The sequence below is a fragment of the Lissotriton helveticus genome, chromosome 9 (assembly GCF_964261635.1).
Source record: "Lissotriton helveticus chromosome 9, aLisHel1.1, whole genome shotgun sequence".
Lineage (NCBI taxonomy): Eukaryota > Metazoa > Chordata > Amphibia > Caudata > Salamandridae > Lissotriton > Lissotriton helveticus.
The window spans coordinates 641438922-641511010 of record NC_136070.1 but is presented as its reverse complement, the minus strand read 5'-3'; positions in this window follow the sequence as shown (position 1 = coordinate 641511010).

Below are 72089 nucleotides of genomic sequence, written 5' to 3'. Positions count from 1 at the left end.
TTTTGTCTTTTACCAAGGAATCTTCTGGTTCCGTGGTTTGTACTTTAGTAGATTGATTCCTTATTTCAGACACAAACAATTCAGACTGTTCAATTCCCTTGGCAATATTGATAACTGTGCTAAGAGTAGATTCTGTACCCAACCAAAGTCTTTCTTGAATCTTTTTACTTTTAGTTTTCATCATTATCTGGTCTCTAAGTACTTGTTCGTAAGAAATAGTCTCGAAAGCACATGAACAAGCAAGAGAGCGTAATACAGAAACAACGGGGCATATTATCAAGACACAGCATTAAAATTATCACCGCTTTAGCGGCAGGAAACTGCCGGTAAAGCGGCGATAATGGGCTTGATAATATGCCCTTGTGAATTCCCATAGTAGCCCATGTTCTGGTGTGAACATGGACTTCTATTGGAATTCTCGACGGCATATTATAAAGCCAATTATCGCCGCTTTAGCGGCAGTTTTCTGCCGCTAAAGCGGCAATAATCTTAACTCCGTTCTTGATAATATGCCCCATAGTCTTCAATAGTTTCCTTAGCCTTTTGGGCACGTGAGTAAAATTTAAACCTTTCCATCACTGTATTAATTTTTCTTCCAAAGCGAACTTTTGTTTGCTTCGTAGCCTTCTCAAAAACATCCATGTCTCCAGCTTCTTCAATTGGAGGTAAATTGTCAAACTCCTTTATGCCTGCACCACCTAAACAATGCCTTAATAAAGCAAGTTTCCTATTGGCTGAACAACCATCTTTTTCTAAAACATCCACGTAAGCCAAAAATATGTGAAACCATAAATCCCATTCTATATTTGGATCTCCAGCAACTTGTAGAAAATGTGGTGGTGCAGCAATGTTAGACATAGTTAGAAACAAGTTAGAAAGAAATTGGCTTAAAAATGGTAATAATAAAAACAATACCTTGTGTCCTGAGTGGCAGAAAAATTGAAGAAATAATAGTGCTTATAAATAATCGCGTCTAGGAATGTGGATGAAATAACTCACTTAATAAGTTCTAGCACTTTAGGAAACGCTATCGTGAACTCCGGCTGTAATTGACAAAAACGCAGAGAAACAAATTCCAAAATGGCCGCACGTAGTACGTGAGGTCAAAGTTGCAATCCTAGGATGCAATGCGCAAAGAACACAGTGAAAGTTCTGACACAGAGCGTTTGGAGGAAAAGGATGGCGCACGCTCACGAATTTCAAATGATGCAACGGAGCAATGCAATACTGCTCGATGATGCGGTCGACAGCAACGGCAGAAGTGAGTTAATAAAATTAAGACTTCAAATTCCACTGACATGAAATACAGAGAGATAATAGTTCCTCAGATGCCACGATAAAGGTTCAGGCAGTTTCTTTCTTTTAACTGTCAGCGCGGGTTAAAACAAAGCGCTAAGTTAAAAAAAATAACTAAGACACAATGGTGTACTCAGTAATACATTACCAAGTGATGATCCAACGCTTAGTGTCCCAATGATGAGGTATTTTCTTGAAATTGGAAAATAGATTGTAGAATAATATCCAGTGAACGCTGTCTTCATAGGAAAATCTGCATCCCGATCGTCGCCAGTATTTATGTGGTAAATAAGTAGAATGACGCAGGTTCAGGTAACAGGATTTATTGCAAATCGAAGTACAGCTTAACATCCACAGGAGAGCAACCAGGTAACACCACCAGTCGCCTCGTAAACCGCCACTCTAATTCCCCAACATTCCCATGACATATCACAATTCTAACATCACCATTCTATAATCTAGAATACTACAATACTACACACATCTATGGCATGTCCGTGTGATTACGTACAGTGCACGGTGTTCTCTACTTGACAGTTGACTGTAGGAGAGTAGGGTCTGCAATCCTATGATCACCCAGATTTTTGCTTTTTGCTTCACTGGTTTACGACTTTCCCTGGCTGTGGGCCTGCTAATCAGACCCACAGCCTAGCTGTTCTCTCTATTCCAAATTGTACCCAGGTACTGAATTGGCACTGGGCCCTCTCTGAGTCCCTGTACCCAGGGCTGAGGTGCACCCAGAAGTCTCCCAGGGGCTGCAGCATGTATTATGCCACCCCTGGGCTGACTAACCAAACAGACACAACTGGCTGCTTGACAGCTGGGGCAAGGTGGTGTAATCACCCTTTGCTTTAGATATAGTATTCCTATATCTAACCCTAAATGGACACACAGATCTCCTATCAGTCACTCCTATGGCAGGCCTTGACAATCCTGAAGGCAGAGTGCTTGGAATCGTGTGAGATGGTGCTCTGGCATGAGCTGAGCCTGTCTGCGGCTTTCGGGATCTATCCCTTAGCCGTTTCCATGATATCGCATACCATATACTCTTAAGTGCATTATAATCCTCGCGGTTATATGCCAACTCTGGTATCGCTTTATCAAAACATGTCGAGTAAGGTGTCATACGAATTGGAATACTAACCCCTCGCCAATTCTGGTGACGGGGTTAGCATTCCACCCTTCTAGAGGGACACGACATGTATGTAACCTATAACCCCGGTTAAAGTCAGACAGAGCCTTAGCTCCACAAAATGGATGCTGCCACCGAGACACAAGTCTGCCCTCCTGCTGCTGGGAGTCCTCCCAGAGCAGGAGGCAAGGACAAAGGGTGTCCTGCCAGGTGCGGTGCCAGCACCGTCCCAGACAGGGTTTTGTGTATTCTAGGTAGGCAGGGCTTTAGAGGAAGGTGACTGCAAGTGGCACCCCGGTGCTCACTGTGCATAGGCCGGCTTGAACCAGTTCCAGGGGCACACCAGACCCTGAGCTGGGGAAAGCCCGCCAAAGGAGAGGGGTGTAACCACCCCCCTCCTAGTCCCACCCATAGGGCAGGACTTAGTCGCGTGCCAGCCCCCTTTTTCAGGATAAAGGTAGGAGCAGGCCCCCTTCCAAATTAGATCATCTTTGAATCCTGAAACTACTTTCCACGAAAGGAACTCAATATTTCTTCCCAAGATTTCTCCCTTGTGACTAAGGAGTAGTCACCCTGCAGCAGCAGGCACCAACCAAGCATCGCGGGTGGTTGCCAGTCTCTCCTTCGGATCAAGACTACTCCAGCACGACGAGAACCGGCTTCCCTGGCACCTCTGACCTCTACCTACATCATCAGTTACGCTGAGATTCGTGGGTGTGACGAGACCTCGAGGGACCGGCCATCTTCAGAACTGCACGACGCTTGTCCAGCACGACCACCGAGTGACCCTCGACTGAGTGCTTTGGGGTAAGAGAAGCCCCGACCCTGAGCAGCTCCAGCACCGAAGTTCAGCCCCCCTGCATCCACGAGATCTGCGTGGGGCCCTTCTGCTTTTTGCTGCTCACCGCGTTGTCCCGGTCACTTGCCCGTTGGCTAGTGGCCCTTTTACGACGCTCCACGACGACAACCACTGCTGGTCTGGTTGCTCCAGACTGGCCCTTGCTTCCCTTCATCAGAGAAGCACCTTGGACCCTCCTGGTCCACTCAAGACGCCATTTTAGGTCCACCGCGTGGGCCTTGCATTTGCCAAGACTTGTTGCCCCAATCCTGGGTCCAGCAACGTCGACAGCAAGTACCTTCGTGGGACAGCTCGCACCTCCATCCTGGTCGCCGACAACGCCTCCTGGTCCGAGAGACTGCAGAGCCCAGCAGCGCCCACTCACCTGGCTGAGGTGACTTCGTCCGGTGCCATCCTGGTGCCCACCTAAATCACTGGCTAGTGATTCAGAACTTGGTCCCCTCTGCTTACAGGTTTCTTCTTCCCTGATCCAGGCTTGGATCTCCACGAACTTTCTTCACTGGCCGCCTGCCAGCAACTTCTTTCTTCAGGCTCCTGGTTCTTCAACGAGGGTTTCCGACGCAACTTCAGCCCTATGCAGCCGCAGCCCCTGGGCTAGGTAAACTGAGTACTCCGGTGCTCCAGCGTAGTCCAACACCCTAAGTGTTCGGATCCACTTCCGTTTTCGACCCACCTAGTCGGGTTCGCCCGAGAACAGTAACTTTGCAACTGCTAGCCTCCATAGACTTTTTCCCGCCTTACGCGTGAGAGTTCCCACTCTGCACACGACGTCCACAGGCCTCCTGCATCTATTCCCAGTGTTTAGAATTGTAGGCCTAGCGATTCCTGAGTCTAGAAAAGTATTACTTACCTGCTAGCAAGTTCGCATTCCACTTACTGAGTATATGGTTTTTCGTGCCCCTAGGGCATTTGTGTAAATTGTGCGACTTAAAGTATTTTCGTAAGAGTTTTGTTGTGTGCTTAGCTCCCTGACTCATAAAGAGTTCAGGGTAGTCTTGTTATAAATAAATATCTGTTTATTTTCATAACAACTTGTGTGGTGTCCTTTCACTTGGTGTTCAAGGGGTAATGTGATGGTAAAACAGCTGGCTTAACACGCCCTCTAGAGTCTTAGCCTTAGACTGCTCGTATCCATGCTACTAGGATAGCTGGTCTATAAGGTTGACTTACAACCAATCATCAATAAGGGTTGTTTGGACTGATACATAGTGATCACTAGAATAGTGAGCACTGCATATCAGGCCAACTTCTCACATTGGTGAGCAGCGGTTGGGATTTGAGCTTGCTGTTGTTTTACCACACATATCCTAAGAATATCATTTGAAAGATCACATAAGTACTGAGGTACATATAACTTAGCTTAGAATACTCTGAGTTCTACTGAACCAGCTGTTGTAGCTCCTAGGGCCTAGCACACCCTAAACTACAACTCTAGCAAGGGATCAGTAGGCAAACATATAGTGTAGGTAAGTGCACCACTTACACCTCACTAGAAAAGCATGTCTACCCAGGGAGAGTCTACTGAGACCCCCCTTGTGGTTATTGACCCTCCACAGGTCACTTCAAGATATGCAGCTCTCAGTTTCCAGGAGATGAGACAAGTGTGTACCTCCAGGAAACTGAAACAGGGGTCTAACCGCACCATTCCCTTTCTAATAGGTCTCTTAGAGACTTATGATGCGAGAAAGATTTCTCAGCTAGATGGGAATATGCCAGCCTTAGAGGGTACCTCTGGGGATCCAGACCTCCCCAACACTGCAAATGCAGTTGAGGAGGAGGATCAGGAGGAACTCTCTGGGGATGAGGTAGACAAAGGTCTTGAGGTAGTCAGATGGCTAACTAGGGCCAACTTAGACTTACTTGGGCTAGGATCTGGGGGACCCCCAGTACTGACCCGAAGTGGGCCTAACATTGGAGTTAGGAGAGATAGATCTCTTTCTAGGGACTCCAATAGATCTCTGCACTCTAATGCCTCTTCTCAGAGGAGAAGGAACTCTCCCCAGAGGAGATTGACTTCCCCCCAGAGAATAGAGCATGAAGCTAGAATGAGACAGGCTGCTCTGAGGATTGAAAGGGAAGAACTTGCCCTGGCCAAAGAAAAGCTTGCCTTTGCTAGAGAGCAGCAGATGAGTGGGATAGTTCCCACTGGTGGCAGCAATCTCCCAAGAGATAGAGAGAAGGGTTTAGATACTAAACACCTGACAAAAATAGTGCCCCCCTTTAAACAAGGGGATGACATCCAGAAATGGATGGCTGCTCTGGAGAGGGCCTGCACTGTGCAGTGCATTCCCCAGAGTCAGTGGGCAGCTATACTGTGGCTCTCCTTTGATGGTAAAGGTAGAGATAAGCTCCTCACTACAAGAGTGGAGGATGCTAACAATTACCAGGTCCTGAAAAATACACTGGTTGATGGGTTTGGTTTAACCACTGAGCAGTACAGGTTGCTGTTCAGAGACACCCAGAAAACTCAGTCTCAGGACTGGTCTGACTTTGTGGATTGTGCCACTAAGGCTTTGGAGGGCTGGTTGCTGGGTAGCAAGGTTACTGATTACACAGGATTGTATAATCTGATGATGAGAGAACACATTTTAAACAATTGTCAGAACCAGTTGTTGCACCAGCACCTTGTTGATTCAGATCTGACCTCTCCCCAAGAATTGGGAAAGAAGGCAGACAAATGGGTCAGAACAAGGATCAAGCAGAACCAGAACCAGAACCAGGGTGGTCAGAAGAAAGCAGACCAGAAGGGTAATACTAAGAATGAACAAAATGACCAGAAGTCTTCACCAGGTCCCCAACAAACCAAAAAGGGTGGGGGTCAGGCTTCCCAGAAGAAGAAGACTCAAGAAGGCCAGTCAAAAAGGTGGTGCCAGTACTGTAAAAGTAAGTCTCACTGGTTTAGTGAGTGCACCAAAAGAGGAGGGCAAACTCCTACCACTACAGCCCCTAAGGCAACTGCACCCCCTAGTACAGTCAGTAGTGGTAGTGCACCTCCCAAGGCATTAGTTGGGTTAACCTTGGGAACTGAGGGGTCTGACAACTTAGTTGGCATACTCACTCAGGCTGTCCTTGTCTGTACAGGGGATATGGATATATCCCCTGACACAAGTCCCAATACTTTGGGCAAATACAGGCAGACACCGTTGATCAATGGCAAAATGGATCAGGCCTATAGGGACACTTGTGCCAGTGTCACCATGGTGACACCAAACTTTGTGGACCCTGGACAGATCATGCCAGGTACAGATTTCCTGGTGACCAATGCCAGCAACGTCACTACCAGTCATAGTATGGCGATTGTTACTTTCTCCTGGGGAGGGGTAAGTGGCCAAAAGAAAGTTGTGGTTAGTTCAGACCTCCCAGTGGACTGTTTGTTGGGCAATGATTTGGAGTCATCACTATGGTCAGAAGTGGAGCAGAGGACTCACATGGAAATGTTAGGCTTGCCAGCACATGTGCTTGCTGTGACTAGGTCAAAGGCCAGAAGATGCCCCACTGAACAGGTGCTGGATCCTGGAAGAATGGACCAGACACCTTCCAAGAAGAAGAGCAGTAGGGTTAAGGCTTTGCCTTCCCCCTTGCCCCAGGTTGAGGATCAAGTCTCTGAGGAGGCTGATCTGAGAGAGCTGAGGGAAACTGAGCCTAAAGAGCTTGAACTTGATCAAGTTGAGTTTCTGGGCTCAGGGGGACCCTCCAGAGAAGACCTGGGGAAGGCACAGTTAGACTGCCCTTCCCTTGAACCCCTCAGACAGCAGGCTGCTGCTGAGGCTGCAGGGAATGCCACGGGTGCCCACAGGGTATACTGGGAAGATGGACTCCTGTACTCTGAGTCAAGAGACCCCAAGCCTGGTGCAACCAGGAGGCTGGTCATCCCCTTGTCTCTGAGAGGTTTCCTTCTCACCTTGGCCCATGAGATTCCCCTTGCAGGTCATTTAGGTCAGACAAAGACGTGGGACAGGCTTGTCTCACACTTTCACTGGCCCCACATGAATGAGAATACCAAGGAGTTTTGTCGCTCCTGTGTCACTTGCCAAGCCAGTGGTAAGTCAGGTGGCACAACAAAGGCCCCCCTCATACCACTACCTGTGGTGGGGGTTCCCTTTGAAAGAGTGGGGATTGACATTGTTGGTCCAATGGAACCCCAGACAGCATCAGGGCACAAGTTTATACTGGTGGTGGTGGACCATGCCACCAGGTATCCTGAAGCTATTCCACTTAGGACCACTACAGCACCTGTAGTGGCAAGGGCCCTAGTTGGAGTATTCTCCAGAGTGGGCTTCCCTAAGGAGGTCGTTTCTGACAGGGGTGCAAACTTCATGTCAGGATATCTGACTGCCACGTGGAAGGAATGTGGTGTGAACTACAAGTTCACCACACCTTATCATCCACAGTGCAATGGGCTTGTTGAGAGATTCAACAGGACCCTCAAAGGGATGATTCATGGACTACCTGAAAAGCTCAGGCGTAGATGGGATGTCCTGATACCCTGCCTCTTGTTTGCTTACAGAGAGGTCCCACAGAAGGGGGTTGGCTACAGCCCTTTTGAACTTCTGTATGGGCATCCTGTAAGAGGACCCCTGTGTTTGGTGAAGGAAGGATGGGAGAGACCTCTCAAAAAGCCTGCAACCAACATAGTGGACTATGTACTTGGTCTCCGCTCCAGGATGGCTGAATACACGGAGAAGGCATCTAAAAACCTAGAGGCCAGCCAAGAACTCCAAAAAGCTTGGCATGACCAGAAGGCTGTCCTGACTGTGTACCAGCCTGGACAGAAGGTGTGGGTGCTGGAGCCAGTGGCCCCAGCAGCACTCAAAGACAAATGGTCTGGGCCCCACACCATCATTGAGCAAAAGGGAGAGGTCACCTACCTGGTGGACCTTGGAACTCCCAGGAGCCCTCTTAGAGTGCTCCATGTGAACAGGCTCAAGGCATATGTCGACAGGAAGGACATGAGTTTGCTCATGGCCACAGATGACGGACAGGAGGAAGAGAGTGACCCTCTCCCAGACCTGCTCACTCAGAATCCTGATGATGGATCAGTAGATGGCGTTGTCTTTTGTGGCAGCCTCTCTGAACATCAGCAACAGGATTGTAGACAAGTTCTGCAATCCTTTAGACATATGTTCTCTCTGACACCCAGCCAAACTGATTGGTGTACCCATGAGGTTGACACTGGGGACAGTCTGCCTGTCAAGAGTAAAATCTACAGACAGCCTGATCATGTTAGAGACTGCATCAAAACTGAAGTGCAGAAAATGTTGGAGCTGGGAGTCATTGAGCCCTCAGAGGGCCCTTGGGCTAGCCCAGTAGTTCTAGTGCCAAAGCCTCATACCCAGGGTGGTAAGAAAGAGATGAGGTTTTGCGTAGACTACAGAGGCCTCAATGCAGTCACTAAGACTGATGCCCACCCAATACCAAGGGCAGATGAACTTATAGATAGATTGGCTTCTGCCAACTACTTAAGTACATTTGATTTGACAGCTGGGTATTGGCAAATCAGGTTAGCTGAGGAGGCCAAACCCAAGACAGCATTTTCTACCCCTGGTGGGCATTATCAATTTGTGGTAATGCCCTTTGGTTTGAAAAATGCCCCTGCCACCTTCCAAAGGTTGGTGAATCAAGTCCTCACTGGGTTGGATGACTTCTGTGCAGCTTATCTTGACGATATTGCTGTCTTTAGCTCCACCTGGGAGGATCACCTGGTCCACCTGAGGAAAGTGTTAGAGGCCCTGCAAAAGGCAGGCCTCACTATCAAGGCCACTAAGTGCCAGATAGGGCAGACACAGGTTGTATACCTGGGCCACCTTGTAGGTGGAGGCCAGGTTCAGCCATTGGAGAGTAAAATACAGGCCATCAAGGACTGGGCTCCTCCAATCACCCAGACTCAGGTTCGAGCTTTCTTGGGCCTGACTGGTTACTATAGGAAGTTTGTCAGAAATTATGGGTCCATAGTGACCCCCCTTAATTACCTGACAAGTAAGAAGATGCCAAAGAAAGTTCAGTGGACAGAAGGCTGTCAAAAGGCATTCAATGACCTAAAGCAGGCCATGTGCACAGCACCTATCCTAAAGAGTCCAGACTACTCCAAGCCATTCATTGTCCAAACAGATGCTTCTGAGTTGGGTGTGGGAGCTGTTCTATCTCAACTGAATTTTGATGGTAACGACCAGCCCATTGCTTTTATTAGCAGAAGGCTGACCCCCAGAGAGAAAAATTGGTCAGCTATTGAGAGGGAGGCCTTTGCTGTGGTTTGGGCCCTGAAGAAGCTGAGGTCCTACTTGTTTGGAACTCACTTCCCAGTTCAGACCGACCATAAGCCCCTCTTATGGCTAAGTCAGATGAAGGGTGAAAACCCCAAACTACTTAGGTGGTCCATTTCCCTACAGGGGATGGATTTTACAGTGGAGCACAGACCTGGTACTGATCATGGCAATGCTGATGGGCTCTCCAGGTATTTCCACTTAGAGCAAGAAGACTCACCTGGTCAAGGTTAGTTTATTGTCCCAAAGTTGGGGGGGGGGGTCATGTAGGAGAGTAGGGTCTGCAATCCTATGATCACCCAGATTTTTGCTTTTTGCTTCACTGGTTTACGACTTTCCCTGGCTGTGGGCCTGCTAATCAGACCCACAGCCTAGCTGTTCTCTCTATTCCAAATTGTACCCAGGTACTGAATTGGCACTGGGCCCTCTCTGAGTCCCTGTACCCAGGGCTGAGGTGCACCCAGAAGTCTCCCAGGGGCTGCAGCATGTATTATGCCACCCCTGGGCTGACTAACCAAACAGACACAACTGGCTGCTTGACAGCTGGGGCAAGGTGGTGTAATCACCCTTTGCTTTAGATATAGTATTCCTATATCTAACCCTAAATGGACAAACAGATCTCCTATCAGTCACTCCTATGGCAGGCCTTGACAATCCTGAAGGCAGAGTGCTTGGAATCATGTGAGATGGTGCTCTGGCATGAGCTGAGCCTGTCTGCGGCTTTCGGGATCTATCCCTTAGCCGTTTCCATGATATCGCATACCATATACTCTTAAGTGCATTATAATCCTCGCGGTTATATGCCAACTCTGGTATCGCTTTATCAAAACATGTCGAGTAAGGTGTCATACGAATTGGAATACTAACCCCATGCCAATTCTGGCGACGGGGTTAGCATTCCACCCTTCTAGAGGGACACGACATGTATGTAACCTATAACCCCGGTTAAAGTCAGACAGAGCCTTAGCTCCACAAAATGGATGCTGCCACCGAGACACAAGTCTGCCCTCCTGCTGCTGGGAGTCCTCCCAGAGCAGGAGGCAAGGACAAAGGGTTTCCTGCCAGGGGCGGTGCCAGCACCGTCCCAGACAGGGTTTTGTGTATTCTAGGTAGGCAGGGCTTTAGAGGAAGGTGACTGCAAGTGGCACCCCGGTGCTCACTGTGCATAGGCCGGCTTGAACCAGTTCCAGGGGCACACCAGACCCTGAGCTGGGGAAAGCCCGCCAAAGGAGAGGGGTGTAACCACCCCCCTCCTAGTCCCACCCATAGGCCAGGACTTAGTCGCGTGCCAGCCCCCTTTTTCAGGATAAAGGTAGGAGCAGGACCCCTTCCAAATTAGATCATCTTTGAATCCTGAAACTACTTTCCACGAAAGGAACTCAAGACTTCTTCCCAAGATTTCTCCCTTGTGACTAAGGAGTAGTCACCCTGCAGCAGCAGGCACCAACCAAGCATCGCGGGTTGTTGCCAGTCTCTCCTTCGGATCAAGACTGCTCCAGCACGACGAGAACCGGCTTCCCTGGCACCTCTGACCTCTACCTACATCATCAGTTACGCTGAGATTCGTGGGTGTGACGAGACCTCGAGGGACCGGCCATCTTCAGAACTGCACGACGCTTGTCCAGCACGACCACCGAGTGACCCTCGACTGAGTGCTTTGGGGTAAGAGAAGCCCCGACCCTGAGCAGCTCCAGCACCGAAGTTCAGCCCCCCTGCATCCACGAGATCTGCGTGGGGCCCTTCTGCTTTTTGCTGCTCACCGCGTTGTCCCGGTCACTTGCCCGTTGGCTAGTGGCCCTTTTACGACGCTCCACGACAACAACCACTGCTGGTCTGGTTGCTCCAGACTGGCCCTTGCTTCCCTTCATCAGAGAAGCACCTTGGACCCTCCTGGTCCACTCAAGACGCCATTTTAGGTCCACCGCGTGGGCCTTGCATTTGCCAAGACTTGTTGCCCCAATCCTGGGTCCAGCGACGTCGACAGCAAGTACCTTCGTGAGACAGCTCGCACCTCCATCCTGGTCACCGACAACGCCTCCTGGTCCGAGAGACTGCAGAGCCCAGCAGCGCCCACTCACCTGGCTGAGGTGACTTCGTCCGGTGCCATCCTGGTGCCCACGTAAATCACTGGCTAGTGATTCAGAACTTGGTCCCCTCTGCTTACAGGTTTCTTCTTCCCTGATCCAGGCTTGGATCTCCACGAACTTTCTTCACTGGCCGCCTGCCAGCAACTTCTTTCTTCAGGCTCCTGGTTCTTCAACGAGGGTTTCCGACGCAACTTCAGCCCTATGCAGCCGCAGCCCCTGGGCTAGGTAAACTGAGTACTCCGGTGCTCCAGCGTAGTCCAACACCCTAAGTGTTCGGATCCACTCCCGTTTTCGACCCACCTAGTCGGGTTCGCCCGAGAACAGTAACTTTGCAACTGCTAGCCTCCATAGACTTTTTCCCGCCTTACGCGTGAGAGTTCCCACTCTGCACACGACGTCCACAGGCCTCCTGCATCTATTCCCAGTGTTTAGAATTGTAGGCCTAGCGATTCCTGAGTCTAGAAAAGTATTACTTACCTGCTAGCAGGTTCGCATTCCACTTACTGAGTATATGGTTTTTCGTGCCCCTAGGGCATTTGTGTAAATTGTGCGACTTAAAGTATTTTCGTAAGAGTTTTGTTGTGTGCTTAGCTCCCTGACTCATAAAGAGTTCAGGGTAGTCTTGTTATAAATAAATATCTGTTTATTTTCATAACAACTTGTGTGGTGTCCTTTCACTTGGTGTTCAAGGGGTAATGTGATGGTAAAACAGCTGGCTTAACACGCCCTCTAGAGTCTTAGCCTTAGACTGCTCGTATCCATGCTACTAGGATAGCTGGTCTATAAGGTTGACTTACAACCAATCATCAATAAGGGTTGTTTGGACTGATACATAGTGATCACTAGAATAGTGATCACTGCATATCAGGCCAACTTCTCACATTGACAACAAGAGGAAATGTGCCTGATGAATACCTCCCGCCTGGTGTATTCAGGAGCCTTGCTCGTGCTCACCGGTACAGCAGCCGGAGTGCGTATCTCTGAAGTGCCAGTGGACTTCTGCAGCTGCCACCTTGTGCTTCCCCACAGGCGTCAGACAGCCACGGGTCAATGAGCCTTCAGAACCCTGTAGCTGCCATGTTGTGCTTCCGGGCGAGCTGCGGAGAAGCACAAGTCCTTGCACCTATCAGCCTAGTGCCTGCACTGGTAATCTGTGGCATCCTACTGTGCCCGGCACATGTGCCCCCTCACTGGTGGTAGTGAGTGGTGGGTCCAGCAGCATTGCAGTGGTACACGTTCATGTTGCAACAAGCAAGGAAGGCCTTTGTCTGGGATTGGGCATATGCTGGTTAGCACCTGTAGTGCAAGACCTCCAACACCCTCTGGTTGGCCGTTCGTCCCCTCTGGTGGGAGAGGGGTGAGCAACTTCTGCCCCCTGCTGCAGAGACTGTACCACGCCTTGAGAGGATGACACAGACAGTCCGCATCGAGGTCTTCTATCTCCCCTCTATCAACAGTGCACATAGTGGTCTACTCATTCTGTTCCAGGAAGGCCAAACACACAACTGAATAGAATGGTGCAGGACAGTGGAGTTAAGTACAATGCCTTAGTTTTCCTAAAACCACTACTGCCTTTCGACCAAAAAAATAAAAACATTGACGCCAGGTGGGTTGGGAGGATTGAAATGTTTGATTACTTCATTTATGCTTTCGAAGAGGAGGATGGTGGCAAGATTAGCAAGTATCTCAAAAACTTGGCCGGTAATGGCGTCCAAGATATTCTAAAGAAGCTCCCAAGCGAAGATGTAGCTTCCTACCAGAAAGTCGAAGAGGCCCTAGCAAAAAAGTTTGATCCCACGCCTAATGTCTTCAACAAATCCCATTAAGAGGCCGGGGAAAAGATGGGTAATTTCATGGAGAGACTTGACACCCTCATTAAACACTGCAAATTTGAAGACTTCAATGACGAAGAATCCATGGGGCATATTAGCAAGAACCTCGTTAAAATTATCGCCTTTTTAGCGGCAGAAATCTGTTGCTAAAACAGCGATAATGGGCTTGCTAATATGTGTTATAGAATTCCAATAGAAGCCCAGTTTAGATGTCCTGCACATCTAACCTGGGCTTCTATTGGAATTCTAAAATGCATATTAGCAAGCCCATTATTGCCGTTTTAGCGGCAGTTTCCTGCCGCTAAAACTGCGATAATTTTAACGAGGTTCTTGCTAATATGCCCCCATGTGCCTCAGAGTAATTAATGGTTGCCTCTCCAACTCCTTTAGGAGACCTATGTTGAATTAAACTCTAAGGGGCAGATTTATAAGCCTCTTGCACCACTTTTGCGTCGTTTTTCCCATGTTAACAATGATGCGAAAGTGGTGCAGGGGCTTGTAAATCTGCCCCTAAGTCTTGACGAGATGCTGATGGCCACGAGGGTGGAGGCTATAGCTGAAGCCAAGCATTTGCAATGGAAGTGGGGTCTTCACACAGTGAATCCGTAATAGCAATGAAGAGCCAGCATGAGCATAGTTCTGACAAACGCAAGCCAACACACACCAAAGTAACAAACCTATGTTACTGGTGCGGATTTTAATTCCCCATAGATGGCAAATACCCCGCCCTTGGACAAATCTGCAAGAGATGCGGAAAGGAGAGCCATTTTAAAGCTGTGTGTCTAGCTCGAGAAAAGAATGGGGCGTCTGAACGAAAAAGGAACATCAGATAAGGACAGCCAAAGACAAGCTTGTCGCACTCGGGAAGACAAACGATCCCATCAGGTACGACAGGTTGAAGCCAACTGCAGTCACAAGTCATCACATTCCTCATAGACTGATTCCTCAGTATCTCTGTCAAGCAAGAGTGAAGACGATGGATATTTAATGATGATGACAACCAAATGTCCCAGACACATGATAGCGACACTGCGGCACATCATGGTATAACCACGATTGAGGTAGCCCATGATGAAGATGCCTGACATGTGAGGCAAAAGAAAGTTCAAGGCCACTGTCCTGTTGTTCGACTAAAAGTAGAAGATCACTACATACCTTTTATTATTGACAGTCGAGCCTCCATTAATATCCTGCCAGTGGACAAATTCAAAGATCTCACTCCAGCACCACTTCTCACTCCCTCAAACATAAAAGTCAACACGTGGGCTGCATTCAAGCCACTACAGAGTCAGGGTTCCTTCATAGCAACGGTGCAACACATGGAGACATCAGTTCAAGGGACAGTTTATTTCCTGCACTGGTCTTTGTCCAGCGCATGTCTCCTCAGCTTTGCCACGGCAGCTGACATGGGGCGAATATCTCTTAATTACCACCTGTGCACTGAATCTGACATTACTAGGAGATTCCAATCCCTATTTCATGGGTTAGGGAAGCTAAAAGACATGTGAGCACAACTACACATTCAAAAGGAAATTTGTCAGGTTGTCCAACAACATTGCAGAGTTGTTTTTTTCATTTGCAAGATGCTATAAAAAAGGAACTAACAACTCTTCTGAAACATGACATCATTGAACGCTCCACAGGACCCATCCAATGGCTCTCGCCCACAGTTGTGGTGCCAAAAGGGGGCAACAGTGGGTAGGTGTGCATTTGCATTTACATGCGCCAGCCAAACATGGCAAAAGAACTGGAAAGGCACCCAGGAACTTACAGAGCAGACACTATAATACAACTCAACGGTGCCAAGGTCTTCTCCAGACTAGATCTAAATAAAGGGTATCACCAACTGGAGTTAGAAGAAATTTGCAGATACATCACCACTCACTCAACTCATGTCAGTTTATTCAGATGCAAACGACTAAGCATTGTTGTTTCCTTCTTGCTGAAATCTTCCTAGATATTATTTGCAGAATAATCCAGTTTGTACCGAATGGCCTTAATTACAGTGATGACATCCTGGTCTTTGGGAGCACCATCCAAGAACACGTCAAGGCACTCACATGACCAAACTCAAATTCTTCAATCACATTTTCTCAGTGAGTAGCATGACACCTGATCCTAGACAGGGCTAGCTACTGCACCCACTACACATGGGACTTTACCACAGTGAGTGCCCCGTTGCAGGAATTGACCAAAGAGAATGTAGCATTTTCAGTGGTCGTCGTTCTGCGAAAAATGTTTTCAAGAAATAAAAAAAATAATTGAAAATGCAACAACCACAGCCTACTTTAATCCCCAGCTCCACACAGAAGTGATGGTGGATGTGAGCTGGGTAGGGCTAGGAGCCATTCTTGCACAACTCAGTGGCCATCCCAATGCCCAGAGACATATTGTGGGTTATGACAGCAGGAGTCTGTCTGACGTTGAATGTGCATACTTCCGACCTTAGGAGGAGAGTTTGGCCATGGTATGGGCCTGTGAACACTTTCATATTTTCCTCAATGGTAAAGCTATTTGCAATCATCACTGACCATCAGGCGCTGCTGACGATCTTTGAAAACCCCAAAGGTAAAATGCCTCAGAGAATCAAACGATGGGGGCAATGACTTCAGGAGTATGATTATGACATTGTCCATGAGCCTGGGAAGGCACATAATCCGACTCAGGTAGGTGAGGACACTCGAGTTTTGGGGAAGGCAGCGTAGTGTTAATTAATCCCCCCCTCCAATAGATTTTGTTTTTTCATTACAGATTGGTCCTGAAGAGAACTACGCAAGAACGGTAGTTCGAAACGCGTAGACCCTTTTAATAGCCAAAAAACTACAATTGATGTATTAACAAGGGAATAATTGTACATATTCAATTTACTGTGAAAAAACATTGGCTTTTGTTGCTGGAGATTTATTACAGCACTTTTTCGAATCATTTATGTTTTGTTGTCAGTCGGTGTGGTTTGTAGTGGATTGAGTGACGTATGAGTGAAGACTGAATGGTGAGGAAGTTGTACTATATTGTAAATACTCAACAAGTTTGTTAGCACTGTATTTGATATTTGTTGTGCACTCCAGGTTTTTAATATTTGTAGAATATATGTGAAAATTACTTTCAAATAGAAGTGTTCAATTGAAAATACAAAGAAAATTAAAACAAGCGGAATTTAATTCATTAAACATATTGTTTCAGTCGTATGTTGATTCAACGAATGTTCAATTTGAAAAATTAGTGGCATTTGCAACTGTTTTGTTCATTATACAATTGTGGCAAGCAATGCCCGTGGGAGCCCATACCCAGTGGTTTTGTGTTCATATTTATAAAATAAAGCATCTGTGCCTTGGGCCAAGATTCTAGTCAGGCTGCCATTGTTTATGTAATATAAATAGGTGTGTTGATGCATCGATGAAAACAAACAATCACATTTGCACAATGTATGTATAGACCTTGTACGTGATGTCCAAAGTATCAGGATAGTGTTCTTGCCAAGTTGATTTTGTAATCAAGTACAGTTTCATAGAAACTAATCCGCACTGTCATAGTCGCAAATGTGAGTCAAAAGGTATTGTGTGAGAGTAAAGACAACTTAGAAGAAACCTGTGTGTATGTAAAAATGGCAGTCTTTCCCTCTAGGCCTAACGGGTACACATGACAGGATCATACTCAGAGGTTCAAGGCCTGTTCTCCTGGAAAGTCTGAAAAAAGGGCCATAGAACTGGCCCACGAAGGATATCCGGGCACAGTGACCATAGAAAGAGTTTTGAGAGAGGGGATATGGTTTCCAAAGCTGGACAAGAGAGTAGAAAAGGAACTGAAAACATGCCACAACTGTCTGTCAGCAAAGGTGACACAGCATCCTCTAGCAATTTCAGATCTCGCCTTTTGTTTGGACCTTTAGCTGGTGGCCAACATTTGGTGGTCCTCATGGATGAATATTCTTGCTTTCTGCTAGTTGAAAGACTCTCATACACAGGACATGAAAAAGTAATGTAGAGACTTGACAATATCTTCGCAACTTTGGGCTTCCTAGGGTTCTAAAATCTGACAATAGGCCCCCTTTCAACAACAAAGAGTTAAAGGAGTTTCTAACTCACCTGAATGTCAAACATCAAAGGAGCACCCCATTGTGGTCTCAACCTAAGTGTGATTGAAGGATTTATGACCACTCCAAAACACCGGTGCAGAGAACCTCGATGGAAGGAATGCAATTGAATTAGGCATTGCGTCAAGTGGGTACCGATCAACCCCTCACTTCATGATAGGAGAGAGTCCGGCTACCCTAAAGTTTGGGAGAGTGATTTGGACAAAGATTCCACAATGAAAAGTGGAGAGGCAAGTGGATATCGAGAAACTTCACAGCACTGATACATCTCATAAAGATACGATGGAGGTCAATGCTGACAAGCAGTGATGGGCTGAGAAAACGGATCTTGATGAAGGAGCCTGGGTGATTGTATGGCAAAGACAGCAATGGAAAACGGACACCCCATTTGCCGTTGGCCCTCTATGAGGGGTGGAATGGAAAGGACACATGGTAACGGTGCCTCGAGCAGGGAAATCCATAAGACGTGATGTGTCATATTTCAAACAGATACAGAATCCCTTAGTCTCATCAAGTCGGGATGCAGGAGTGGCATCTCAACCACACCTGCCTCCCAGCAGGGGACCAGAGTCTGAGACGTCCAGTGGTGTTCCACCTTGTTATCCCAGCACCACGCAGTCTGAAAGGCTAATGCGTCAACCTCACCATCTAAGGTCACCTAGGAGGATTCTTTATCTGGAGGCAAGAGGCAAATCATAATATGTGAAAGCGAGAATAGCCTTCTTCTGTCTGTGTTTCATCTTTTTCATTTGATTTCTGTATGGCAAAACTGAAAACAATAATTTTTGAAATTTACTTAAGCCTGGTCAAGTTTACACATGGGTTATTTTGGCAGCTGATTTATGATGGTTTGGGGTGAGGATTCATTGTTTGGCTGTGAACTTGTGAACAGATTATAAAGGACATACTCAACAGCATCTAACATATAGTAGGAACTTGTGGAAATACAGCCACCGTTCTACATGGTTGTTCGGGTGAGATGTTGCTCACCAGAGAGGTGGTTGGGCACATTGAGGTTCTCTGCCAGAGTTCCAGTATCAATAACATCTTTTGCTGTGTTATTTCTAGCATATGATTGGAGTTAATACATCTAATTGACTTTTGTTGAATGTTTGATGCTATCTTAGTTTTCGTCTTCATACAGTGGCTTTGAGGAAATATGGTTGTGTGAAGGCAGAAGGGCATGGGACATTAAATGCACTATGGATACACAATTTTTTTTGGCATGAACAGTGGACTGGATGTTGTTAGCACCTTTATAAGTCTTGGTTTCTAGTATATGTACACAGTCAAGGGTGTGCATGAAGTGTCTGAGGTCTGACCCTGCCTAACAGCCAAGAAGAGAATAAGTGCAGAATTCTGGTCCTTTGTGAGTGCAAGCACTTGTTCCTGGCCCGTCAAAAAGTGTATAATGCAGGATGGGTGCAGTATGTGTCCCTGTTCTCGTCATTAAGTGCAGTAGAGGGCCAGAGATTAGGGTATGTCCCTGGTTCAGCGAGGGCTTGCAGTATAGAGTGTGTGCAGTAGGCATCCCTGCTCCTGCAACTGAGCCAATAGAGGTTGTGACATTAGTAAATGTGCCTGTTCTTGCCAGGGCTCCCAGTAGAGGGTGTGTGCAGTAGGCATCCCTGATCCTGCAACTGAGTGCAGTAGAGGTTTTGACATTTATACATTTTCCTGGTTTTGCCAGGGCTCGCTGTAGAGGGTGTGTGTGCAGTATGCATCCCTGATCCTGCAACTGAGCCAACAGAGGTTATGACATTAGTAAATGTACCTGTTCCTGCCAGGGCTCCCAGTAGAGGGTGTGTGCAGTAGGCATCCCTGATCCCGCAACTGAGTGCAGTCGAGGTTTTGACATTTATACATGATCCTGGTTTTGCCAGGGCTCGCTGTAGAGGGTGTGTGTGCAGTATGCATCCCTGATCCTGCAACTGAGCCAACAGAGGTTGTGACATTAGTAAATGTACCTGTTCCTGCCAGGGCTCCCAGTAGATGGTGTGTGTGCAGTCTGCATCCCTGGTCCTGCAACTGAGTGCAGTAGAGGTTGTTACATTAATAAATGTACTGGTTCCTGCAAGGGTGTGCAATAGAGGGTGAGTGCATTGTAAGTCTCTAGTACTGAGACTGAATATAGTCCAGGGTGAAAGATGAGTATAAGATCCTTGCTCTGGGTGCAAGTGCAGTAGCGGGTGAAAGACTGGTTTATTTCCCCGGTCGCCCGGGCCTGCACAATAGAGGGTGAGGGTATAGTTACATGTTCCTGGTCCTTCTAGAGTCTGTAGCAGAGGATTTGTACAGAGTATACATTCCTGTTCCCATGCCCAGTAAGTGTCGATGACGTGTTCCCTCTGTCTTTCATATGGTAGAGGTGTGTTAAGTGTCTGGTTTCATTTGAGTGGGGTCTGGACATGTGCACAGGTTCGCTGTCAGTTTAGTGTGGGTGGGGTTGGATGCAAACATTGTGCGAACTCTTTACTTGGTTATTCATGCAAGTTCTGTTATGTTTGTGATTTTATTCTTTTCTAAAGGAAGAAGATGTGTTATAATCTGCTTACTTCGTTATGTCTTCTCTGCTCCGCTTAGCTTTGAGGCCATGTAATATTGAGGTGACACTGTAAGGCCGGTACGGGCAGTTAGTGAGAGTCGGATAAGCAGAGAGAATGCTGCTTCTGGTGGGGTGTTCACTATGGGGCATATTATCAAGAACAGCGTTAAAATTATCGCCGGTTTAGCGGCAGAAAACTCCTGCTAAAGCTGCGATAATGGGCATGATAATATGCCCTGGAGAATTCCAATAGAAGCCCATGTTCACACCAGAACATGGACTTCTATTGGAATTCTCTAGGGCATATTATCAAGCCCATTATCACCGCTTTAGTGGCAGTTTTCTGCCGCTAAACCGGCGATAATTTTTAACGCCGTTCTTGATAATATGCCCCTAAGTACCTTATAAACTACCTTGCTCAATAAACATACAACCTATATGACCTGGCTACTTTACTCCTGCCTTCTAAGAGAGTATATTCAACTATAAGACAAATACACTTTTTCCCTGCATAAATAGGTTATTATATGTTAAACAACCACAATTGGTACAAAACACCAATACAAAGAGAAATTATGTCTGGATAAATGGGACTAAACACACCTCCTCCAAAGTCACAGTGTAGGTACTCACAGTCTCAGTGTAAAGGTATCATAATGGAGAAGCTGGCGTGTTTATAATTGTAGCTATGGTTTGATGGCAAGGATCAGCACCTTCCTGTGCTAAATATTATTGAGCATGATTAGCCATGGAGTGTCTGCTCACCCTCTTTCCTCTAAGGAGGCTGTTGGACCTGGCCCTTTTTTGGCAGGTTCACCCGAAACGTTTTGCTTTTTCCTAGCCTGTTTCTGGAACCTGGTGTTGGTGATTTTAGGCCTTTGCGCACTTTTTCACTGTGGTACAGTGTAAAGTGCGTGAGCTCTCTGCGTATGTGTGGTGAGTGACCTGCCCTCCCATAGGAATGAATAGGGGATTTGTATGCCCATGGTAGTTCCTGATGTGTGGGGAGTGCAGGGTCGAGTTTGATATGTGAGAACTCGTGAGACTGAATGCTGCGCAATGGTATATGCGGCATAATTGTCTCTAGTCTAGAAGTGCCACTTTTAGAAGTTGGCATATTTGTGTAGTCTGTGGCTGGCGTGTGATTGGCTGGTGAGCCTGGCCCAGGAGTGCCTGGGCCTGCTTGTGGATTGACTGTCTGGTTTGAGGATGACAGGGGCTGGGGAGCCCTCAGGAGGTTGTCTGAGTCAGCCCGTGGATGAAAGGCTGCATCTGCTGCCAGGGAAGTGGGAGAAGATAGCACCTGGGAGTGAATGAGGCTGTGCCTGCCTGCCACAATGCTGGCTCCACCTCCCCGCTGGGCGACTGTCACCCCTGTCCCTGATACTGAAAGAAAGAAGGAAGCCAGGAAGCCCAAGGGCTCCAGCAACACCAAAGAACTGGTTTAGACCGGGTTCAGGGCCCACTTACACAAAGACTTCAAAGACTTTTCTCTGTATAAAAAGGGGCTGTGTCCCCTTCCAAAATTGTTCTTGTTTTGCCAAACTTGAAACTACCGGGGGCGTGCTGCTGCTTGGGCCCAGGGGAATCCCTGGGCCCTGCCCAGCCCCTGGACACCTGATGGACTTTCCTGGATGCCTGGAGGACTTCTGGGGGACCCCTCTGCCTTGCCTGGGCTGATTGGGGGGACTTTGCTTTGCCCCTTGGAATCTCTGGGACCTTTGGCAGCATGGAGAAGCTGCATTTCCCTTCAGAGAACTTTTTCTTGCTTTTGCCAGGGCTTATTATAGCCTAATGCGCCTGGAAGCGCTTTGGTTGCTGTTCTAGCGCTAGGAGCGCTGTGAATTGGCCTTTAGCGCTTGGGAGCGCTTTATGTACGAGTGCCGGTGCCCACCCGGCACCTTTATTTAATTATTTTAATTGATTGGTGCCACCCCATTTATTTACTGGTCTAACGGGTGCTCACCCCGTTTCTACTTTTAATTTTGCAACCGAGGGTGCCCACCCCTCGTTGTGACCCTTTTGAAATCACCGCCGGAGATCGATACCAAGGCGCTGCGCCCACCCCCCTGCCAAGGGCCGCGCTGCTATTGGCGGCCCTCAGCACAGGAAGCCAGGTGAAGGACTGGGCTATTTAAGGCCCAGCGGTGCCAGGGGACAACACCTAGAACCTTCGTGGGATACCTGTTCTGGCGCACTAAAGACAGAGACACGGGACACTTCCTTGTGCGTCAAAGATCAGGGTTTATTACTGCAGGGAGGCAAAAGTCACAAGAAGTACAACAGAGTGTAGGTTCTGAGAGTCTGCTCCCTTTGCAGATGTGAGTCGCTCTCTTTTATACAGGATTTTGTCATTGCACAATATGTAAGCAAAAGGTTACAACTCATTTCCCACAGTAAAATTCAAAGGATCGCTTTCATGTATTCAGAGCACCGGAACATAATTACATTAACATCACCAGTTCCAACTGTAAAAGCACATCTTCCCACCATTAGGTACATTCCACTTGAGTTGTAAATAAACAAGAGAAAGAGACAAGAACCGCTGCGAGGAAGTCAGACAACAGGAGAGAGGGAGTGTGAGGATAATATTGGATGCGTAATCGTAGCCTAAAAGGACTTGATCCCAGCACGTGCGAGGCTGAAACAATAGACCGGCACGGCAGGATCACCTCCGAGCGGAGACAACTGCTTTAGCAGTGTCCTCCCCCTACTCATAAAAGACGCATGAAAAGGCATATGCTTCTTCCGTGAAGCTTGGGAACAAAAGGGGTCACGATGCGGACAGTTGCCTGTTCGCTGACTACGTGAGGGCAAGAAACAAAATGGGTGCCGTATCTAAAATGGAACCCGAGCGTCCATTTGAAGAAACCTGTAATTGCAAGGAACTCTTCTGAGTAGTATGGCGAAAACGCGTACACTTACACAACTCGTCATTTACGGTTCGTTGATACCCCATTCGTCCATATTCGTGCCCAAAACGTCGTAACGATTTTTACGGAACCTCAGACGCTCCTTTTGCCCTCATGTAGGCAAGAACTTGTCGAAGTCGGAGTCGATCTCGATATTCATCAGATCATTCAGATGTTGTTGGAACATAACTCTATCCATCAATGTCTCCTTGGAAACAGGTGGCCTTCTTATACACGTTGTAGCACAAAGGCCACATAAGGCAGGACCACACTGTACACAAAGACAACACGTGAACACAAATGTCACGACAACCCCTATAATCATCAGAATCTTCCAACCCCAAGTCGACATTAGACCCCAAAACCATCCTAGAAGCGTCCAATCTCCTTCGTCCTCGTGTATGGACTCCGAGATTTTATGCAACTTTGAGATGGCTTGATAGACAGTTGGAGCGTTATCAGGTATAAAATTGCAGCAGCTCGAATGGATGACCTTACACACACCACCTCTATCTGCTAGTACAACGTCTAGAACCATACGGTTCTGTAACGTCATAAGCCTATCCGCTTGAAGCTCTGCTGTCAGGTTACCAAGGGCACTTGCAGTTATGTTAGCAGTTGACTCTACTACACAAGTTAACTGTCTCAGATTTCTGCTATTGACCATGGGGCCCCAAAACGGTAGAAAACCCTTGAAGAAGTCTCCTGCTTCTTGACCGGAAGTGTCCTCTTTACTAATGACACCTCTCACAACTCTGGTTTTGTGATAGTCGGCAGCAACAGTGAAAGTCGGGGGCAAGAGATTTGCAATATAGCAGGTACCTGAGAAGTCATGTGGTAACCACGTATATGCTCGGTCATAACATACAAAATAGGTACCCTTGGCAGTCAGAAAGACAGGGGAAGAGAGCATTGGTAGAACGTAAGTATCCACACAAGCACTCTTCCCAAGCTGGGCTCTTGGATTTCGGCCACGACCTTGCAGACAAAAGTGGCCTAGGTGAGGTACAATCCAGATTGGAGATGAGCTTTTAAGCTGCCTATCACCCACTGATATACTATACTCAGCCTTACTAAGGTACTTATAGGTTTGCACCTCCTCTTCTGGGATAAGTGACGTATCGAAGATATCTCTATTTAAATCGGTAATAGCTATCATTAGAGACTTGTGATACGGGCCAGGACCAAAGTTTGCTGAGCGTGGCTCTCGATGGGGGTAGGAATCTAGTGCACTACGGAACATTGTTTGGAATGCCCGAACTGACCCTTGGGGGCTGTACGGAAGGACCAAGTATGGGATACCCCTGTCCATCGTATGTGGCATTAGCCCACACACCCAACAGTTTGTAGTATTTACCACCAACTGATGCTGATGCAAAAGTTGCACAAAGGAATTGTTTCTAAATTCCGCACGTCTGACTTGTTCATGTTGAGGCAGTAGGTGAAAAGAATGTGGAGAAACAGTAGAGACGAAATTTAGATCATGAGAAGGAGAGGTGGGGAAGGCAGAAGGCAGCAATGATAGAAAACCAAAATATACTCCACCCACCAGCAGCATAGAAACAGTTAGGAACAACGTGACAACCTGTAATAAAAAACACTTTGTTCGAAATGTGCTGTACAATTTAGATCTTTGCACCGTCTTTTCCTCTATCTTCGTCAGCTTGGAGAACTCCATCCTCTAACAACCGTCCGCAACGTTCTTGACGCACTTCGTTCGGGGTAGCGATTATCAATTCCCAGGGGTTCCCGGAAATCGACAAAAGAAATTGACCTAATGTCAATAACTGCTAAACAGAATGAAGTGCCCGTGCGGCCCTACAGCCAACCCAGATGGCAGGTTTTAATCAGTTAAATAATCAATTTCATATATGTCTCCTAGCTGTTCTGGAAAAGAAATACATACATAATAAAATGTCCACAATGGTCAAGGCAGAATGTGAGGGGATATTTTGAAATCAGAATGATAACAATTTATTCATCTTTATTGCGTGTACGAAGAAAGTATCGGTTTCTTCCGGGTCGAGTCTGATCTTCAAACAGTGGATTGAATGGCGAAAGAGTGTTTGATTGCCCAGGCAATTGTTCAGTACTTGTATTCCCACAATGTTGAAGGAAAGGAAATTGTTTGAGAGGAATCAACAGGGGTGTCAGATAAAACTGAAGTGTTCCCTATGGTCTGAGCTTCGCTAAATGGGACAAAGCGCTGGGGAACATCAGTTTCAGACAAGGAAAAAAAAACCTTTACGTATCCATGTGTCTGCCGGCAGAGGAAGCGGAACCTTCTTGGTGTGGGTGGCATGCACCCAGTGTTTCCGTCCCTCCAGTCGAACCGCCGTCCTCGTTGCTAGTAGCACCTGGAAGGGTCCCACAAATCTCGGCTCAAGATGGCGTTTTCGTCCGAAATTTCTAGTGAGGACCCAGTCCCCTGGTTGGAGCCGATGACCAGGACCCTCTGTTTGTGACGGCAGAGCCTCAAAGACCTGTTGATGAATCAAACTCAATTTAGCAGTCAGATCATATAGATAATCAATTAACATTGGATATTCAAGTCTGTTCAATTCTCTAGGCCTCGGAACCCCCCAAATGTTCGCAGGACGGCCGAACACAATCTCATATGGGCTAATCCCTACTCGAGAGTGTACAGTAGCCCTGGTCGATAAGAGAGCTAGAGGCAAAGCGTCAGGCCATGATAAACCAGTTGTTGCCTGAATTTTAGCAAGTTTTAGTTTCAGGGTGCCATTGTATCCTTCCACTAAACCTGCTGACTGAGGATGATTAGCACTATGAAATTTCTGGGATATTCCTAAACCACGACACACACTCTTCATCACGCTTCCCACAAACTCACTCCGTTGTCCGACCATACAATCCGAGGCATGCTTTACCTGGGAAAATACTCTTTGAGCAGAATTTTAGCTGTGGATAGGGCAGTATTATCCTTAAGAGGGTAAGCCTCAATCCATCTGGAGAACGCACAAACCACAACCAGCACATACTTTAAATTATTGCATCTCTCCATGTGGATGAAGTCTAATTGGATAACTTCGAAAGGACATGTAGGAGGGGCAAAATGACCAGGTGGAGTGTGGGTGCCCTTACCGGGATTATGCATCAAACATACCATGCAATTCTTAACCACTCTCTCTGCACACTTAGTAATCCCATCATTCTTCCATACAGGAGACAACAACTTGCATATGCCCTTCGAGTTAATATGTGCTGTGCCATGGGCCATTGTAACAACAGCAAGCACATATGCATCCGGTAACATCCATCTCTGTTTCTCTGACAAATCAACCCAACATCCATCCTCATCTAATTTTCCCGTGCTTTCTTTCCACTTAGTCTTTTCCATTTCAGTGGCCTCATTCTGTATTTCCTTCACACTCTCCACTGTGTCCTCACACATACTAGTTTCCGCAGGCCATCTCACTGAACTTGTAACATACATTCGATTTGTCAGATCTTTCGCTGTCTCCTTAGCAGTCTCATCTGCAAACGCATTACCACGACCAACATCATCTGTCACTTTTCGATGCGCACTACATTTAATTATGGCCACCTGTTTAGGCAATGTGAGTGCATCTAAAAGGTCATTCACAAGCTGTCCATGCTGAATCTTTGTGCCATGCGACGTTAAGAATCCTTTTTCTTTCCACAATCGCCCAAAACTATGTGCCACACCAAAAGCATACTGGCTGTCTGTGAACACATTCACCCGCTTTCCTCTGGACAACACACACGCTCTCGTCAAGGCGACCAACTCAGCTGCCTGAGCCGAGTTCTGATTTAATCTCGTAGATTCCACAACCGTTCTCAACGTCACTACAGCATACGCAGTCGTCGCATCACCATTCGGTAACTTAAAACAGGAACCATCAACATACAAAGTACCATCGGGATCTACCAATGGAGTATCTTTTAGGTCAATACGACCTTTCGTTTCCTCTTTGGTTCTCAGATAACAGTCATGTGGTGCTACATCACTCAAATCCGGCAATAATGTTGCTGGGTTCAACACATTACACCGTTTTATCCGTATGTGACTAGCCAGTAACGTCAGCTCATACCCAGACAACCTTGCGCTCGTCAAATGTTGAGTTTTCGTTCGGTTCAAGAGAGTGTCAACTGCATGCGGAACCATCACCGTAAGCATATTATCCATGACCAGACCTGCGGACTGTCGAATGGACGCCGCAGCTGCTGCTGTTGCTCTTAAACAACTCGGCAAAGCTCTAGCTACTGGGTCTAAGGTAGAAGAAAAATATGCGCATGGGCGCTGTTTGTCACCAAATTGTTGCGCCAGAACACTCAACGCACAACCATCCCTCTCGTGAACGTACAGTGTAAACGGCTTACTGTAATCAGGAGTACCTAACACAGGAGCCGAACACAACGCATCTCGTAATTCAGAAAAACCTTTTTGACACTCTTCAGTCCATGGCAAAGGAGTCGGAACATCCTTGCACGTGAGAGCTAACAATGGTTTTGCCAATAGTGAAAAATTTGGGATCCATTGTCTGCAGTATGACGTGATACCTAGAAAGGCACGTACATCTCTCTGAGTTTTTGGCACAGTCATTCGGGTAATCGCTGCAATTCTCTCTGGGGTCAACCTTCTCCCTTCTTTTGACAATAAGTGACCTAAGTAGGTTACTTCTTGGCAACAATATTGCAGCTTGGAAGGTGACACCTTGTGATGTAAGTCACATAAATGCCGCAACAATGATACTGTAGCAGTTCTACAAATATCTTTGGTATCAGCGGCGACCAACAGGTCGTCAACGTACTGAATCAAGGCTGCGCCTGCCGGTAATATAAATGAATCAAGTTGACTTTTAAGGGCTTGACTGTAGATCGACGGACTCTCGCAATAGCCCTGTGGTGCGCGTTTCAGTCTAAAACTTCGACCACCTAATGAGAATCCGAATAGATCTCTGCTTTCCTCAGCAATCGGGATACTAAAGAAAGCATTCTTTAGGTCGATCACCGTGAACCAGGAGGCAGACACTGGAATCAGGGTCAACAAAGTCGTGATATCAGGGACCACGGGGTATTGTGGAATCACGATTTTATTTACTTCTCTCAAATCGATTATGAAACGGTACACAGGAGGTTTAGATGGATCAGTTCGTTTTAAAATGGGTAACACAGGACTATTACACACATTTGCCCGAGTTTCTTCAACGACATCCTTTTCGATCAGATCGTGTACAATCGTTAATAGCGCCCGTTCTCCCTCAATGGAGATACGATACTGTGGTATACGTGGCAATCGCACATTTGGTTTCAGCTTGATCATATAAGGTGGGATGTCCAAGAGACCCACGTCATTGGGACCTGTGGCCCATAGAGACGCAGGAAGGGAGCTCAATTCCGGTGGGAATTTATCGATCGACAAGTACATAGGAGAGATTACTCTCCGACCTAATGTAAGCTCCACTCCTTCAGGAGAGCAATACAAAGTCGTGTATAACCGTTTCAGCAAATCCAGACCCAAAAGATTCTCACCACAACCAGTAGATAGAATCAATGGAGCCTCCAGTTCACGAGGGCCAATTGCAAGGGGCAAAGGGCTAGATACAGGATTGCTAACAGGGGCGCCAGAGAATCCAACGGAAACATTTGTTAAGCCGGACAAAGGTGCGCCAGGGAGTTTTGACTGCATGATGGAACTTTTCGTCGCACCAGTGTCCAGCAGAAAAGGCTCAACTACGCCAGATGTAGCAACTGCGACGTACGGCCCACTCTGATCAACCGGAACTGATACTACTCCCTCTCTCTGTCAGTGGTTGTCCTAGTAACGGTCGTTTACAACAGTCTCATGTTCAACGTAATAGTCGTCCGCGTAATACTGCGCTGATTTATCGGACCTTACATTTCGCTGGTCAAAACAATTATTCGCGTCCGAGGACATAGTAGGGCGCTCAGTCTGATTTTGAAAGGCACCGCGACCTCTACCTCGAGATGCTTGTTGAGGACCACCACGACCCCCTCGTGCCGACACACCATTAAGGCAGTCACGCAAAGCGGGACAATCATATTTTATATGTCCCTCTCTTCTACAATATGCACACTGGTTATACCCAATCATAGATCTAAAGTCAGAGGAGTCAGGACGTGACTGTATTCTGGAGGATTGTGATTGTGGTCTATATTGCTGTTGCAAATCAGTGTGATTTGAACGCGGAGGATACGCTTGCTGCAACAAAACCTTCGTTTTGAGCTCCTTCGTTTTCTTATCTACACGATCACTTTCTTCTTTTTCCCTATTCTCATAATATTGAGCCGTTGCTAATATCTGTGCGGTGGTTGAAACAGCCCATGCACTTTCTGAATTTTTCAATTTGTTGCATAGTTCAGGCAACAAATTCAACACGAATTTGTCAACAAACAACCGTTGGCCTCCCTCAGTGCCCATATCCTGACCACTATGATCGACAAATGCCTCTTCGAATCTAGTAAAGAAATCAGAGATACTCTCGTCCTTCTTCTGCTTACAAGCTGCTAATTTATCCCAGTTTACCCTCATCGCCGGCATAAGCGTTTTCATGAACGTAATTATTCTCTGGGGCAGATCCGAAATTACCTGCTCAGGCTTAGCCCCACCAACTTGTCGGCCATCAGCCGCTATTATTGCAGCCCAATCACCGCCTAACTCATTCGCATGATTTTCCTGACGAATTTTTGCCCAAACCGGCTGTGGTACAACATTACCGAACAGCATGTCGATGTCGGCAAGGTTCATAATAGTAGCATCTACCAATTGAGACAACTCCTTATAGTAACCCGCCGGATTCTTGCGTGGATCAGGCAAGGATTGTTTGACCTGCAATACTTCTGATCGCTTCCATGGGAGGTGTATCCAAACTCTCTGGAAATATGGAGGAACCACAGGATTAGCATTAGGATCACCTGGCATGTATACTGGCGGAACTTCTCTCATAGGATACTGACCAGGAGCCGTTTTCCAAGTTTCTAAGTCGTCATCATTAAATGACACACGAGAAGGCACTGTGGATCTAAAGGATAACAATCGCTCTAAGGCACGTCGTACATCGCCACCTACAATCATACCGTTCGAAAATTGACTCTGAAGTTCAATCATATCGGGCGGTACGTTATCTAAATTGTCATTATACCATTGTTCCCTCAAAAAGTTACACATTTCTTCGAACACGAATCTCTGTGTAGGCTCATTAAACTGAGAAAACGTCTCGAAAACCATGCGTGGAGAGTAGTTGGCAGGATGTCTTATCCACCTATGTGCCAATGTCACTAACGTCTCTTTCTCCCTTCCACTAGGGATCTGACTCCGTCTTTGGGGATTTTCAGAAGTATCGGAGGGAAATAACTGACCAAAAAAGCGGTGAATAAAGGGTAGCAACAGTGTTAGGGATACGATTACGAACAGAAGGAGAAAGGAGAACAGGAGCCACAACGTTTGAAGTGAAGGCAGACACAGCAGAAGCAGGCAAGATAGTCGGGGTGGCAGGGACAAGAGGCTGAGAAGGTACAGGCAAAGGAGCAGTAGGAATAGAGACAGGTGGTGGGACAAACGTAGGACCAACAACTGGCTGACCTGCAGCCGCCGGAACAACAGGAGGGACAACAGGAGGAACAACAGGCGGAACTACAGGAGGAACTACAGGGGCCGTAGCACCCTGTGCATAAGGGGGCGGCGATTTCATCAAATATGCTAACAAGGGATCCTCCTTTGAATCCTCTTCTTTCTTATCCTGACTAGTTGGTAAAACCGGATAACATTTGTCTATCCTCATATGATGTAATCTAGTAGAAACTTCTATTTCTTTTTCTTCTTTATCTCGCTGACATTGTTGTACAACTTGCATTATCGGGACCATACCGTCTCTTCGATTCTTTTTAGACTGTTTGATTTCTTTCTGCTTGGCCTCTTTACGCCACAACCGAAAGGAATCAAACATAGCTGGCCTAGCTTTCTTTTTAAACAATTTAGCTTCAAGATTATCTAAAATCGCAAGTTCAAAACTTCCGTGCGGTGGCCAACTAAGGACACCATCTTTTTTCGTGTAACGGACCCAATATTTATTATATATAATAGGGCCCACACCATGTCGACTATAGAGCTCATATATCGGAGTTCCAACTGGAGGTATCGGACACGAGTCCTCCAACCGGGAATCCTTGTTGCAACATTTAAAGAAACCGAGAAAACCACTATGGCTAGGCATCATGTACACTAACCTAGTATCAAACTTCAAGGGTTACCGAAGCACTAATTCTTCGTGAAAAACAAAACCCTCGGTTTTTGGCAATTGCAATTGTCAAATAACAACTAAGAACCAACAACTAAGAACCACAAATGCACTGGAATTATGCAAACAACAAAGCTTCAACAAGCTGTAACAACAACTAAGGACTGGGAGCGACCCACAAATACTTAACTGAGGGCTTCAATGGCGTCACCAGGAAGGCCCGTCTATCGTCTCGCTGTACGAAAGGTCTACGCCAGGCGTCGAAAACAGGTCGACAGTCAGGGCATCGGTCCGTCGCAGCCGTCAGGAGGCGGGAATCTTCGCGGGAAAAATCTTCGGACCACTTATTTCGACAACAGGATCGATGAAGCGGGGTGCACCTTTTCCTCGGAGATTTCACACAAAGTTCCTCACAATCGTCAGGCTTTGGACCGGTACCGCCGATGTCGCCCCGCGTTGGGCGCCAACTGAAGGACTGGGCTATTTAAGGCCCAGCGGTGCCAGGGGACAACACCTAGAACCTTCGTGGGATACCTGTTCTGGCGCACTAAAGACAGAGACACGGGACACTTCCTTGTGCGTCAAAGATCAGGGTTTATTACTGCAGGGAGGCAAAAGTCACAAGAAGTACAACAGAGTGTAGGTTCTGAGAGTCTGCTCCCTTTGCATATGTGAGTCGCTCTCTTTTATACAGGATTTTGTCATTGCACAATATGTAAGCAAAAGGTTACAACTCATTTCCCACAGTAAAATTCAAAGGATCGCTTTCATGTATTCAGAGCACCGGAACATAATTACATTAACATCACCAGTTCCAACTGTAAAAGCACATCTTCCCACCATTAGGTACATTCCACTTGAGTTGTAAATAAACAAGAGAAAGAGACAAGAACAGCTGCGAGGAAGTCAGACAACAGGAGAGAGGGAGTGTGAGGATAATATTGGATGCGTAATCGTAGCCTAAAAGGACTTGATCCCAGCACGTGCGAGGCTGAAACAATAGACCGGCACGGCAGGATCACCTCCGAGTGGAGACAACTGCTTTAGCAGTGTCCTCCCCCTACTCATAAAAGACGCATGAAAAGGCATATGCTTCTTCCGTGAAGCTTGGGAACAAAAGGGGTCACGATGCGGACAGTTGCCTGTTGGCTGACTACGTGAGGGCAAGAAACAAAATGGGTGCCGTATATAAAATGGAACCCGAGCGTCCATTTGAAGAAACCTGTAATTGCAAGGAACTCTTCTGAGTAGTATGGCGAAAACGCGTACACTTACACAACTCGTCATTTACGGTTCATTGATACCCCATTCGTCCATATTCGTGCCCAAAACGTCGTAACGATTTTTACGGAACCTCACAGGCAGGTCCTGTGGTGACGTGGGCAGGCCTGAGAAAGGCAACTTCCGCTTCCCCCTGGCCGGGTGAACCATGTGGTTCGTTGCCGGTCTCCCATGCGATGGAGGGAGACCGGAGACATGCCAAGTGAAGCTGAGGCCGGCGCGAGCTTTCGCGGGGCTCCCATGTGGAAGGGAGAGCCCCGCGGTGATTACGGCGATGTGGCAGCGGGATAGGCAGGCAGGGCTCCGGTGTCGTGGAGAGCCCCGCGCCGCCCAAAAGAGAGTCCCGCAGCACGGAGAGGAGCAGAGCAGTGGATTCCCCCGAGGAAGCAGCCCGGTGAGTACCCCGGGCTGGGGGGAGCTCAGAGCGCCAGTGCGCTCCACTGATGGGGCATTCTTCTTGCAGATCCCAGAGGGGCTCAGGGGGCAGCTTGGTCATTTCGAGCCGAGAGGCTCAATGCGCCCCACGAGTGGAGGAGCCCACGAGAGGCCCCAGGCGGTACCTTTGTGTGTCGAGCCGCGAAGGCTCCCCAAGGGCAGTTCCTTGTCTCTTGAGTCCCCCGAGCGGGACTCCAACGTAGGGGGCCATTTTTAGTTAGAGGGGGCGTCGGGGCACATTGCCGGTGCCCGCCCCATCCTGCCTGCGAGGTATTGGTGCAGAGCTCGAGGGGCTCCATCAGGCCTATATTGTTTTAAGAGTCTGTGAGGCTCTTGGGGGACACAAGTGGTTTCAGAGCCTGTGTGGCTCCAACATTCTGCGCAAAGTTATTTACAGAGCCTGTGTGGCTCCAGCTTGGCGCAGCTTTTGTTCTAGGGCCAGTGAGGGCCCTGGCGCAGTTTTGTTGACTCCCAGCTGCCCAGCAATTAGTGGGCAGCTGCACCGTTTAGGCGCTTGGGATTGTCCACAGGTGCCCAGCAAGTAGTGGGCACCTGCACCGTTTAGGCCCCTGACTTTTGGACTACAGGGCGCCCTAGCCCCCAACAAGGCCAGTTGGCCTAGGGACTGCCGCAGGTAGTGGCTTATGTGAGTTTTTGCGCAATTGTGTGGTTTTATTTCACCTCTGAATGTTTTTGGACATCATGTGTTTTTGCGCTATTGAGTTGTGTTCTGGCACCTCTGAATGTTTTTATGCATCATGTGTCTTCCTTGTTCTGGCACCTCTGAATGTTTTTGATGCATCATGTGTCTTGTTATTACACCGCTGAATGTGTTTTTATGCATCATGTGTTTTCTTTCCTTGCACCTCTGAATGTGTTTTTATGCATCATGTGTTTTCTTTCCTTGCACCTCTGAATGTATTTTTATGCATCAAGTGTTTTCTTTCCTTGCACCTCTGAATGTGTTTTTACGCATCATGTGTTCTTCCTATGTTGCACCTCTGAATGTCGTGATGCATCATGTGTAATGTGTTCTTGCTGATACCCCTAAATGTATTTTATTCTTAGGTGGTTGTTCTTTCCAGTACAGGTGGTCCTAGTGAGGTCCTGGTCCCCTGCGTGACATTCTCCTAAGGTGGTTAGGGTTGCGTAGGTGGTACTTACCTGTTCCCAGTAGTTACTGGATGGGATTTATAACTGTTATTTTGTGCTATACTTATTCTAATTTCTACTAAGTGCTGATTCTGACAGTGGCCCATGTGGCCCTGTCTTGTAAATAATCCCTTATGAATATTGCCCGTGCCAGTTGGCACAATGTACATGTGTGATTTCTATCTAATGTGATTTTGACAATACAGAAGTTATTTTAATATAACCTTGTGTGGAGTTCCTTTTGTGGTGTGCCTAGGATGTTGTTGCTGTTGTGTGCTGGCGCAAATGCTTTACACATTGCCTCCGAGTTTAGCCTTACTGCTCGTGCCAAGCTACCAAGGGTCATGTGAGCAGGGGTTATCTTGGCGTGTGACTCCCTTGCCCTGACTAGAATGGTGGTTTCTGCCTGGCTTTGGCGTCAGCCTTAGCCTACCAGAAATAGCCAGTTCTAACATTGCTGGTCAGCGGTGCGGATTTGGACTTGTGTTTGCGCAGTGCCACAGCGACAACTGGCTATGTTACAAAACTCTGCATTTTTTTTCAGATAGTCACATGTTTGGGATTATTGTTTATGATTTTGTTTTTCCTCAAGAATGTCATTTTCAGATGGTGTTCCTGCGCTTTATGTTTAGTGGCAGATGAGAGAAAATGACAGGGCGGGACGCCAGTAGAGGGGGAGGTTCCCTTAGATTAGGAATTCCTTGCTGGGTCCAGTGGCCAATCCCTGTTCTGTCCCTGTGTGGGTAGATGGAAGAGAGGGAGTGTGGAGGAGGAATGGCTTGCTCGGGAGGGTGGTTATCCCCTGAGTGTAGTGTGTGTGTCTGGATTCCCCAGTATGGTAGGATCCAGTGGTGGCAGCTTAAATGTGTCCAGTGCGTGAAGTCCCATTCCCAGTTCCCAGAGTATGGTGCCTGGTGCTCAGTAAGAGGGGTACAGGTTGAGAGTCAGGGGCAGTGAGGAACTGTCTCACCAGTCTGGGAGGGGAGTGTGTGGATGAGTGGTGTCTTGAACTGGAGGAGTTGGTGTCAGTTTTTTTTTAAGGAGCTTGCACGTGAGGTGTACCTCTGGTGGTGTGCAGGAGGTCCTGCAGAGGCACTGGACAGGAAGGTGGATGTCTGGCGGTGTGCTAGATGTCTTGCAGAGGTATTAGGGAGTGATTCTAAAAGTAGTGGCTTGTGTATCTGATGATCCTGTGTAGGTGAAGAGGTTCATGTGTAGCCCAGCTAGGTCCCATTAGGATGGTAGGGGTATAGGGGCTCATGGCCTGTCTCAGTGGAGATGGAGTGAGTGTGGGACGGTGTGTCCCACGTTGACCCGAAACCCTATCTCAGGGCCTGGAGGATTCCCTAAGGGAGCGCCAGGTCAGGGGCCTAGGCTGTACTTACAGGTCATTTGAGGAGGATCTTCCTGTGTCTAGAGGACGGGGAGTGTCTGTAACCAGAACTCTGGCAGTCCTGGTGTTGGGCAGTGCCGCTCCTAAGTGGAGGGTGCAGAAGTCCTGGTTCGCTGGGCATTTGACCGTCTGGAGTGCTTGACCATTTGTGGGGCCTCTGGAGGTCATTCCCGAGGAGGGGGGAGGCCAGGTTCAGGTTCAGCCTGACCTGGAGGGAAGGGCATCTGTAATCAGTGTCCTGACCGGTTTTGGCTTCCAGGGGTACCGCTCCAAGGTGGGAGGGTGCAGAACTCTGGAAGGGGGTGCAGAGGGACGGTGTACTTCTGACCCCGGTGCAACCTGAGGGTTTAGATCCTAGGTTGAGAGATTAGGAAGCTTCCAGGTCAAGAGGAATCTCTACTAAAGTGGATCAGCTGAAGAGGCTGAGGGGGCTGCCCTTGCTGTGTGATCTGGGGCTCACCTGCAGTTTGTTGTTTCCGCTAAGGTGGAGGAAAGGGGACTTTGCGGTGTGCTGTGTTCCCCCACCTGCTTGAAAGGGGACTTTGCTGTGTGCTGTGTCCCCCCACCTGCTTGAAGAGGAACTGTGCTGTGTGCTTTGTACCGCAGAAGTGGAATAGTTTCCAGGTGGTAGACAAGTGATGGAGTGAGGTCCTGATCTGGTAGAATTGAGTTCTGGTGAGTGCTTCCCTGTGAGGGTGCGGAAACCCAGAAGTAGAGGTAGGGTGGGGCATTCTTGCCCGTGACCTCTGGTCAGCCTGAGGGTGTGGTCCCTAGGTTGAAGGATCAGTGGTAGTTGTAGCTACACTGAGAGAGAGAGTGGAGAATGACTAAAGTGTGCCAGGGGTTACTGCCCCCCACTCTGTGAAGTGGTTAGGACCTGTGACATTTGGATGGCCTCGGGCCTGGTCTTGGCCGTGGATGACTAGAGAGTACCAGTGGGATATCCTAGTTGTGCCAGAGAGCTCTTGTTGAGAGAAGTATATGTGGGTTCAGAGTGGCAAAAAACAGGAGGGTGTCCCTGCCGTGCGGGCCCGTGTCCGTGTTTTGTCGCCCAAAGCAAGGAAGCCCATCAGTGGAGTGATTGGTCTACCCTGCGTTTTGGCTGGAAGGGGGTTGTGTTGGACCTGGCCCTTTTTTGGCAGGTTCACCCCGAAACTTTTTGCTTTTTCCTAGCCTGTTTCTGGAACCTGGGGTTGGTGATTTTAGGCCTTTGCGCACTTTTTCACTGTGGTACAGTGTAAAGTGCGTGAGCTCTCTGTGTATGTGTGGTGAGTGACCTGCCCTCCCATAGGAATGAATGGGGAATATGTATGCCCATGGTAGTTCCTGATGTGTGGGGAGTGCAGGGTCGAGTTTGATATGTGAGAACTCGTGAGACTGAATGCTGCGCAATGGTATATGCGGCATGATTGTGTCTAGTCTAGAAGTGCCACTTTTAGAAGTTGGCATATTTGTGTAGTCTGTGGCTGGCGTGTGATTGGCTGGTGAGCCTGGCCCAGGTGTGCCTGGGCCTGCTTGTGGATTGACTGTCTGGTTTGAGGATGACAGGGGCTGGGGAGCCCCCAGGAGGTTGTCTGATTCAGCCCGTGGATGAAAGGCTGCATCTGCTGCCAGGGAAGTGGGAGGAGATAGCACCTGGGAGTGAATGAGGCTGTGCCTGCCTGCCACAATGCTGGCTCCACCTCCCCGCTGGGCGACTGTCACCTCTGTCCCTGATACTGAAAGAAAGAAGGAAGCCAGGAAGCCCAAGGGCTCCAGCAACACCCAAGAACTGGTTTAGACCGGGTTCAGGGCCCACTTGCACAAAGACTTCAAAGACTTTTCTCTGTATAAAAAGGGGCTGTGTCCCCTTCCAAAATTGTTCTTGTTTTGCCAAACTTGAAACTACCGGGGGCGTGCTGCTGCTTGGGCCCAGGGGAATCCCTGGGCCCTGCCCAGCCCCTGGACACCTGATGGACTTTCCTGGATGCCTGGAGGACTTCTGGGGGACCCCTCTGCTTTGCCTGGGCTGATTGGGGGGACTTTGCTTTGCCCCTTGGAATCTCTGGGACCTTTGGCAGCATGTAGAAGCTGCATTTCCCTTCAGAGAACTTTTTCTTGCTTTTTGCCAGGGCTTATTATAGCCTAAAGTGCCTGGAAGCGCTTTGGTTGCTGTTCTAGCGCTAGGAGCGCTGTGGATTGGCCTTTAGCGCTTGGGTGCGCTTTATGTACGAGTGCTGGTGCCCACCCGGCACCTTTATTTAATTATTTTAATTGATGGGTGCCACCCCATTTATTTACTGGTCTAACGGGTGCTCACCCCGTTTCTGCTTTTAATTTTGCAACCGAGGGTGCCCACCCCTCGTTGTGACCCTTTTGAAATCACCGCCGCTGGCCCGGAGATCGATACCGAGGCGCTGCGCCCGCCCCCCCCTGCCAAGGGCCGCGCTGCTATTGGCGGCCCTCAGCTCAGGAAGCCAGGCAGGTCCTGTGGTGACGTGGGCGGGCCCGAGAAAGGCAACTTCCGCTTCCCCCTGGCCGGGGGAACCGTGTGGTTTGTTGCCGGTCTCCCATGCGATGGAGGGAGACCGGAGACATGCCAAGTGAAGCTGAGGCCGGCGCGAGCTTTCGCGGGGCTCCCATGTGGAAGGGAGAGCCCCGCGGTGATTACGGCGATGTGGCAGCGGGATAGGCAGGCGGGGCTCCGGTGTCGTGGAGAGCCCCGCACCGCCCAAAAGAGAGTCCCGCAGCACAGAGAGGAGCAGAGCAGCGGATTCCCCCGAGGAAGCAGCCCGTTGAGTACCCCGGGCTGGGGGGAGCTCAGAGCGCCAGTGCGCTCCACTGATGGGGCATTCTTCTTGCAGAGCCCAGAGGGGCTCAGGGGGCAGCTTGGTCATTTCGAGCCAAGGGGCTCAATGCGCCCCACGTGTGGAGGAGCCCACGAGAGGCCCCAGGCGGTACCTTTGTGTGTCGAGCCGCGAAGGCTCCCCAAGGGCAGTTCCTTGTCTCTTGAGTCCCCCGAGCGGGACTCCAACGTAGGGGGCCATTTTTAGTTAGAGGGGGCGTCGGGGCACATTGCCGGTGCCCGCCCCTCCTGCCTGCGAGGTATTGGTGCAGAGCTCGAGAGGCTCCATCAGGCCTATATTGTTTTAAGAGTCTGTGAGGCTCTTGGGGGACACAAGTAGTTTCAGAGCCTGTGTGGCTCCAACATTCTGCGCAAAGTTATTTACAGAGCCTGTGTGGCTCCAGCTTGGCGCAGCTTTTGTTCTAGGGCCAGTGAGGGCCCTGGCACAGTTTTGTTGACTCCCAGCTGCCCAGCAATTAGTGGGCAGCTGCACCGTTTAGGCGCTTGGGATTGTCCACAGGTGCCCAGCAAGTAGTGGGCACCTGCACCGTTTAGGCCCCTGACTTTTGGACTACAGGGCGCCCTAGCCCCAACAAGGCCAGTTGGCCTAGGGACTGCCGCAGGTAGTGGCTTATGTTATTTTGTGCGCAATTGTGTGGTTTTATTTCACCTCTGAATGTTTTTGGACATCATGTGTTTTTGCGCTATTGAGTTGTGTTCTGGCACCTCTGAATGTTTTTATGCATCATGTGTCTTCCTTGTTCTGGCACCTCTGAATGTTTTTGATGCATCATGTGTCTTGTTATTACACCGCTGAATGTGTTTTTATGCATCATGTGTTTTCTTTCCTTGCACCTCTGAATGTGTTTTTATGCATCATGTGTTTTCTTTCCTTGCACCTCTGAATGTATTTTTATGCATCAAGTGTTTTCTTTCCTTGCACCTCTGAATGTGTTTTTACGCATCATGTGTTCTTCCTATGTTGCACCTCTGAATGTCGTGATGCATCATGTGTAATGTGTTCTTGCTGATACCCCTAAATGTATTTTATTCTCAGGTGGTTGTTCTTTCCAGTGCAGGTGGTCCTAGTGAGGTCCTGGTCCCCTGCGTGACATTCTCCTAAGGTGGTTAGGGTTGCGTAGGTGGTACTTACCTGTTCCCAGTAGTTACTGAATGGGATTTATAACTGTTATTTTGTGCTTTCCTTATTCTAATTTCTACTAAGTGCTGATTCTGACAGTGGCCCATGTGGCCCTGTCTTGTAAATAATCCCTTATGAATATTGCCCGTGCCAGTTGGCACAATGTACATGTGTGATTTCTATCTAATGTGATTTTGACAATACAGAAGTTATTTTAATATAACCTTGTGTGGAGTTCCTTTTGTGGTGTGCCTAGGATGTTGTTGCTGTTGTGTGCTGGCGCAAATGCTTTACACATTGCCTCCGAGTTTAGCCTTACTGCTCGTGCCAAGCTACCAAGGGGGTGAGCAGGGGTTATCTTGGCGAGTGACTCCCTTGCCCTGACTAGAATGGTGGTTTCTGCCTGGCTTTGGCGTCAGCCTTAGCTTACCAGAAATAGCCAGTTCTAACAGAGGCCGATTTGCATTTAGCAGGCTTACGTAGTAAGTATTCTATACACAAACGCTGTTTATTCTCATATTGCTGTTTGCTCACATCACTTGAAGAGGCTCCGCCACCCACGCAGTGTAGGGGCTCAGATCGCAGGCATTTTCTGGTATCCTTGGCCCATGGTGCTCTTATAGGATGTTGTGCTGGTGTGGGGAAACTACACCATACTTCCCCTCCCCTGCCTCCTTTACTGAAGTTTGAAAAACACTAGAACACTGACCACAGAACTTATGTTTCTCAGTTTGGTTGCAACAGGAGGAATCAGACAGACGCGATCCAAATTTCTAGTGTGACACTAACAAATTTTAGCGCACTCTGGCGCTTACCAGCAAGCAGAGGAAAATATCAGGAATGTAATGATTGTTACAGCATGAATCATAAATGTCTTGCAGTTATGTATAGCCCATGCTGTTGTAAACGCCCAAAGCCTGACTCCATTTTGAGCATGTTGAGTTAGCCAGACTGCCTTTCGTCCACATTCACATGTCATTATCTTCTGGAGAACTTGTGAAAGTGTCAATTCATCTAATCAATGACTTTGCTATCACAAGAGGTGACACAAGTCCACATTTCAAGGTCTGACAGTGGATGTGTAAAATAAACATGTAGCCCAAGTTGACGTATTTTCATCATGCTGGTTCATATAGGTTATGTGTCAGATTAATGGAAAAGTCACCCCGTATATGGTACAAATCATCGGTCAACCCTATACAAACCACATGAATTGACCATTGAATTAGAGCGGCCTTTGCACCAAATTATCACGAGAGGTCCTTCCAGACTCCCACAGCATCCACTTTTAAACGGAGAGCTGATATAGAGAGGGGAGGAGCTGAGCCCAGAAGATGTGTGTTTTCCTTCCAAAGGAACACTCTTTCCCAGCTGAAGTCTGATAACCACAGCTGATCTACTGTGATATATATGCAGAGTGCTGAGCCCCAAGAAACTATAGAGGTAAGTTAGCTACTCTATGCTGTCATAGTGTAGCCCATAGAAATAGTCTTTAGGGTGTTAGGCTGCTAGGAACATTCTAAATCTGTTAGAAATATGCATTTTATTCATGCTGCTGGTAACATTCCTAGTTGTTGTTTTAATTATGTTCTGTGTGGTTATAACTCATGCACTAAGCAACAGAATGAGACCGTTGAAATAAAACACTTTTTATAATATATATATATATATATATATATATATATATATATATATATATAGTGTATTTTCTCAGTGTAATGATCAAGTGTGCTATTCTAAGGAACAAAATTAGGTTTTGATTACCCCTGCGTCCCTGACCCCTTTACATGACTGTTAGTAACACAGAAAGCATATTGTATCCCCACATCACCTCACTAAGCATACCTGCAGGTATGCTTAGTGAGGTGGTGTGGGGATACAATATCATAGATTTCTATGCACAAGCGATGGTGCACTGAACTCCGTCCAGTTACCCGTGTGTGCGGAAGCCAAACCTTGCAGACCTGGGCCAATGTCCCAGGATAAACAATAATGCTTACAACATGCTTTGCTTTCAAGCAGTCTTTTCTTCATAGTCTGACCCACTCACCTTGCACATCATATGTCTGTAGCCCCACAGCCTTCTAGTTCTCTCAGTTGTTTCCCCATATGTCTCGCTGCAGCATCTTTCGTTCTAACTTTTCTCATCGTTATCAGGCTCATTCTGCCCCAACCCCTTCTTTCCAGTACCAGGGAGAGCATTGTATGTTAATTCTACACACCCTGGCAGCGAGCTTGCGACTCCTGAGCTTCAGAGACACTGGGAAGGGAGCCCATGGGACCGGAGGAGGATACAGTGCCGAACAAGAGGGGTGATATATGCTAGGCAGAAGAACATGGAGGAAGGATGTGCTTGAAAAAGGAAGAAGAGGAGACACTGGCAGAGGAGGGGCAGAAAGCTTTTGTAAAGTGGGTCAGATACAAGCGACAACGGAGTGTAGAATGGAAGGGTGACTGAAGGAATGCGAAGCCACAAAACGGCTGCAGAATGGAAAAGAATGTACTCAAAATGAAGAGAGATGGGAAAAAATCACTGGAAGATGGATACTATAAATAGGTGAATCCCTATACAGTTTTTATTTTAACAAGATGCTGGGTAAAAATGGAGGGCCATGGGCAAATGATAGTGGCACTAGAGATGAATGAGGAGGAGAAACGTTGAAAGGAGATGAAGGAGGGTAGTGGGACGGATGGAGGGAATGCCTAATGTTTATAAGGCGACATTAAGTCACTCAACGTGGCTTAACACCACCTTGTAAATAAGGTACCCTTTAATGAACTGGGGTGGCAGAGTGGGCTAAAGAACGGTGATGGATTAAACCCAGATCAGTTGACTGGGGGTGAGTGCTTGTATCGTCAACGCTCCGTCCATCATTTCCTTTGGTTTTACCCTTTAATGATATAAATAGCGAGAAAGGTGTGGGCAATGGGTGTTGCAGTGGAAACAACAAAACGTCATGAATGATTGTCTATGTGCAAAAAGATGTCCCTTCCTGCACATAAACAATCATTAAACAATGACGATTTGCAGCTTCTATATGTGTTGTACAATGCAGCACACATAGGAGCTTCAAATCGCCGTTCTGGATTCTTTATGTGCAGGAAGGGACAGCTTCCTTCACATAAACAATCATTCCCTCAACGCAGGTACCCTTGCAAGTGTGCCTTTGTTGGCGCTAGGCAGCTGAACATAGCGCCAGTGCAGGGAGAAACGCAGGGGTGCACCGTATTATTGTAAATACGGCGCATTCCTGCGTTTCTAAAGTGACAGAGCACAGCGTTCGCTATTTTGGAGCTAACCTGTGCACCAGCACTTTTGTTGTAAATATGCCCCCTACTGTGGATCTCTCACCATCTTGTAAATATGCCCCTTTTCACTGCAGTCCTCTGCGGTAAAGAGGCATGCAATTGGTGTTGCTATGGGTGTTCCACCGCAACACCCATTGCTTTTTGACGCTGCCCCGGATTTACAAGAATGAGGCAGCACCAAAAATAACACCATGGACTACCAGGCATTAGAATGGCAATACAAGGAGAAATTAATAATTTCTCCCTGTTTTCATTTATTTTTTATTTTTGCTGCATTCTGCAGCACAAATAGAAAGAGCAAATCGCCATTATTTATTGTTGAAGGTGTCTCTTCCTGCACATAAACAATCGCCCTGCAGCGCAGCAGTGCTTAATTTGAGCAGGAGCTTTCAGGTGCTCAGCACCTGCACTTCTTTCACAGGGTACAATTTTTGACCCTGCAGGTGGTGGTCTCAATATTAATTGTTCAAATTCAAAATAAAAAGAATAACATACATTGCATGGTTTCTGGCTGGTATATGTTCATAGACAGGCCAGCATACGCCTGTCCAGGCAGGCATGATTGTGTATCCCCAAGTTAGTGATGATGTCATCTCGCCGATCACAAATCCAAGAAGTCATCGACAAACTATGTCTTGAATTCTATTTCCAGAGTCTGCTGCACCCTGCCACTGCCTGAGCCTAAGTCTCCCATTGGATAATTGTAGGTGGGGGCTGGCTCAAGACCGAGTTGAGGCAAGGAACCTGTAAGAGTGCATTTGGAACTTGGGAGTGAGGTCTCTTGAGGAAGAATAAACGAAAGTAAGTGTGGACTTTCCACTTGCTGTGTAGCCAGAGTAGCATATCCTGCAGCCCTGCATTGCTGCTATCCTCAACGTGCTCGATGTGGCTGTGGCCCAACACAACTTTTGTGCGCCATGGCGTCATCTGTAGAATCTGTGCGCTGCACCCCAGCACGGTAATTGCTGAGCATGTGTGAGTCCAGTAGGCACCACAGCCATACTTACCGGCATTGGCAGCATTACGGCTCAGGACAATGCCTGTGCTGTAGCAGGCAGGGTCACAGCAAGCTGAGCAGTGGATGCCAATGCCGTCGCCTTCCCTGGACCTTCTAATTACAGGCAACACTAGTAGTGACATCACCTGCTGTGCTCGAGCAGCTACCTGTTCTGCAAATAATCCAGTTATACTGCACTGATTAATATATGCAAAAAAGAATTTATTTGGTGTACATTTTGTTTTTGCACTCGGTGTAGGTAAGAAAGTAAAACACATCTCATCTTCCTCTTCTTTAGGAAAGACTACAGGAAAATGCAGAGTTCAAAATAGCAGGGACATGTACAGGCTGACGACAGGGGTCCCAGGCAGCAGCAGTTTTGTAGATGAGAGAGAGAGCAGAAGTAAAGAGGAGAAAGAAACAAAAGGAGAGGAGAGAGATAAGATGGAGCTAAGTAGAAGAAAAGGAGAGCAAATCAGATACAAAGAGAAAGCAGCCATGATGTGAAGAAGCGAGCATTAAGAAGAGAGAAGAGAGAATGAAAGGATGTAGAGGACAGGACAAAGGAAAAAAAGCAGACAAATGATAAAACGGGGACACAGCTAATCACTACTCGAAGAGTGATCGTAAATAGCCAAGATCGAGGGGAGAGAGAGCTGAGCATGGATACAAGTGAAGAGGAAAAGGGCAGGGGTAGAATGAATAGAGGGCAAATTAGAAATGCAGGGAATAAGGCAACACACCAGGTGAGACAAAGATGATAGAAAACAATTAGAGAGGTTAGAAGATAGACTCTTAGAGCAAAGACGTAGGGGACAGACAACAGATCAAGGTTAGAAGATAGAGACTGAGGCAGTGAGAGTGTTGAAGGTGGGGCTCACCGGAGGAAGAAGTGAGCTGTGGCCTCCTTGGCAACATTTTCAGCACCTGCACTTCTTTTTTTACAAATTAAGCACTGCAGCGCAGGCACCCCTGCTACATGGCGGCAGGGTGCCTGCGCTGGCACAAGGCAACTATTTTACATCCGCGCTAGGGGAAACACAGAGGTGTACCGTATTCTTGTGAATACGGAGCATCTCTTTGTTTTCAAAATGTCGGAGCGTGGCGCTGCCAAATTTGGTGCAGCTCCGCGCTCCAACATTCTTTTTGTAAATATGCCCCCTATCTTAATAAAGAAGATCTTTTATGAGGCCGCTCATTTCCTCTCGGTGTCCTAGAAATCATGTTTCTTTTCTGGTACTGTGGCCTTCAGATAGTCCTCAGAATTGAGAAAAACTAAGGATGTCATCAGTCCTTGTATTAAAATATAGTTACTTTGCTGAAACTTAAAAATCAGTGTTTCCTTGTTCAACTATAATTTTAAGAAGGAATAAAATACATTGACCCTTTTTTGTCTTTCAGAAGGTGCTTCTTGATTAAATATGTGATCTTGACCGTCGCGGGTATTATTATGGCAATTTATTTTTCTCTAAGAGCTAAAAAAAATCTTTAAAGGCAAATGTTTTGTTAACCAACCTTTAATACTGAACCATTCACGGACATTGTCACTGCCAATTTGACACCTACAATGTGATTTATGCAGTGGTGTCTCAAGAAGTAATTTTTAGGGCGACACACAATAGGCCACAGATAAGAGTGATAGGAAAACCAGCAATGGGCAATTGTGAAGAGTATGTGCGCGTCTGTGTGCATGTGTAGTTATTCCAATATCTATATTCACTGGGGAAAAAACAGTTTAAAAGTGAGTTATGGCTCTGGCTCTGGCTCGAACTCGTGAAACCATTGAAGTTTGCTAGTTATGGTTAGCAACATACTCCACAATGTGTGCCACTTGTTATGAAGCCATGTTTTTTACTCTTTTTTTAATTTCTGTGTTTTTGCCTAATTGGTGTTTTGAGCATGGCAGGTGACACGAGTCATGGCGTGTGATGTGTGCATTGCTAACCCTAACTGCCACATTATAGTAGAATGACGATTTTGAGCCAGCAACATAAGTCACTTTTGAATGTGTTTATTTGTGGATTTTATTTGTTTATAAGTTTCCGAGGGGGAGATTTACAAGCATTTTGCGCTGGGTTAACATCACAAAAGTGACGCTAACCAGCGTGAATTTTTTGGGTGCTATTTACTGCTGGAAAGCACCTTCAAAGTAGCAGAAAGCAGCGCGATGCACTCTTTGCGTTAATTTTAACTCCAGTCCTTGATAATATGCCCCTAAATTCTCTTCTATTTATCTCCCCCACCACCACCACCACCACCTCTTTGGATCTGCTCAAAACTTCACATAACCAACAGTAAGCTAAACCCATTAAACATCTCCCACATTTTGTGTGGATTCATTAAAGAGTGGCAGGTGTTTCAGCTGATGAACACTTCGTTCACCTCCATTGAAATCTCCCCCCTTTGAGGGCCTTGCATCAAACTAACAAAAACCAATAGTAAGCTAAACATGCTAAGTCTCTGCCACATTTCATGCAGATCCATCAAACGGTGCCAAACTTATAATAGTAATTTTAAAATGTTCTGAGCCCCTCTTTAGCTCACCCCTCTATTGGATCTGCACAATACCGGAACTACTTGCTCTGGGAGTAACTTGTAACTGCCTGTCAAGTTTGATGCAGGTTTCATCAAACAGTGCAAAAGTTATAAACAACTGAAAATTGTAATGACTAACCTTTCAAGCATCTGCTAAATTCTGCATAGATTTAACCTATAGTGCCAATGTTATTAATAAATGAACACACTTGTACCCACCACCCATTTTAACATGCCTCCCCTTGGTGGGTCTGCACAAGATTGAAATACTAAAAGTATGCTATGTCCCTGCCAATGTGATGCAGATCAATCAGATGATGCCAATGTTGTCAGTAAGTCTAAAACATTTTTGGGAATCACTTGCTAAATACTTGCCAGACTTGCCACAAATTGATCAAACAGTGCCAAAGTTTCAAGCAAATGAAAATGTTATTAACCCTACTTTAACGATTCCCCCCTTCTTTATAGATTGGCCAAAACATTGGCACGCTAATAGAAAACGAATTCTTCCTAGCTTCTGGCACATTTGGTGCAGATTCTTCATACAGTGCAAAACGTATTAGCAAATGAACACTTTTTTTTTGCCCATCCTTTTTAATTGCCTACCATCCTTATTTTTTTTGTTTGTTTTAATCTTTTATTATCAAAGCTTAAAAAGGTACAAGAGGTTGAACTGGTCAGGACAAATTACATTGCCAAGCATCATCAATATCATAGGTAAAACACACTGGAGCAGTATTAAACCACAAATGTGTAGTACACAACAGTTTTAAATGTAACAATGAAACAGACATTTGGTTGTACGTAAAGGCCAGAGTGTATGGGCGCCTCAGTGCAAGGGGTTCACTACTGAGCGTTCATGGTCAGCCAACGGCAGGGCCCATGGCATGTGGCATTGGCAGAGGCAGAAATCCTATACGAAATCATCAACAAAGGGGAACAGAAAGAAAAAGACAAACTGGCCCAACTTAGATCTCCCCAGCCCTCCTCAACGTCCCCAATCCCTCGAATAAGTGAACAATACACACGTTTCTAAACAACTAACCCAGCAAATCCTAATTTTGATGTGAGGTGAGCATGGAGGTATCGACTATCGATACAGGTCCTGGAGGTCTCAATCCGGGTGCGTCTCATTTTGAAAGTCATGCAATATAGTGTCCCACTTGGCAGCTATAGGAAATTTACGCAGTTCTAAAGGATCATCTTTGTGAAACGTAATACTCTCAGCCTGGGCCGACCCCAGAAGTGATTGTCTCCAGGCCACCAGAGAAGGAGGCTCAAGTGACCTGCAATGTCTCGTGATTAAGAACTTAGCTGCCAGCATACCCAGATCAAGAAAGCAGAAAGTGACCGTCTATCTCTTATTTCTGCGAAAAAAGAACCAAGATACACATTTCCCACGTGTGGATCACTGTGCGCCCTGTGCAGGCGGGCAATTGGGTTGTGACGCCTCTCCAATAAGAAGTGGACACGCCCACAACATTGGAAGAAGGTCTGCATCTGGCAGGTGATATCTGGATCAATTGGCATCAGGGGGATGAAAGTATCGTTTGTCTTAGCTGGGGTGAGGTAAGGCCTTTGGACAATGTAATATTTAGTGAAGAGGAAGCGAGCGTTAAGGGGGACTCAGATCAAGCTTTCTAATATTTGCATGCAAGGACAGGCCAGATTTTCCTCGCAGTGTTGTCGGAAAGGGGAGAGAGGTGTCACTGTGTGGTGGCACAGCGAAGCCACAAAGCATCACATGAGATGTCTGCCTGTCCCCATAACATGTAACTATTGTACAGTAAGGTGTATTAGATGTTTCCTCGCCATGTTGCCCCATTTGTCGCACAATGCCACGAGTAATGAGTTATTTAGAAGAAATTGGCCCGGAGGTAGGCCCTCCTCCTCCACTAGTGTGTCGTCGTGCACCAAGGCACCATCTTCATAGAGGTTCCGTAGAGTGTGCAGGCCAGCCTCCAGCCAGGCAGAATTTTCCCCAGCTGTGGTGTTGGAACAACCTCTAGCTGTGCCAAGTAGGGGTAGCACCGGCGCGTATGAGATTGTGGATCATGTGAGGTTCAGACTTCTACAGTAGCACCGATACGTGACTCCAAGAAGCAGTGACTCCGGCAGTGTCCCACAAGTGCAGGGATGAAAAAGGCGGATTATCTCCGAGAGAGTCCAGGCCGGTGACAGCTCTAACCCCGGCACCCACTTGGCAACCCACTGGAGTTGGGAGGCAAGGCAATATTGCACCATGTTTGATACTGCAAGCTCGCCTTGGTTGGTAGGTAAATACAATTTCGACAGTGCCACCCTACAATGGGAACTATTCCAAATTAACTCTCTCATGGTTCCCTCAAAAGAGCGGAAAAAGGGAGGTGTGACATACAAGGGCACATTAGTGAAATAATAGAGTAACAAGGGAAGGACCACCATTCTGAGTAGAGCTGTGTGACCACTTGCAGACAGTGTGAGTGTGCGTCAGTATGACATCTGGAACCTGATGCCTGTTGTCGCTTTCACTAGGTTGCCATCAAACAAGTTGGCTAACTGATGGTACACTCTGACTCCTAGATAACTAAATGTGTCAGGTTGCCATTGTATAGGAGCACCACTAAGGACAAAGGTTGGGTTGGGGTATGCAGGGGTAAATGAAAACAAGCATGATTTGGCCCATTTAACCCACAGACCAGAAAGGACAGCAAAGGTGTTTAGTGTCAAAGCCAGTGCATCAGGAATTGAACATATGTCTTGAATGTGCAGGAGAAGGTCATCAGCATAGAGAGAGATCATATGGGTTTCGTCTCCCAGTGGAATGCCCCAGTCTGCACTTTGGGTACGGATAGCCACGGCAAGTCGCTCTATAGCTAATGAGAAAAGTAGCGAGTATAGCGGGCATCCTTGGCAGGTACCTCTGGATATTTGGATTGGGTTTGATATGTAGGAGCTCGTCCTGACTCTAGTCAGCGGCTGGGTGTACAGAAGCAGAATCAGGCAAAGAAAGTGACTACTGATACCGTAGCGAGGCAGCGTGGCAAACAAAAAATCCCATTCCAAGGAATCAAAGGCCTTCTCGAGGTCCTGTACCAGGCAACCAGAGTGTGGCCATCAATGCTTGGAATATTTAAAGACACCGAAGATGCATCGTACATTTAATGAGGTATCGAGAGCCAGGACAAACCTGTTGCCTACCATCCTTAAGGATAGACAGAAATATGAAAATACAAATAGTAATCAGAAGGTACTAACTATTGCCAAATTTCAGGCATATTTGTCAAACAGTTGCCAAAGTTATAAGCAAATTACCTAAAGCCTGCTCAGTGACTTTTTAAAACATGAATATCTAAAAAATTACTGACCCGATGTAAATAACATACAAATGTATGCTTTCTGAGTAAAGTTCTACTTTCATGCCTAGTTTGCAGTAAATTAGTTCAGCAGATTTTGCTCTACCTTTCAGCAACATTTCCTGAGAGAGCCAAAATGGGAAAGGATATGCTTTTTCACCCTCCGCCCCCCCCTAACTTTTTTGCAGGTGACAGATCTTCAAAAACTTGGCATGCCAAAATTTTGCTGGTTGAGGCAGTAGAGTTTTGTGTAAATACATCCACTAGGCCAAACGTTGTAAGCAAATCAAAAAAAATCAGTTTCTATGGAAAGTTCAGCTCCCACTGTGTAGTTTATCTATACATCTACACATAGCCATATATATAGCTATATACAGACTATATACATAAATATTTACATATAAAGATATTTAGATAACTACACACACATTAATATTTAAACTGTTTAAGAAATTATTTAAGCTTATTTATTGTCTGAAACAATCAATGCTTTGCCCGTGAAAGGTATTTGTAAATATTAATATGTATGGCAAGGGGCTGTGTCTAAATTTTTCTGTATAACACTTGGAATGGGGCAGCATTCAACAGCTGCAATGGTGGGGCCTGGGGAGGGGGAAGGACAAATGGAACTGGGGCACCTGCGCTATTTGGCACCCCCCTCCAAGTGACACCAGAGGGTTTACTTGAAGCAAAAGCCTTCAGATAGCATTTTTCCTTTGATAAAAGCCAGGAACCTAGCAGAAATGGGTTAGGAACATTGGAGCTAATTTACAACCCCATAGCGCTGCAATTATGTCACTTTTTCCTATTTTAAAAGTGATGCATCAGTGACACAAGGAGCTTGTAAATAATTGTATTAATAGTTTGTCTTAAACCAGAATGTTGCACTTTATATTACAATAAATTGAGGATTTTTATGTCTTCGCTGAAACAGTGCATTTTTGGGTAAGGACGCTGAAGTATGTGGAGCATCGATAATGAATTTGAAACTGAATAGTTCTGCTGTTACTATTTTCTGTCTTATGATATAAGTTAAGAGATGACCAAACCCACTTCACAAGAGTCAAATAAGTGCCAATATCATTATTCTGGGAATCTATTCCCAAGTAGAAAATCCCTTCCTGCCCAATGTATCCTCTTAATCTAACTATGTAGCAATGGTACAAAGATGTTCCTATATATACAAATAATTTTAGGCTGGACACACAACTTGATTGCCTTTACTTACTACCATAGCTTAAAGTTTGAACACCCCCATCTTCTAAATCCTAAAAACCACACCCACTACAATAGTCACATTTAAACGTAAGCCACCTCCTACTCCATGAGAAGATTTTGTATGCGGTGACTCATTACTCCAAATGTTTCTTTTCTGATACTAAGTTCCTTGGCAAAGGTTTTTACCAGCCTTTGAGGCAGACTCTACTTCACTCCTATAAAAACAGTCATGCCAACCTGGGGTTCCCCCTCTCCTCCCTCCGCTACCTTCTTTTCCAGTGGGAATTCATCTGTCTGCCTTTGTTTCCATCAGGATGCTGCCATTTCAGAAGCAAGGTTGTTGATGGTGGTCCAAGATGGATATACCATTGAATTCTCCAGAATTCCTCTCCACTTGAGTATAACATTTTCAGAAGTGACCAGGGATCCACTCAAGAAAAAAGTACGGCATCGGGTGATCAAGGATCCCCTTTACAAGGAAATACTCCAGACTCTTCATGGTCAAAGAATAATACGAACATATGTCCCATTATCAACCTCAGAGAAGGTAACAGCTCAATCAAGTACATTCCTTTTGATTAGTTTCTCTGAAGGACAGCATTCTAATAGGTTATTCAGGAGCTTATTTGACATTCATAGATCTGGAGGACGCGTATTTTCATATTCATGGGGCTCAGCGTCATCATCAATTATCCCTATTCTTGCATTACCCTTGGGACAGTACCAAATCCAAGTCCTGCACTTTGGGTTGAAATAGGCTCTACGGGTGTTTACCAAGGTGCTAGCCCCATTTGCATGACTACTACATGCTTAAGGCATTTCATTACACCCATATCTAGATGACTGATTTGTGCACCACTACTTAAACTAGCTCAGACTCACACAATTCTGATATATCCTCTGCTGGGTGGTTTTGGTTGTATTTAGAACCTGAAGAAGCCATGTTTGATTCATGCCAGGAGATGAAATTTATAGGGACAATACTCAACACAACTCCATTGGAAGTGTTTCTTCCTTATTCCTGAATGCTGATTTTGAGATCTCACTTAAGAGATCTCCTAGGTGAGACCTGGGCTCCAGTCCGTGCGTGATTGAGTTCACCAAGGCGCCAATCAGCTGCAGTGCTTCCTGTCCCTAAGACCGGACAACAACTAAAAGCTTTGATTCAACATGTACTGGTGTCTTCAAATTCTTAGGCCAATGACTACGAGTTATTGATCCCTGTGTTTTGCGGGATCCAACTGTCTCTGCAGTGCTGGCTACTGAGAGGTCATCTGTCCCACAGAGTGGGTCTCTCACTCCCTCCACCAGTAATCCAAATAGCAGATACCAGCATGAAGGCTTGGGTGTGACTTTAGAGAGTACTTCAGCCCAGGACTCTGGCCTCCCCTGGGAGCTGGGATGCCATCAAACTGGAGGAAATTGCATGCTGCCCCGGCTACAACTCAGTACTTTGATTCCCAGCTTCAGGTCCAACCAGACACCTTAGTCACCACATGTTATATAAACCATCAGAGAGGGGTATGGGGTGTTATGGGTCTCATACATATCTCAAAGGCCAAGATGCTTCTGGAGTGGCCAGAAGCACATCTGCTCTTGCTCTCAACTTGTTACATTCCAGGTGTGGAGAACATTTAGTTGAATGCTGTAAGCTGACTGTTATCCTCCAGGGAGTTTTCATAACAACCTAACTCATTGCAGTTGCAATGAGTTAGGTTGCAAGTTAAATCTGGGTCTCCATCTGACCCAGTAAGGCCTGCTCTCTTTCGAGACCAGGCTTTTATGGGGCGTACAGTTGTATGCTCCCTTGTCAATCTCTCCTTGGAATCGGGAATTGTACCATCTAAGTGGAAACAAGCCGTGGTATCCCCGATTATTAAAAAGCCTACCCTGGACCCCTCTAAGCCTGAAAGCTATCGCCCCATCTCGCTGCTACCCTGGCCAGCCAAGATCACTGAAGCCCACGTCAATTTGGCCCTGTCTGAACATCTGACTCGGACCAATGCCCTCGACCCCACACAAAACGGATTCCGTGCTGGGCACAGTACGGAAACTGCGTTACTTGTGATGGTGGAACATCTCCGGGCAAGGTTGGATGCTGGTCAAACGGCGGCGCTTATTCTGTTAGATCTCAGCGCCGCCTTTGATACGGTAGACCACAGCATCCTCCTGCGTCGGCTCGAGGAGACCGGCATTGGCGGTGTGGTATTGCAATGGTTCCGCTCCTTCTTAGACGACCGTTCCTTCTGTGTTGCCATCCCTCCCTTCAAGTCCAGTTACCATCCACTGGCCATGGGGGTTCCGCAAGGGTCCTCGCTGAGTCCCACGTTGTTCAATCTTTACGTGAGGCCGCTGGCTGATGTCGCCAGGCAGTGGGGCCTTACCCTGGTCTCGTATGCCGACGACACTCAGCTGGCGGTTACGCTCAGCGGGGATGCGGAAATTGAGGCCCCCAGGTTTCAGTCCGGACTGAAGGCGGTGGCTAGTTGGCTGACAGGCAACTGCCTTCAGCTAAACGCCACTAAAACAGAGGTGTTGGTCGTCGGGAAGGGAGTGGAGCTGTGGGGTGACCACTGGTGGCCTCCAGAGTTGGGTCCCACTCCGATCCCGGTATCGGAAGTGAAAAATCTGGGGATATGGCTGGATGCGGGCCTCTCTTTTATAGGCCATACGAAAAGAACTGCGGCCTGCTGTTTCGGTCTTCTGAGGGGCTTGAGACCTGTTCTCAAGTTCTTTGACGCCCCGACCAGGCAGCTGGTGATCCAGGCCACTATCATCTCTCGCCTGGATTATGCCAGCTCTCTCCTGGCTGGGGCCAATCAGGCTGAACTAACCCGATTACAACGGGTTCAGAATGCTGCGGCGAGGGCGATCGTCGGCTTACCAAGATTTTGCTCAGTGACAGGTGTCCTTCGCTCCCTACACTGGCTTCCGGTTAGGAAGCGTATTCTTTTTAAAGTCCTGTGCCTCGCTTTTAAAATCTTGAGAGGTACAGGCCCGGAAATCCTGTCGAATTGTCTGTCTTTCTATGTTCCTGCCCGTTGCCTCCGCTCCCAAGGTTTGGCCCTTGCGGTGGTTCCCAGATTCAGGCTTAGCCGCATGGGAGGCCGCTCGTTTCGGGTACTGGCTGCGTCAGCATGGAACTCCTTGCCTGTTGAAATCCGCTTGCTTGAGGACCTTCTGACTTTCCGGAGGGCGATAAAAACCTTCCTGTTTTAGTTGTCTTTGTCCCTGCTCCTGTTTTAGCTGTTTATTTGCCTTTTTTTACATCCCGTTGTGTTACGAGCTACCTTGTCTTTGCGCCGGGACGCTCCTTGGCTGGAGTCGCTGCGCGCACAATAAATAGATGTAACATAACATAACATAACAGGAGATTGGAGATTTGTGGGGACATCCTTGGCTGGCCATGTTTGCATCTCTTTAGAATGCCCTCCATTCACCCTTTCACCTCTCTTCCAGGGGCAATCAGGGTAAATCTGTCTGGGGTATGCCTGATGCCTGGGCAGGGAGTAAGAGTTATCAATTTTGGACATCTTTAGAGCTGCTAAACATGCTTTTCGTGAGACTTTTGTGTCTCACTATTGACTGAATAACTCATTAGCCCCCGTTGGAGTTGTCAGTATCCTAAGGGGCCCTGTTATAGCTATATTGTCCTGTTATGGCTATTGTTTGTGGGTTTAGCATGCATCAAACTATAATCTTTCGTGTAGTGCACTTTGGAGTTGTGTCCTATCTTATTTCTACACCCTCAGGGACATATTCACAAGGAAAGTGGTGAAGCGTGTTGTTAAGCCAAGAAGGCTAACAACACACTCCGTCACTTTACAAACACAGGGCGGCAACATATTTACAAGAATAAGGTGCAGCCCCGGGTTTCCCCCTATGCTGGTGCTAAATTTAGCAGCCTAGTGGCAACACAGGCACACTTGCAACCTAGTGCGAGCATGCCTGCATTGAGGAGAGTGATCGTTTATGTGCAAGAAGGTGTCCCTTCCTGCACGTAAACAATCTGAAATGGCGATTTGAAACTTTTATGTGTGCTGCCTAATGCAGACCACACAGAAGTTGCAAAACATAATTTTTTAATGATTGTTTAATGTGCAGGAAGGAACACCTTCCTGCACTTAAACAAGCTAAGGCATTTTTCTGTTTCCATGTGTGCTGCATAACCCAGCTCACATGGAAACAGCAAAAACAAGGAGGAATTAAAAATTTCTCCTCATTTCGCCTGGGTAAGGCCAGGCTTTCCCTGAAGAACCAGGCCTTTAAGGGCCTACCGGCGCAGGGCACGCCTGAATCTCCGAGTTCACCTGCTTCAGTTATACAGAGACACGGGACACTTCTGTTAAGCGTAGACAACAGGAATTATGAGCTGCAGCTATGCACAGTGATCCTAGAAGTACACCAATGGTATGTTCTCAGGAGTCTGCCCCTTTACTCCGGGGATCACAGTCTTTTATATTCTTTTACATCTGCATAAGAACACTCCCAATGCGCAAAATTTAAACCAATGAAAAGATATGTTTTTGGGGAAAAACAAGACGTCACATGATTACATTATCCACCCCTAGGTCATGTTTTGACTAACCCTACAGGTGATTTAATAATGGCGTCCCTGAGTTAATCAACAGTGGTAAACATGTTTGTGTATTGTGAAAAGGCCAATTTACAAGGTAGGATAAGGCGGGAAGAAGGACAATGAAAACCAACAGATGGTCTGAGACAAGGATTAGTGAGTCGAGACAAGAATACTGAAGGCCAAGAGGCAGTTTGGATAAGGATTAGTGAGTAAGACTGATTCCCGGAACCGACTTCACCTCAAGGATAGAGGGGTTATTTGATACGTGGCAGTACGAAGGGCAAGAGTTTTCTGTTCGCCGCGCTGCCTGAGTGAGGGCAACACAAAATGGCGGAGAAACACAAAATGGAGTCGGAACCAAATTTCCTCAGACCCTCCTTTTGCCATTACGCAGGCAATACATAAACTCATGTTAATCTGAGTCTACTTCGATAGCCATAATATCTTTAAGCTGTTGTTGCAACATCATTTGTATGTTTTCTGTTTGCTGTGAAATGGGTCTTGGCACACACATGGTGGAAAAAAGGACACAGATGGTGGGACCACATTGTAAGCAGAGGCAACATGAAAAGACAATGTCTAAAATCTTTCCGATGAAAGTTAGTATCTTCCATCCCCATGTAGACAGTAATCCCCCAAACCATCCCATCAGAGACAAACTTCCTTCATCCTGGTGGATGGACTCAGCAATGTGGTGTAATTTAGAGATGGCCTAGTATACTGTAGGTGCGTTATCAGGTATGTAAACGCAACAACTGGATCCAATCAATTTACAGACTCCACCACGGTCTGCAAGAATGATGCCTAACACCATTCTGTTTTGTAATGTCATAAGGCGATCCGCCTGAAGCTCGGCGGTGATGTTACTCAGTGCTCCAACAGTTTCATTAATTGTGGCTTCAACTACTCAAATGAGATGCCTGATGTTTCTACTATTGGCCATAGGGCCCTAAAATGGGAGGAATTCTTTGAGGAAGTCGCCTCCCTCTTCTCCTGCTGTGTCGTTTTGATCAAAGACACTTCTCTTGTATTTATTTCTAGGATGTCCTGAAGGAGCGGTATATGTTGGAGGGAGGCGAAAAGCCATATAAATAGTTCCTGAGAAATCGGCTGATAGCCATGTATAGGCTCTATCATGGAAACCGAAGTATGTTCCTTGAGACGCTACCAGTGGCGGAGAAGTTTGGGATGCATAGGTATATGTAATGTTACAAGTGCTTTTTCCCAATTGGGCCTTAGGACTCTGACCATTTCCCTGGAGACATAGGTGACCTTGGTGGGGTACAGTATATATAGGTGGGGATCTTTTCTTTTTGGCTCTGTCTGTAAGACTAGTGACGTAATGTGTCACATTCCAATCAATGTATGCTTGTCGTTCGTCAGTAGGGAATTCATTAATTTTGCTGTAGGGTTTTGACATAGCCACTATTCCTTTTATTAGCGCGTCATGACTAACGTCAACTCCATCCCTATACGGACCAATAGGATGTCGATGTTGGGTTTCATAGGCATTGGCCAACATAGAGGTGTAAGCCCAAGCAGATCCTTTCAGGGAGAAGGGTAAAATTAAATATGGCATTCCTTTATCTGTATTATGGGGTAGAAGTCCACAAACCCAACAATCGGTGGTATTGATCACCAATTGATGCTGGTGTAACAGTTGGATGAAGGAATTATTGAGATACTCCATTCTCCTAATTTGCTCATGCTCAGGTAGTGTACAAAATTGGTGTGGGGAAACAGTAGTGCGAAAAGGTATGGGCTGGAAGGTAGATATATGTTTGTGCTGTACAATATGAACAATTCAACCCACACAAGCTAATATAATACATAAAGAGATTAAAATACACAATGTTATACTACATGTGGTATACAATAGTTTACAATATTTCTTCATTATATTATTTTCATCATTTTTCTTTAACATAGCGGAATCCATCTTCTAGGTGTTGCTTGTGGCAGTCTTCCTTCTTCACTTAGCCGTGATTATTAGCCGTCCTATGACACTGCAAGTCCCGCAGACCTATTGCCACTACTCTGGTCACTAACTAAGGCTCTTACCACGACCCTGCGGTGCAGAGTAGGAATATCGACGGAGAAATATCGTGTTAAATAAATATCTCCGCAGAAATATCGAGTGGAAGAAATATCGACAACAAAAATATAGTTTGACCAGAATATCGACTGATAGGTAAGTGATATCAATAACAATAATATAGTTGTAATAAATATCGTTCACAAAAATATAGTTTGCAAAAATATTGATTTATTAATAATGTGATGTATTTTAGTGTTTTGAAGAGAATTGTTTGTCATTTTATTATATGTTTTAAAATTGTATTAGTTATTAATGTATTTTATGTTGAATTTTGTGTTATTATTTCCGTAGCGGGTTGTGGGTTTATAGGGGAATAGGGTGGGAAGTAATTTAATTATATAAAATTAATTGATTAATTAATGTGTTAATTTATTAATAATTGTTTAATAATTAGTTATTAATTAATTTCAATTAGTCAATTAATAATTAATTATGTTAATTGTTTAATTAATTTTAGGTGTGTGTTGTGGAGTTTATATGTGTAAATGGTGTGAAGGGTGGTGAGTAATTAATTTTTTATTTATTAATTATTAAATTCTTTTTAAATTAATTACCATTAATTAATTAGTAATTATTAATTGTAAATGTGTAAATATTTATAGGTTTGTGTTGTGGTGTTTATAAGTGTATATGGTGTGATACCTGGTAATTAATTAATTAATAAAAAATACATTAATTTTCATTAATTAATTAGTAAATATTAAATGTAATTGTGTAATTAATTTTAGGTGTGTGTGGTGGATATTATAGTGTTAAATAATGTGTAATTAATTATTTTTTATTATCTTTGTTAATAATAATAATATATTTAAATGTATATATTAATTATGTTTATATTGGAAATTAAATTTAATACACATTTTGATAGTTTGTTTTTTTATTGTTTTGGGTTCCAGCGCTTTCCCTACTATTGCACTCACTGGAGTGGGAATAGTAATTTTTACCCCTACGCTATCCAGCGCTTTCCCTACTGTTGCACTCTCTGGAGTGGGAATAGTAATTTTCATCCCTACGCTATCCAACGCTTTCCCTACTGTTGCACTCTCTGGAGTGGGAATACTAATTTTTACCCCTACGCTATCCAACGCTTTCCCTACTGTTGCACCCTCTGGAGTGGGAATAGTAATTTTAACCCCTACGCTATCCAACGCTTTCCCTACTGTTGCACCCTCTGGAGTGGGAATAGTAATTTTTACCCCTACGCTATCCAGCGCTTTCCCTACTGTTGCACTCACTGGAGTGGGAATAGTAATTTTTACCCCTACGCTATCCAACGCTTTCCCTACTGTTGCACTCTCTGGAGTGGGAATAGTAATGTTTACCCCTACGCTATCCAACGCTTTCCCTACTGTTGCACCCTTTGGGGTGGGAATATTAATTCTAACCCCTACGCTATCCAAAGCTTTCCTTACTGTTGCACCCTCTGGAGTGGGAATAGTAATTTAAACCCCTATGCTATCGAGCGCTTTCCCTACTGTTGCACTCACTGGAGTGGGAATAGTAATGTTTACCCCTACGCTATCCAACGCTTTCCCTACTGTTGCACTCTCTGGAGTGGGAATAGTCATTTTTACCCCTACGCTATCCAACGCTTTCCCTACTGTTGCACCCTTTGGATTGGGAATATATATTTTTACCCCTACGCTATCCAAAGCTTTCCCTACTGTAGCACCCTCTGGAATGGGAATAGTAATTCTTACCCCTACGCTATCCAGCGCTTTCCCTACTGTTGCACTCTCTGGAGTGGGAATAGTAATTTTCACCCCTACGTTATCCAACGCTTTCCCTACTGTTGCACTCTCTGGAGTGGGAATAGTAATTTTTACCCCTACGCTATCTAACGCTTTCCCTACTGTTGCACCCTTTGGAGTGGGAATAGTAATTTTAACCCCTAAGCTATCCAACGCTTTCCCTACTGTTGCACCCTGTGGAGTGGGAATAGTAATTTTTACCCCTACGCTATCCAGCGCTTTCCCTACTGTTGCACTCACTGGAGTGGGAATAGTAATTTTTACCCCTACGCTATCCAACGCTTTCCCTACTGTTGCACTCTCTGGAGTGGGAATAGTAAATTTTTACCCCTACGCTATCCAACGCTTTCCCTACTGTTGCACCCTTTGGAGTGGGAATAGTAATTCAGACCCCTACACTATCCAACGCTTTCCCTACTGTTGCACCCTCTGAAGTGGGAATAGTAATTTTTACCCCTACGCTATCCAGCGCTTTCCCTACTGTTGCACTCACTGGAGTGGGAATAGTAATTTTTACCCCTACGCTATCCAACGCTATGCCTACTGTTGCACTCTCTGGAGTGGGAATAGTAATTTTTACCCCTACGCTATCCAACGCTTTCCCTACTGTTGCACCTTTTGGATTGGGAATATAAATTTTTACCCCTACGCTATCCAACGCTTTTCCTACTGTAGCACCCTCTGGAGTGGGAATAGTAATTTTTACCCCTACGCTATCCAGCGCTTTCCCTACTGTTGCACTCACTGGAGTGGGAATAGTAATTTTTCTCCCTACGCTATCCAACGCTTTCCCTACTGTTGAACCCTTTGGAGTGGGAATAGTAATTTTTACCCCTACGCTATCCAGCGCTTTCCTTACTGTTGCACCCTTTGGAGTGGGAATAGTAATGTTTACCCCTACGCTATCCAGCGCTTTCCCTACTGTTGCACTCACTGGAGTGGGAATAGTAATTTTTACCCCTACGCTATCCAACGCTTTCCCTACTGTTGCACTCTCTGGAGTGGGAATAGTAATTTTTACCCCTACGTTATCCAACGCTTTCCCTACTGTTGCACCCTTTGGAGTGGGAATAGTAATTTTTACCCCTACGCTGCTTTCCCTACTGTTGCACTCACTGGAGTGGGAATAGTAATATTTACCCCTTCGCTATCAAATGTTTTAACTACTAATGTTTTTATTTTGTTATTAAATGTATGTATTATTATTTTTTAATACTTTAATGTGTTAATTAAATATAGAATATTTTATTTTATTCAAAATATTTTATATATGTGTTTATTTTATTTTTATATAATTATTAAAGTTTATAAATTAAATAAAGATAATAATAAAATGTATTTAAGAAAATATATGTATATGTACACATTTATTGTGTTTATATTAATTAAATTAAGTTCATTTGGTATAAATAGTTAAAATATAAATGTAATTTAATGTGTTTGGTTAATAATATTAATATTATTTAATTATTTAAATTAAGTTATATTAGTTTTTTAAAGTCGATATTTTTTACATCTATATTTTTGAGTCGATATTATTGTACTTACCTGTTTAAGTATAGCGAGTCGATATTTTTGTAATCGATATTTTTACATCTATATTTTTGTAAACTATATTTTTGTTGTCGATATTTAAACATGGAACCCGACCCTGCAACCTAATTAGATGGTCAATGTCACAAAAAGCACAATAAAAGAGTTTCTTAATTGTCCTTAGTTACTCTAGATCTCAAATTGTATCTAGTTTTGTTCGGCACAGTCTGATTCTAAAAAAGTGTCTCTGGATTAGTTGTGTTCAACCTCAGATGTGGTGGGATAGCTTCCTGCAAAACGTCGTCATCTTCTTTTTCAGATTGAGTCCAATACAGGTGTGCATCACTGAAAGGTACAAATCGAGGGATCCTTTCACTTTCAAAATCACCAATACCTTCACGGACCCACTGGTCATAAGACAAAGGCAAGGGTACCTTTTTGCAATGCACACCGTGTATTCAGTTCTTTTTGCCGACCACCTTTACAGCTGTTCGTGTAGTTAGTAGGACTTGGCACGGCTTTCTCCAGCGGGGTTCCAAATTCTTTGATCGCTGAAAATTCTTCACACACACCCAATCCCCTGGGTGTATGCCATGTCCAGGATCAGTTGAAGCTTGACGCAAAGCGTCTTGTACCTGTTGGTGGAGGACATGCAATTTAGTGGTGATGTTGTGTAAATAATCAATTAACAATGGGTATTCTATGTCAGAATATTTCTTTGGCCTTGGGACTCCCCAAACATTTGCTGGGCGTCCAAACACAACCTCGTAAGGACTGAGTCCCATACGGGAATGAACAGTTGTTCGAGTGGACAATAGTGCTAAGGGTAAAGCATCGGGCCAAGCAAGACCCGTGCTGGCCTGTATTTTTGCTAGTTTGAATTTAAGGGTACCATTATAGCATTCCACTAAGCCTGCTGACTGAGGGTGATTTGCTGCATGAAATGTCTGTCTTATTCCAAGACCTGCACATACTTTCTGCATTATCTGACCTACGAATTCACTTCCATTATCACTCCAGAGGATTCGAGGTAAGCCGAACCTCGGGAAAAACTCCTTCAAAAGAACTTTGGCTGTAGATAGAGCAGTATTGTCCTTTAGGGGGTAGGCCTCTATCCATCTAGAAAAGGCACACACCACCACAAGGACATACTTAAGATTGTTGCATCGCTCCATGTGAATATAATCTATTTGCAATACTTCAAAAGGATTCGTTGGAGGAGCAAAATGGCCTGCTGGGCTCGGTGTTCCCTTTCCTGGGTTATGCATCAAACAAACAATACAATGTCTAACTAGATTATCTGCACATTTTGGAATACCCTCATTCTGCCATACGGGAGCTAGAAGTTTACATATTCCTTTAGCACTGAAATGAGCTGGACCATGTGCCATGGTAACAACCGGAAGCACATAGGCATCTGGTAATAGCCAGCGTTGATGTTCAGATAATTCTGTCCAACACCCTGTTACGTCTAATCTTCCTGTAGTCTCTCTCCACTCACTCAATTCTTTCTCTGTAGCTTCTTCCTGAATCATTTTCACACTTTCTATTGTGTCTTCACACATCCCTCCTTGTCTGATCCATCTAGCGGGGCCTGCAACATACATGCGGCTTGTAACATCTCTAGCTGTTTCTTTCGCTGTCTGATCTGCAAACACATTTCCTTGTCCTACATCATCAGTAATCTTCTTATGCGCACTACACTTGATGATTTCTATCTGAGTAGGCAAGGTAAGTGATTCGAGAAGGTCATTCACCAACTCACCATGCTCTATCGTAGCACCATGGGAGGTGAGGAAACCTCTCTCCCTCCATAAGCGGCCAAAACTATGGGCCACTCCAAACGCATATTGACTATCGGTGAACACATTCACTCTTTTTCCTTTAGCCAATACACAAGCTCTAGTTAGAGCTATTAATTCAGCTGCCTGAGCTGAATTATGTCTAATACGTGCAGTTTCTACAACTGTATGCAAAGTCGTAACTGCGTAGGCTGAGGTCGTCTTACCATTGGGGAGTTTAAAACAAGAGCCATCAACCCATAACATTCCATCTGGATTTAAGAGTGGAGTATCTTTTAGATCAACTCTACCTTTTGTTTCTTCCTCTGTACGGAAGAAACAATCATGTTGTTCTTGAGTATTTGTTTCTTCTGGGATCGGTAACAGTGTGGCTGGGTTTAGGGTATTGCATCGTTTAATATGCACATGACTAGCAAAAAGTGTCAGTTGGTAGCCTGACAAACGAGCACTAGTAAGATGTTGTGTCTTTGTCCTATTCAGAAGGATATCTACTGCATGTGGTACCATGACAATAAGAGCATTATTTAACACCAATAGAAAAACATTCGACTCTCACAATAGCCTTGAGGAGCACGTGTGAATCGGAAGCTTCGGCCTCCTAAAGAGAAGCCAAAAATATCTCTACTTTCTTCGGTAATGGGAATACTGAAGAAGGCATTTTTCAAATCAACAACAGAAAACCAAGTAGCAGAAGCAGGTACTGTTGTCAATAGGGCAGTGATATCTGGGACGACAGGAAATTGGGGTACAACAATTTTGTTGACCTCCCGGAGATCGATCACAAAGCGATAAACGGGAGGTTGGGAAGAATCAGTATGTTTAAGAATAGGTATAACAGGACTATTGCATACATTCCCTCTAGTCTCTTCAATCACACCTTTCTGAACCAAATCATTAACAATAGCCAAATGAGCTTTTTCACCATCACTAGAAACTTTGTACTGGGGTATGCGTGGTAACCTAATATTGGGTTTGAGGGTGACAACATAAGGCGGGATTTTCAAAAGGCCAACATCATTAGGACCTGCAGCCCAAAGAGTAGTAGGAAGAGAATGCAATTCAGGGGGAAGTTTGTCTTTAGACAGATACACTGGAGAAATCAATTCCCTACCTAGAGTGAGGTGTACACCAGAAGGAGAACAATGTAGGGTTGCATACAATCTTTTTAATAAATCCAGACCCAACACATTTTCACCACAACCAGTTGTTAAAATAAGTGGAGCCTCTAGATCATAAGGACCTATCGAGATGGGCAAAGGTTGAGAAATTGGGTTTTTAACTGGGGCGACAGAAAATCCTACGGAAATATTTGTTAAGCCAGACAAAGGTGCCCCAGGGAGTTTAGAGTGAATGATAGAACTCTTTGTTGCACCAGTGTCCAATAGAAATGGCTCTGAAATACCTAATGTAACTACCTCAACATAAGGTCCATTCTGATCTACTGGAACTGATATGACTCCCTTACTTCGTCTATGGCTGTCATAGCTAGTATGAAAATCTTGACTCTCATTTTTATTATAATAATTATCATTGTAATATTGAGGAGATTGAGTATTTTGTTGGTCAAAATAATTCATGGAAGTTTGAGGGGAAAAAGAACGCTGTTGCTGATCATAAGATGATCTACCTCGTCCCCTACCCCTAGGTGTTGACTGATAGCCACCTCGGCTACGTGACACAGACATATCACCAGTACGATGTAACAAAACTGGGCAACTATTCTTGAAGTGACCTTCTTCCTTACAATAAGCACATTGATTAGGACCCAATGGAGACCTTGGAACAAAGGGTTAAGATTTCTGTAACAGCCTCTGAAATTGGGGAAGTGGCTGATATGAACGCTGAGCAGAACGAGGAGGATAAGCTTGTTACAAAAGAACCTTCGTTTTGAGGTCTTTATTTTTCTTTTCCGTCTTCTCTTTCTCCTCTAAGTCCCTATTCTCATAGTATTGAACCATCGTCAAAATTCCCGAAGGCGTTGCCACAGGCCACGCACTTTCGGACATTTTGAGTCTCGTAGATAATTCCGGCAATAAATTAGAGACAAACTTATCTACAAACAATCTTTGACCACCTACCTTATTTGCTTACAGGCGGACAACTTATCCCAATTAACAGCTTGTGCTGGCATCAGAGTCTTCATTAGTGTTATTATTCTGTTGGGTAATTCTGTAATCATTTGTTCTGGTTTAGCTCCACCCACTTGCTTTTGGTCTGCTTGTGAGATGGCAGCCCAATTACCACCTAGCTCTACAGCGTGATCCTCCTTACGAATTTTATTCCATATTTCAGATGGGACTACTTGACCCATCAACATGTCTATATCTGATAATGTTAGAGTGCAAGAGGACAATGTTTGCGTTAATTCTTTATAATATCCTGCTGGATTTTTACGTGGATCAGGTAATGCTTGCTTTAATGCAATAACTTCTGATCTTTTCCATGGGACATGTACCCAAACTTGCTGGAAATGAGCAGGCACAGGTGGGTTAGCCCCTGGCACAGCATCGCGCCATAGTGGTTGTACCTCTCGCAAAGGATATAATTTGTCTGTTGTAACAATTCCTTCTGCCCCTGAGTTTTTACAAAATAGAAGATCTCTATATGTTACTAAATTCGATATCGCATCTTTATAATCTTGTCCTATCACTGCTCCAGAAGCTACTTCCCTTCTTAATTCTAATAATCCCCTAGGTGGGCCATTTTGAATTTCACTCTCCCACATTTGAATCAATATCTCACACATGAGATCAAACACATACCGCTGAGTGGATGTAGGCCATTGCATAGCTGAATCTTGAATATCAGATGACCTATACATATTACCATTTGTCATCCATTTTTGAGCCTGAGATTGAAGAATCGTTACTTCAAGAAGATCGAGATGACTTTGACTCTCTAAGAGTTCTCTTTATGATAGGGGAATTACGTACTTCATTCATGAAAGGAGTAAGAGCTGAAAAGAACCCACTATCTTTTCTTCTAACTGATTGTGGAGTAGAGGCTTGTGTCACAGTCACAGGGGTAGAAACTAGCGTTGTTATAGGAGGTATTATAACAGAACCCGCAGTAATACCTGGGATCATAGGTTGAGGCATAGGCAGAGGCGGAGGTGGAGGTATAACAGGTAATATAGCAGGTACTGGTGGAGGAACCAAGGCTGGTACATAAGGCGGTGGAGCAGACAACATAAGGGACATTAAGGGATCTTTTTCATTCTCCTCATCTAATGATGGAGAAGAAGGCAAAGCTGGATAACATTTATCTACTGTCATACGATGTTGTCTATCTAAAACCTCAATCGTACGATCAGTTTCATCATCTTTAAATTGCTGATCAGCCTGTATGACAGACATTTCTTTTTCCTTTCTATCTCTTTTTGCTTGTTTAATTTCTTTCTGTTTTGATTCCTTTCGTCAAATGCGAAATGTGTCAAACATTGCCGGCCGGGCTTTTCTCTTAAATAGTCTTTCTTCTAAATTGTCCAACACACATGGCTCAAAACTACCATCCTTCGGCCATTGTAAAATACCGTCATTCTTAGTGTATTTTTCCCAAAGGTCGACAAAGATGATAGGACCAGTTCCATGTTTGGAATAAACTTCATATTTTGGAGTCCCTACTGAAGGCACTGGACAAGTGTCTTCTAGTCGGGAATCTCTTAAACAACAACAACAACACCATCTCTTGAACTTACTGAAACCAGGCATCATTATTTCACTGGCCTCTTACTAACATCAAGGGGTTAATCGACTAACACAGTACAAATGTACTCACCCTTCGGCTTCGGTTATTGCAACAATCGAATCAAAGCAAAATCAAAAACAAAGATGTGGGAGCTACCCACAATTACTTAACCAAATTGTTCTCTCACACCAACAGAGGTCCGTCTACCGTCTCGAGATGCCAGTCATCATTAATACGAACCAAAGCAGGGTGGCGGTCAGGGTAGCAGTCACCAGTAGCCGTCGGAAAGGAGAAGCCGCGTTGTAAAGACCTTCGGTCCACTTCTGACATACAGGGGTCACTTATGTGGTGCTCTTCCTACGTAATTTCCTCACGTAGCTCCTCACGTCCCTCGGGCTTGACCACGACCTTTGACACCGCCCCACGTTGGGCGCCACTTGAAGAACCAGGCCTTTAAGGGCCTAGCGGCGCAGGTCACGCCTAAATCTCCGAGTTCACCTGCTTCAGTTATACAGAGACACGGGACACTTCTGTTAAGCGTAGACAACAGGATTTATTAGCTGCAGCTATGCACAGTGATCCTAGAAGTACACCAATGGTATGTTCTCAGGAGACTGCCCCTTTACTCCGGGGCTCACAGTCTTTTATATTCTTTTACATCTGCATAGGAACACTCCCAATGCGCAAAATTTAAACCAATGAAAAGATATGTTTTTTGGGAAAAACAAGACGTCACATGATTACATTATCCACCCCTTAGGTCATGTTTTGACTAACCCTACAGGTGATTCAATAATGGCGTCCCTGAGTTAATCAACAGTGGTAGACATGTTTGTGTATTGTGAAAAGGCCAATTTACAAGGTAGGATAAGGCGGGAAGAAGGACAATGAAAACCAACAGATGGTCTGAGACAAGGATTAGTGAGTCGAGACAAGAATACTGAAGGCCAACAGGCAGTTTGGATAAGGATTAGTGAGTCGGAGTGATTCCCGGAACCGACTTCACCTCAAGGATAGAGGGGTTATTTGATACGTGGCAGTACGAAGGGCAAGAGTTTTCTGTTCGCCGCGCTGCCTGAGTGAGGGCAACACAAAATGGCGGAGAAACACAAAATGGAGTCGGAACCGAATTTCCTCACCTGGTCTTAATTTTGGCGCTGCCCAAATTTACGCCACACTTGCAAATATGTGGCAGCATCAAGTTAAGTGGCTTAACACTGTCTTGTAAATAAGGCGAAGCCCGTATCACCACCACAACCTCTTTAAAAGTGACATTGCAGTGGCGCTAGGAGCCTGTAAGTATGCCCCTCAGTTTCTTGATACAGCCTTAATGTTAAGGACTGTGACAAGAAAGAGGAAGTCATGGAGTAATGAAGATTACTGGTAAATAATCTAGGCATTTACCCTGACATCATCTACATTATAATCTCTAAAATTGATGAAAGACGTGGATGCATATGTCAAAATGATTCTTCAGACATCAGATAGTGCTCAAATTTGAGAAGAGCAAAGAATGTCATCAGTCCTTGTATTAAAACGTAGTTACTCTGCTGAAATCCAACTACTCCAAGATAAATGTTTAGTTGTTCAACTACAATGCTGGGTCCGCCTAGACCAGTGGTCTTCATACTTTTTTATTCCGCACACCCCAGTGAAAAAAAATAATAATTGGGCTCCCCCTCAGGATTTTCGCAATTACTTTAGTAAATTTTCAATATTTAAATTATGCAGTTACATTCTGTTACCGTTTTAAAAATGCAATCAAATGCATAATAGACAAACATACTATTCTGGTCAGGCAAGCCTTACTAACGAGTAAAAGTATCCAGAGTGTGATCATTAGAATTGGGGGTTTTGAATAATATATGAAGTCCCCTCCCTCTTCTCCCAGGTAGGATATAATTGACAAAAGATGTTAGTGATGGCCTATTACTGAGCGGCTTAGTGACGCTCATTTTTTCTGCAAACAAAGCACTATCAACATAGTGCTTTTTTTGGCCAGAGCCTGGTCCTCTCCTCCACAACCCCCAGGATTAGTTGAGCCTCCCCCTAGAGGGGCCACCCCCCAGTTTGAAGTCTCCTGGTCCAGTCAGAAGCAAAATAATAAATAAAACACAAGGCCACCTTTCGGCCCTGATTACGAGTTTATCAGAGTTTTCCAACACCTGTACACAATCCTGTTTACGCAGGAGTTGGAATTCCAAGTTGAATGGTATTTACTGCACCCAAAAATTTCTGGGTGCATTAAATCCCTCAACCTTCGTTGTGTCAATAGGTCGAACCGTCCAAAATTTAACAGGAGAATACAATACAGTATTTACTGAGACACGTGGATTTCGGTGCAATAGGCCCCAACATACACATGTTATTGATCTAAACCTTGGAATGGGTGCTGTTTATCACACCTGATAAGTTCGTGATATTGGATCTTTTCAGCTGTTAAAAATAATAGCTCCTGAATTGGGCAAAATCTGAATGAATCAGGTTATTATTTCAGAAGTCGCTCCTAGATTGAATTTGTGATTTTTACACTAGGTGGCGATGTTCTGCCATTTACTGTTCTGTATGAGCTAAGTACCAATGTTAAAGGAAAGCGTTTTCCCAAACATGAATCATCTATAAATGCACCAGGGTCGGCTTTAAGGCAGTGCGGCCGCACTGGGGGCTGACCTCGATGGGGGGGCACGGCGGGGGACGGTCGCTGCGTTTAGCAATATTGTAGGATTTAAAAACACCTGCTGCACATTTCCTGGGATGTCTAGGTTCCAGGCAGAAATTAAAATGCAATGATAACTCTTGTGGTTAATGTTCATGCTAGAGAGAGATCAGAGTTTTGACTCACTATATTGTATGTGGATAGCTGGGTGGATTAGTTAAGCCAGCCTATGTTTTGAAACAAGTGAAATGGATTTCAGAGAGGGGCTATGGAGAGATGAGGGGCACTTCTGCAGGGTGGTAGTGAGAGAATGAGGGAATCCAAGATGGAGGCCATATTGAGGGGTGGCGGGCGCCCAATAACATTGTTGCACAGGGCACCACCAGCACTAAAGCCACCCTGAAATGCACCATTCTCGGGCAAGGAAAAGCAGGACGCCCACACGAAGAAAAAAAAGAATGACCCCCAGTCCCTTGGAGAAAGCTTCCAGAGTGTCAGGGTCATTACTATTTTGTTTATTTATTTATTTTTAAACTCCCACTTTTGGAGCTTGTTTTGGGAAAAATAAATGTTTGCTGAGGAGCCACATGAATCAAGGACCGCAGCTAACATTCAGTGCCTTCAGAGGCGCTCCCGCTGCTCCTGGATTTTACTGCTAGTCTGTCTACTTTTAAAGAATCCGGTTGGAGATGGATAAAGTAATGTTTTAGTTTCTTCATTCAGGCCACTGGAACATTCTTGGCCGAGTTGTTGAGGTTTTTATTGAAGCTTTGGTATAACAATCTAAGGCAGGGCTAGCCACCTGTAAAGATATAAAGCTAATGCCACCCTGCCCTTCCATTCCCCCCATATAATACCATAATGTATCTTTGTCCCTGTATCACTGTTGAGTGCGGTATTAAAGTTGGGAGGGATGATAATGTTGCAAATGTACCCTGAGCCCTCCCTGTTTGGGTGGCACCGTTGATTCAGTCTGGGTCTTTTCCCTCCCAACAGCGACTTTGTCCCTTTCACGCTGCACTATATTGCATGAAAAGTTAGTAAATCTTCCCCTTAGTCACTGCTCAGTGGACTGTGCAGAACTGAGCGACTGCATTGCCCCCAAAGTCACTTTCTGCATTATCTTAAACAAACAAGAGGCTAGAATGTGCCTGACCCAGCGGCACATGAAAAACTGACTTGAAAGTAGCCCGCTGCTCCCAGTAGATACAAGAATATAGTTTATCATTCTTTTCATTATGCACAAGGCTTACTGAGGACGAGGTTGGATATTTGGTGACTAGCCTGCATTCAGCAAAAGCAAACCTTTATCTTGAATGAGCCTTAAGATGGAATAAACATGGAGAAAAGTCTCTGGAAGTGTAGGAAACAAGCCTATGGAAGTCATTGAACCCAAGTAGGCAAGCTATGTCTTTCCATGAAAGATGCAATTGGAGAGCCGGAAAGACGTTATATTTTAGGTAAAACTGCCATCTTAAATGCCACTGTCCTACCTAATCAGGACAGCGTCTGGGTCCTCCAGACACCCATAGGGGCCTTAGTAGACCAGAATAATATAGAAAAATTATCTGCTGTGCAACTGCGCAGGTTCGGGATCAGTCTAATGCCCTTAACAACCAAAATGATGGATGGGCCTGTAAGGTATAGAGCATTGCTGACCCACGAGACACCACCAGTTCCCCCTATTTGTGCAGGTTCACTTGGAACCCTGATGTTACTTTAAACAATTCTTTAATTACTTCCTTCACAGATCATATTAGTTCCGTAAGGGTGAGGAAGGCGTAGTCAGCAAACACTGTCACTGAGAAGATGTTTTGCCCAGTCTAATACCCCAGATGCTGGAATGTTGCCGAATCTTCTATAGGCACAGCTCCAGTACAAGCGTGAAAAGTAGGGCCGGGAAAGGGCAGCCTGCCTAGATCCTTTCTGTATGGTTCTCTGACCGACTGCCTCACACTCGAGTGGACTCATGCCTTAGGCTAGCAGTAGCTAGACAATACTCAGCAGATGAAGTGTGGGACACCCACAGTCTCCAGCACACAAGACGTATAGCCCCAATCCACCCAATCAAATGCTTTCTTGGCATCAAGGGAGATAGCCACCACTTCTCTCCCTCTAAGCCTTGCCAGGTCCGTTAAGTGGAGAGTCTTTTGGTGTTGTTGTCCATGCCCGCCCCTTAATGAAGCTCTTTTGATCTGGATGGATCAGTGATGGTACAGGATTCTAGCGGTGAAATCTTTGGGATATAGCTTCACTTCTTTGTTTAACAAAAACATTGGCCCTTTGAGGTACATGGCATGCTATCCGTACCAGGTTTCAGTATCAGGGTTGTCGCCTCCGCCATGGTTGGGGTGATTTCACCCTTCATTCTAAAGCTCTCAAAATTATCCCCAAATAGAAGTAGTAACTGGAGAGCAACAGCCTATAGAAAGCAGTTGGGTAGCCATCTGGGCCCAGAAACGTCGACACCTCAATTAATTAATTGCCCTGGCAAAGCCTTGACAATCGGCTCCTAAAGCAGTTTGGTAGTTGCATTGTCTAACTTGAGTAGTCTGTAGCCAAACAAATATTGTTCTTGCAGCCCCGATATCTGTTTGGGAGGCCCCATATAAATCTTGGTAGAAGAGTAAAGAGCTTCAAGCTTGCACTCTTCCTTGTCTGGGGCTTTATTCTTCGCCCCTGCCACAAAAGCTTGCATCTGTCTGGATCTTACTTTGTTTGCTAACAGCCTGATTGCACTGTACATACCTTTGTGGCATTTCATCCCTAAATGGGCCACAATATAGTTTGTCTTATCATTTTCAAATGCCTGTAAATGTACCCTAAATGTGTCAAGTTGCGCCAGGTCTCCGTGGCCGGCATTGCTTTATGTTATGCCTTTAGATGGTCTCAATTTGTCGAGAAATGTAGTCAACAGGGCCTCCCTCATTGCCTCTGGGTGAGCAGCCTCTCTGTTAAAGGTACACCTTAGGACAGCTTAAAAGCATGTGTAAGACCACTGTAGTTCTGAAAATCTGGACCCTGTTGTTATCCCGATATCGAGGTCCAATACCCGTGTCACAAAATATCAACGTACCATGACGAATTTGGTATCCACGAACCGATAA